The 72,089-nt window shown below is 32.5% G+C and overlaps 4 protein-coding genes across 5 annotated transcripts in view; 1 reads left to right on the top strand and 3 right to left on the bottom strand.

The window, feature by feature from the left end:
- Window positions 1-4,371, bottom strand: part of LOC127704868 (leishmanolysin-like peptidase) — a 14,629-nt gene extending 10,258 nt beyond the window's left edge. Inside the window, exon 1 of the mRNA XM_052209097.1 lies at window positions 4,284-4,371. The gene's annotated coding sequence lies outside the window, so the exon portion shown is untranslated. The remainder of the gene's footprint in view (window positions 1-4,283) is intronic.
- An 11,834-nt stretch (window positions 4,372-16,205) lies between these two features.
- Window positions 16,206-35,397, bottom strand: LOC127704873 (integrator complex subunit 12-like). 2 transcript variants are annotated; one of them, XM_052209105.1, is made up of 8 exons: window positions 35,353-35,397; window positions 33,792-33,931; window positions 32,403-32,546; window positions 31,769-32,070; window positions 24,750-24,816; window positions 18,863-18,955; window positions 18,117-18,245; window positions 16,206-17,111 (listed from the first exon to the last, which is right to left on the bottom strand). In XM_052209105.1, exons 2-8 carry the CDS (start codon window positions 33,918-33,920, stop codon window positions 16,425-16,427), a joined length of 1,551 nt encoding a protein of 516 aa, XP_052065065.1. In that variant the 5' UTR covers window positions 33,921-33,931; window positions 35,353-35,397; the 3' UTR covers window positions 16,206-16,424. The 2 variants fall into 2 exon arrangements, with proteins under 2 accessions (XP_052065065.1, XP_052065064.1); XM_052209104.1 differs by having other exon boundaries at window positions 35,254-35,391.
- Window positions 35,398-44,348: 8,951 nt separating this feature from the next.
- LOC127704874 (GPI mannosyltransferase 2-like) lies at window positions 44,349-53,812 on the bottom strand. The gene is made up of 3 exons (XM_052209106.1): window positions 53,715-53,812; window positions 46,254-47,390; window positions 44,349-44,622 (listed from the first exon to the last, which is right to left on the bottom strand). The coding sequence occupies exons 1-3, from the start codon at window positions 53,784-53,786 to the stop codon at window positions 44,362-44,364; spliced, it is 1,470 nt and encodes a 489-aa protein (XP_052065066.1). The 5' UTR covers window positions 53,787-53,812; the 3' UTR covers window positions 44,349-44,361.
- A 61-nt stretch (window positions 53,813-53,873) lies between these two features.
- On the top strand, window positions 53,874-68,842 carry LOC127704876 (transcriptional adapter 3-B-like). The gene is made up of 9 exons (XM_052209109.1): window positions 53,874-53,967; window positions 56,607-56,719; window positions 57,535-57,704; window positions 58,567-58,716; window positions 61,127-61,379; window positions 62,092-62,185; window positions 63,942-64,105; window positions 65,278-65,522; window positions 67,354-68,842. Exons 2-9 carry the CDS (start codon window positions 56,617-56,619, stop codon window positions 67,489-67,491), a joined length of 1,317 nt encoding a protein of 438 aa, XP_052065069.1. The 5' UTR covers window positions 53,874-53,967; window positions 56,607-56,616; the 3' UTR covers window positions 67,492-68,842.
- Window positions 68,843-72,089: the final 3,247 nt, after the last annotated feature.

Raw genomic sequence — 72,089 nt, 5'->3', positions numbered from 1 at the left:
ATTGGTAACAATTTAGGCTTCTTGATACCTGACTTTGTATACTCCCTGAGTACATGTCAATAATGATGTATACAGTCCTTGGTTAGTCACATTGTTTTTGGATGATAACTTAAGTATCCCATCATGAATTGTAACTTAGACATGTGAAAAATAAGCAATAATACTACATGTTCTACTTGTCCCTCCAAGCCTAAAAAATATTTTCAACCCATGAAATAAAAACAATTCCTCTAAATAAATATTTGGTTAGCATCAGTGAGCAGTGCAAGCTATTCACTTGCTTAATAGAGTATCAGTCTATATACAGCTTCATAAAATATTACAGCCTTAATTGGGCTAAAAATGATCCTCTTTTGCAGTTTTTTTAAATCAATTTTCAGTTTCTCTCTTATTATTTGAAAATGCAATCTTAAGCTTTGCAGAAAAATTGAGAAGCACTGCTTGTTATAATTAAGCAAACATTTTATACATTACTATGAAAATATACCGGTATTCCACCCTCAAACTCAAGATAAAAGTTAGAACTTAGTACATGTACACAGAAATATTAACTATGTTTCTTTATTATTCCTGTAAAATTTTAGTCAGAACTTTCAAGTATAAATGCAGAAACTTAAATTTCATTTGAAAAACCGTCCAAAGGGAGATTTTATAGCTAAATCCTGCTTTGTGAGCTTGAAATACAGATTTTCGGAATTTGGCTGATATATTCCATAACTGGTATTTTCTGAGGAGTATGCTTCAATTATATGAAATCCATTACCAAAATTAAAGTGATTGTGATTGCTTTCATTTTGCAATGTGAACTTAGGATGCATAAATACCCTGCCACATCCGGTTTGTGTTTTTGTTACTTTTTTCTGCTCTGTATCCATCTGATGAGTTAAGCCTTTTCAACTGATTTTTATAGTTTGTTCATATATTGTTGTAACACCACTGTTATACGTTAAGGGGAGGGTAGGGTGCCCGCAAACATTTTTAACACCGCCACATTCTGTATGTGCCTGTCCCAAGTCAGGAGCCTGTAATTCAATAGTTGTCGTTGGTTCATGTCTGTCATATCTGTTTTTCATAAAAAAAAAATTTGTAAATTAGGCTGTCATTTGTAGTCTTCTCAATTAAATGGTTTCATTTTTTCATGTTCGTGCCTTTTATAGCTGATTTTACAGTATGGGTTTTTCTCATTATTGAAGACCTAACAATTGCCTATTATAAATGCTTACAGGCACTTCATTTGAACTTTGGTTGTCTCATTGGCATTTCATACCACATCTCCTTAATTTTATATTAAAATTTAAATATTGAATTATATTTAACTAAATTATCATGATTACATATTTTGAATTGGAGTTATCTTTAGTAATACTGTGACCTTCTTTCACATTAGGGTCCCAATCCATATCATGCATATAAATCTATGTACAGTCTTCACGATCAACATTCAAATCTACAAGCCCGAAGCTCAACTTTTGGAAAATTTTAGTTAGATTCTGTTGGCCTGTAGAGATGATTGGGTTGCTGGGCCTGTGGCTAAGCTGTATATATACACGTATACTAAATTAACTATCCTCAACCCTAACACTAGCCCTAACCCAAATCTAGTGACATCCCAACCCATATAGAAATATATAAACTATACTCAACCTTATACCTTACCTTAATATAAAACATTCCCTTAACCTAACATATAAACCATAAATGAACCATAACCCAAAGTGATCCCAAAAGTAAAAGACAGCCAATATTGTTGATAAAAGAAATAAGATGTTAGGATAAATCTATTCTTTAAAGACTGCACAAAAAACCTGTAATGTCAGCAGCATATGCATCAGTGGTAAGGCTTACAGTGGGAAAACAGTATGGGATCCAACAAACCAAAATAAGATCTAGTCAATAGACTAACAGTGAATAGAGCCAGATTTGCCCTTTTATCTATTTATATTTGCATGAAGCTAATAGATTTTCATGTGATAGTATGTTAAAGAGCTCATCAGAGTGCATGTTTGATTTTTATTGTGTACATATGTAGGACTCTAAAGTGCGATGGTAACACTCAAGTGCGATGGCATACAATAAAGTGTGATGGTCTTTTTTAGTGCGATTATGTGACACGTTAAAGTGCGATGGTATGACACGCTAAAGGGCGATGGTATAACACGCTAAAGTGCGATAGTATAAGTGCGATGATGTAATGAGTATGGTGTTCAGGCAATGGTTTTCGTTTGTTGCTGTGTTCCTATTAGTTTTTCGGTATGTTTATTAATCAATCCGTTGTCTTTCTCTTTTGATTTGTTTTACACTGGCCATTGTGTGGCCCTATATAGCTTGCTATGTAGCGTGGGCCAAGGCTCCACGTTAAAGGCCATACAGTTATCAATTGCATTTATCAACAACATTTGATCTTGGGTGGATATTTGTTTCATGTTTTTATTTAAAGTACGACAGTTGTTAATAAATTGCTTCGCCAAGTGCAGCTGGATACAACCGCAGAGGTCCAACCGTGAACAGTTGGGGCAAAAATGGACACAATATTCGCGCTTGATACAGGTCTGAATTTGGATTGAAATTCAATATTTGACACAGAATAACTGTAGTCAAAGAACTTACAATTGGTTACATGATTTGAATTTATATTCAATTTTTTGCTTTGCGCAATACAGTATGCTGTTGCGAAAGGATTTTCTTTTTGATTTCTGAAATCTTGAGGACAAAAAATTGTCCCACCCCCACCCCCCACCACCAATTTTTTTTACCCCCCCCCCCCCCCCCCATTTTTTTTTAACCTCCCCCCCCCCCCTTTTTCCAAAAAAAAATTCTTTCCCTCAGTCATAGTCATAATTTCAATTCAAGTTTCCAATAGAGTTTGCAACCATAATAACCCATTTTAATACATCATAAAAGTCTTAAAATAGAAAATGGCATACATAATCATAGCTAAAATTAATTTCCCTTAATCAGCATTTTTAAAATTATTAAAATAGTAACTTCTAAAATTAATTGACAGCTAATCACCTAAAGACAATACAAAATTTGTTTATACATAATTTAAAAGCAGTGTAAGGGAGGTAATTCAAAGTTGTAGAATTACCTCCCATAAACTGAAATTTGTACTTAATTGTCCATTAACCAGGACACCCTTGTTTTTTCTCACTTTTTTGCCCCTAATTCCTAAACGGTTTGAGCCATAACCCCCCAAAGCCAATCCTAACCATCCCTTTGTGGTATGGAAACTTGTGGTATAATTTCAGAGAGATCCATACACTGTTCCACAAGTTATTGAAACTAGAAAAATGCTTATTTGGGCCACTTTTTGGCCCTAATTCCTAAACTGTTGGGACCATAACCCCGAAAATCAATCCCAAACTACTTTTTGCGGTTATCAACCTTACATGTATGTTTAAATTTCATAGATTTCTATTTACTAATACTAAAGTTATTGTCTGGAAACCAAATGTCTTTGGACGACGACAACTTGATACCAATATACAACCTCAAAATTTTTAGCGGTCGTATAAAAAAAGAGTGTAATGGTTACATTGCAGTAGCTAGTATATACTTTATGAACCTGTCTCAAGCCAGGAACATAAAAGGAGCTACTAAATTAAAATTAGACAAATTAAATTCCTCAACGTCCAAGTGAGCCATCTCCAGAATCTCTTTTTCCTTTTTAGTTAAAATTACATTTGCAACCTTAACATAAATAGTATAAATACTAAAATAATTTCAATATAAATGATCAAATGGCCATGCGTATGATCGTCCTGTATATGCATGTGATATTTGCCACTGTACGTTCAACAAGCAAAAATTAGTTTACATTACTTTATTAACATGATTAATCTGTTTTCCCGAACTACTGGAAAATATGATTTTCAAAGTGTTTCCTACACAGTGTCACTTTTATGGCAATGAACAATCCACTATATCATTTTTGTTGATTTCAATTGTTATAGGGAAAACGCACTTTAGCATATTGAGGCATCAGACTTTAACGTGTTCCATTTAATAGGACAGACCATCACACTTTACTGTCTTTAGCGTAGACCATCGCACTTTAGCGTGACCATCGCGTTTTAGCATCCTCCTCGCACTTTAGAGTCCTACAAATATATGCTTACTATAAAATTTTCTCTTCTTTAGAATCCCGAAAGGTATAATTTAAAGAAGAACGATTGGAAGGAAGCGTGTTTAGTGGTTTTTCCCTTCTAACAAATGATATTTCGTTGACATATTTCTTAAGGGACAAGTTAATTGGAAGGTTAATTTTAGTGTTGAGCCCTGACCTGCCTAATATTGCTCAAATATGGATGAATATATCTTGGAGTTGGAGACATCGTTTTCCACATTCTAAAAATATTTTGTTTTATTCGTTTTATTGACGGAAGTTGTGTAAACGGAGTTCAATTCCGGATTGAAAAGAAACACGTTCCGGGTTTTTCCCTATATCTCTCTTCTAATCATTATCAATATATAATATGTTTCAGGGTTACTAATACATTATCTATTGGTCAACAGTGTCTACTTATCTTCTGTATTCATAGTTTTTTTTTTATCCTGTCAATTTGAAGGTGCTCGCCATAAAATTCAAACTCAGAATGCACACTGATGTTTTGATTGTTAAATTTTTACCCGGCTCAGACGTTGAGGAATTTAATTCGTCTAATTTTAATTTAGTAGCTCCTTCTATGTGTATATATGTCTCTGATGGAGTTAAGAAAATCACAAACCTTTTTTTTTTTATCACGAGCACTCATTTAGAACTCATAGAAAAGTGCAAGATACAAATAGAATTTGCAAAAAACGAATATTAGTTGCACGATGTAGATCATTTCGTCCACTGATATTTGACCCGAACGTTTGAATTATTTGAAGTTCGTAAATTTTATTTAGTCAGCATTTGATATGACTTGGGAACAGTATATATATGTTCCTGATATGACGCTCCTTGTTTCTATATCTGACGCTGAGAACAATGATCAAGGTAGTGAGTGCTTTGATTTTTCGAGAACATGCACAGCACTGTAGCCGAACTTCCTAATATTCGACACTTCAAGACAAGATACTGAGACAAGACATTTTATTAGCCTCTTCTAAAATCGGTGTACAAGAGGTTATATAATAAAACCGATGGTAACATACAATATTAAATGATGTCCTCTCACTGACTAATGTAAATTTCAAAGTGTGTTTATTATATTGATTGCATGCACATATCCCATTTACTTTAGATACAGTTAGGTTTTCTTCATATCTTAACTTATGCACCTAGAAATTGGCAGTGTGGGTCGCTAAAGTACTTAACTTGCGACCAGCCACGAGGCACTATATATGAAATTATACTAATCCCATCCTGAAGCAGCAAGAATACCAGACATTTTGGCAACAGGAGAACCTCATAAAAAGCACGAACCCCCCTTTCCCCCTAAAAAAAAGTAAAAAGAGCACTTTGGCTGCCAAAAGCTATTTTGAAACAAAACCACGAAAGATAAATGGGAGTCTAGATAAAAATCGACAGAATCTTTTTATAATTTTCCCTGCGACTGCTATAACAGTTATAATAGTCTCAGTTTTAAAAAAATGTAGTTTTAAAAATGTCATGCCTCTGTTTCAAAAATATAATAAAAACTGTGGGTCACTTAGCTAGATGTTATTCAAGTTGTAGGGTGTGCAAAATTGTCAGTATTTGTATAGATTAATTAAACATGGAAAACCAATTTTTTTGTGTGATATAAGGAAAACTAAACCATAGAATTCGAATATAAATTATGAGAAGATAGACTTTATAATGCGCTTTCAGAAAAATTGGGATGACGGGACTAGTTTTCTTTCTTTGACGCAAAATATGTAAATTTACCTCACAATCTTTTTTAAAAGTTAGATTATCTGTGTTATCTCCCCATGTGAGCTTAACTGAATTAAAAAAAATCAAGCAATTGTAATAATAAGTTAAAACACACCATTTTCACCATTTAAATGAAAAGTCGTACACATGATGCAAATTTGTACATTTCATTAAGATCTAGACCGATTGTTTTTGCAGTTTTTACAATCTAATATGGCCGAAGAAATCCGACTTCCATTAAACACCTTCGACCTAATTTGTCCCCATGTACTGCTCACGTAATTTCAATCCTTTTAAAATTCATAATTATCTAGCCAAGTTGTTCGTCTTTTATACGCATAATCAAATACGATATGCAGCAATATGCACGTTGTAAACATTTGAATAATGTTTACAAGATTTTTCATATGGCGAAACATCTCCGATTCATGATAAAAAAAAACCATTCAAACAAAAATTCTTTGAAACTGATTAATTTAAGTTTGGTGACAATAAAGATCTCATCGATCCCTTTGAACTTTGAATAAATGATACCATATATATATATATGGTAATGTCTGCTTCATATCTTGGCTTAGTTACATCAAGTAATTGACAATGAGGGTTGGTTTTGTGAATTTTACGTCAATATAGATGGTTTCAAAATTTCATTGCATGTGAACTTTCCGTTTCTGCATATGCGAAGAAACATTCCAGCAGCGCCTGTATATGAAGTATAAATCTCCTAGTTTATACGATATTTCATGATCAGGGCTTGAATTTTCTATCATGATCTCAATGTCTGTCTTGTCTCTACCCTTATAACAGTCTTCTCCATCTATGGCCCTGGAAAACCATGCTCAGTTTTCAATTTGGTCAATTTTAGGGTTAAAGAATTCACATGACCGATGAGAGTATTAATTTTGTGATGTCTTATGGTTAGATGAAAGATATTCCACTAGTGTAGTGCATAACCAGCGGATTTAACTTATATACACATTGTACAGGAGCAACACAACGGAGTGTCACTGGTGGCGCAGGAACTGCTGACACTTCCGAAGAGCATGGGATCAACTTCGTACTTTATTTGACATTATTAACTTTTTCTATTCGAGCGTCACTAACGAGTCTTTTGTAAACGAAAAGCGCGTCTGGCGTTCAAAATTTGATTCCTGGAATCTATTATTAGTTTATTTACATCCCCTGTTTTGTTGGGATCGTGTTGCTGGATCTTTACTTTTCTGTATAGAGTTTTGGAGGTTGTTCTTTATTTTAGTGTTCGTCGTTTTTCTTCTTGGTCATGAAGTTGTCTATTTTACTCTATGTTTTTTATTGCCCCTTCTCGCTCATTTTAACAGCATTCTAAAGGAAAGGTGCATATTTTGTGTAATCATCTGTGATACAGTGTTCAACCATTGCCCTCATGCTTTGTAGTTTTCTTTTTTAGTTTTTTTTTTCAATTTAAAAAAAAAAACAGTATCACTTTTCCTTAATTACTAGCATTCAAACAGGTGTTTCCTAAAGTATACCAAACACAGATACATGCCACTACTATTTTAATAACCTTCAAAAGACGAAACCATATATGTATTGCTACCCAGGAACCATATGTGCAAAAGAGAAGCGGAAGATACCAAATGGATAGTCAAACTCATAAGTCGAAAACAAACTGACAGTGTCATAGAAGAAAAGGAAAAACGACCAAAAGACAACAGTCTACAAAACACAACATAGAAAACTAAAGACTGCGCAACACGAACACCACCTTTTCTTCTTTCTTTTTTATGGGGAAAAGGGGGAGGGAGGAATGCTGTTTTTTTTCAAAAAGAAAGAACCCCTTTTAATACCTTTAAATCAAGGTTTAAAGCAAACAAAGTTTAATCTGGTTCACACGGTGTAAATTTTGAAATCGAAAAGAATAAACTTAGCTGTTCATTAAGTTATGCAACAGTTTGATGATATAAGTAAAGCATGCTAACAAGAATATCATAATTGAATTAACCTTCCTGGTTGTTTGAATTATCTTACAAAGAGATAACAGTTTAAATGAAATCAGCCCGAGAAAAAACTCATACTACCCAGAAACACAAGCAACAGCTAAATTACATTCTACAGCTCTATTTTATCGCTTATTTATCTTTTTTAAAGTGAGATGGCACTGGGAACTAGTCCTTGCTGACAGAATTAGACAATACCTTTGACAGACGACATCTAGCACAATGTTGTCAAGCATCTGATATATACTTTTTATTCTATATGATGTATTACTAATTTTATAACCGCCTACAATCACTGCATGTTTATCGTGCTCACCTAGAGTGAGAGGGGTGCATGGTGCATGTTCGATCTCAAGCTCGATTGATTAAAACACTTTAAATTAGTACTGGCTGCTCCTCCGACAATCACATGACACACTCTGCTTAGAGTCAGAATAATATATGTCTGGAGTTCGATAAGCCTTGTTCGTGTCGGATTGGTCCAAATCAGGATATATGCGCATCTCAGTGTTATCGTCCTGGATATACATGTAATACTCGCCACTGGGAGTTAATTAATCTAGGCAGAAAGTATAGGTAATGAAAAGCAAAATTCCATGTCCATGTTCATGCAAGTCGTCCATTAAACACCGGTCTATTTTAATCGATCTACTCGGACTATAACCCTCCTCCCTTTCTCTATCATTCATCGTGTTTTAAATAGTAGCTTTGTGGGTGTACATTTGAATTATTTTGATTTCTACGAAAAGTCGTCCAATTACCAGCCACGGATGTTTTAAATAAGAAATCGTTATTTTCTTACCTTGAATACATATCTTTATACTTGCACGAATGTAGCCTAGGAAAACACAATGATGTGTATCAGAACGACAGGTATACACATTCCAGCTTTTGATGCAAGGTTAGATTATTTAGCAGATTAATTATTATTGACGAATACTGAAATTATTTATTACATACTATACCTATAGTGTAGTTTCTTGTCTGTATGTGGCGATACCGTATAATTAGTTTAATGATATCTGTCTCTTCTTTCAACAGCTGGGAGGTTTGTTGCATTACTACAACTGACCAAAGGACATAACATTTGTACCATACATATACAATAATTTCTTTATGTTACGATAATAGCCGATATGAAATATTTGCAAAAAGCATTTCGAAGATTTTCATCTCGAATTCTAATGATGAAAACTTGAAAAAAAATCGTTGGCTTTTATGAATATATAGCATTATTTTCTCCGACTGATAAATTGAAGATTCGAAAAATGTTATTTCCATTTTCTTCATAAGACATTTGAAATTCCTTTGAGCTACCTAATTTTTTTATCCAAATGCAACCATGTGTTTGGTTTAAGATATACTTAAATAACTTTGCCTGCAAATTTTTGCTTTCGTTCAGGAAAATTTAGTTGTGATTTAAATATAAGATTCAACATACAAGTGTAAAGTGATAAAATCTCAAGCTTCTTTTGTGTCAACATGGTCCATCATCTGATGGTTCATGGTCATATTCACTTTTTCTATGATTCAAACCAAAACACATGATTGCAATCTTATACTTTTCAAAGCAAAATAATACATGTTTATAGTCAGTCTTTCGAGCCATTCTTGCGAAAAAAAAATCTATTTTTAAAGCATATTCGTGTTCTAGTCTGGTCTGGTCCGTCTTGCATAATCTGTATGATTTGTTGTGTAAAAGTTATTTTGAATACATTATAATTATGATTTATTTGTATATCTCATCTAATTGATAAATTTTAATAAAAAAAAATCTCTAATATAGTTTTCATGGCCAATAGCAAAAATAACACAAAAAGGGAAAAAAAAATCATCATTCAAGGGCAATAACTCCTATAAGTCAACTGACAATTATGTTATGTTGACTTCTTTGCAGACTTGGGGTAATTGTAATTGTAATCATTAATCAGCTGTAATTGATTACAATTTTTCAAGTAATCATTGTAATCATTAATCAGCCAAAAATCTGATTACATGTAATTTAATTTAATCAACTACTTTTCAAAATACCTTGCTATCCTGATTACTTTTTGATTACATTCTGATTACAATATAAAAAAATCTGAAATTGTGTTCATGGTCAATATGTAACGTCTTAAATTAACTTTTTGATATTCATATTTCATCAATATTTAACTTGTTAGAATAGTTTTGTTTACATTAAGCATGATATTGATTTATTTACTTCTGTAAAAAAAAAACTGATATAGTATTGAAAGTCATCATTGGCCCAATTAAAAAGTATAGTACATGTTTTCATAATTTAAGTATGTATATTTGACTGTTATATTCAAGTTATACTTTTCTTAAACCCCTGAATTATAAACCTTTGTTAATATTGTTATTATTGTCACCTTTGAATTGATAGATAGAACACCAATTTTTTAAAAGGTCTGTTTTTATTGCAAATACCGTTATGTGTAGCCGTAGGGCTATATATGATAAAAGATAAACCAGACATGTGGAAATTTATCTAATTAGTACAAACAAAAAGTATGACAAATATGTTGTTTAAAATAAACAAATGTTGGCATATATGGGCAAATAAAATGTAATGATTTTTAATATTTATATTTTGTGTAGGATTTTTGAACAATTCTATTCCAATTTTAGATATGTTTTAACTGGTAACTTTATTTCATCCATAATTTAACTTCACAAGACTGCACCCAGAAATAGATATAAAGTCTGGAAGATGTCCGAAAACCAAACCTCTTTACAAACCTTTACTCAATTGAAGTCAAAATAATTCAGAGATTAATAATGATAAAATTCAATGGGTCCCAGTGACAGAATGTTCATCTATACATGTTCCAATTTTTTTATTTATTAAATTGATGAAGTTTGAAGTTATTATTTAATAACATATCAAACAAAATCCTTTCTCAAAAAGTGCTACAGTTACATAAAACCTTTAATACATTTACATCATTCAAATGGGTTACATTGTTGTATTTGGAAATTCATTGTAATCAGATGTAATCATGATTACTTGCCAATGTAATCATTAATTTAATCAGGTACTTTGAGAAATGATGTAATCATTAATTTAATTTAATTGTACATTTACAAAGTAATTGTAATTTAATCAATTACCGGTACATTGAAAGTAATCAGACCCATCTCTGCTTCTTTGCATATCTTTGTAGATATTTTTGCTGATTGCAGTTCTCTCTGACTACAGTAATTGTAAGCACTGAAGGGTAAAGATAACATTCATTTTGCAGTAATAATTTATTTTTTGCAATTTACTCTTTTAACCTAGATCCTATAAATTTTAAAATAATGGCAAGGAATTGCCAAAAATGTTGCAAATAACCTTTCATGGGTAATACATGTGTAACCCCAAAACAGTTCGACAGATGTTTCTAAAATTTTCAGGGTAGATATCAAAAACCTCCAATTGCTATTGTTTTAGAGATATTAACCAGAACTGTATGTAGACGATGACAGACTGACAGACACAAAGTGATGTCATAAGATACATGTGCATATTTAACAATGGCCTCTCTTAAATATTGTAGACTAGAATATAATTTATGACTGAAATCTCTATTTCAAAAATCTGGTATTGCTCATTTTTACTGTTTACAGTTTCTCGCAATCTTCTACAGTTTTTGCCAAAAATGCAAAAAAGGGTAAAAATTGTCATATTAAGGCTAAAACTCATGAATAAGTCAACTGCCAATTTAAGCAATGTTGACTCATTTGTTAATCTTATCTTGCATATCATTTTTACTGTTAGCATTTTATCTTTATCTATTATAGTTTTTACATAATATACCAAAATTGTGTAAAAATCATCATTTAAAGAGTCGACTGACATTTTCAGCCATATTGATAAATTTGTAGTCTTGCTGATTATTTTTGCTGTTTACAATTTTTCTTTTTCTATTATAGTTTTGGCCAATATGTAAAAGTTGTGTAATAATCATCATTAAAGGGGCAATAACTCAAACAAGGAGTCAACTGTTGATTTCTGCCACCTTGACAATAGATCTACTATATTGTTGGCCAAAAATGCCAAAATTGATCAAAATTGTCTTTTGGGGGCAATCACTCCTATAAGGAGTCATCTAAGAATTTTAGTAAAAGATAACTGATTCTATTCTAAAGTTGAATATAAAGGAAATATATTTTGTATAAACTTTGTTGAAATCGGGTTGTTGGATGTGAGCATCCTGTATCCTTTAAAACAGCCAAGAATATGAAATTTGCTCCCCAGCCCATTAAAGTGGCCCCCTTTAAGGTCACTTAAGATATTATAAATAGTTCTGGAGGAGGTCATCTCAGACCTACTGACTGAAATAAACATGGAAAAATCAATTACTTCATAAGAAAGTTTGAAATACATTTTTGATAGATTTTCAAATCAAATAAGTGTAAAACTTTGGCCAGCAGTCATGGGTCCTCAATTTGATTCAAATAACCTTAGTATCTATAAGGAAAAATATCGTTACCATTATTTTCCCCATCTTTTTATGTAGAAAAACATGATTTATTTGTTGACTCCCTGGATAAGCTTGCCACAAGACACTAGAATGATTCAGACCAGGTATGTGTAAATTAGCCTGAAGTTCTCTCAGATATAGTTTTTTCTATCTATATTTCTATTTCAAGAAATAAAAAAGATGACTTTCATGTTGTTTAATCTAAAAGAATAATAAATTCTCCGCTGGGGTGCAGCTTGATACGACCGCAGAGGTCAAACCCTGAACAGTTGGGGCAAGTATGGACACAACATTCAAACTTGAAACAGCCCTGAATTTGGATTGTAATTAAATATTTGACACAGCATAGGTTTCTGACACAGAATGAATGTGGTCTAAGAACTTAAAAATTTTTAATTTACCTATTCAAATCATATCATTATTATTTGCTTTTATATATAAATCAGAAATAACCAATTAAAAAATGGAAAATTTTAAAGAAAAAAAAGGGAAAAAAAATGCCCCCCCCCCCCCCAATTTTTTGAACCCCCTTATGATTCATCACATCCAAACTCAATCCCAGCCTTCCCTTTGTGGTATGGTACCTTGCAGTACAATTTCAGAGAGATCCATACACTTGAACACAAGTTATTGTCTGGAAACTAGAAAAATGCTTGTTTTTTTGCCCCAAATTCCTAAACATTTAGGGCAATTACCCCGAAACTCAAACCCAGCTTTCCCTTTGTGATATGGAACCTTGCAGTAAAATTTCAGAGAGATCCATACACTTGAACACAAGTTATTGTCTTGAAACTAGAAAAATGCTTATTTTTGGCCCCTTTTGGCCTCTTATTCCTAAACGTTTTGGGCAATTACCCCCAAATTCAATTCCAGCTTTCCCTTTGTGATATGGAACCTTGTAGTACAATTTCATAAGGATCTATACACTTACACACAAGTAACTGTCATGAAACTAGAAAAATGCTTGTTTTTTGCCCCTTTTTGGCCCCTAATTCCTAAAATTTGGAGGCAATTACCCCCAAAATCAATCCCAGCATTCCCTTTGTGATATGGAACCTTGTGGTACAATGTCAGAGAGATCCATACACTTACACACAAGTTATTGTCATGAAACTAGAAAAATGCTTGTTTTTTGCCCCTTTTTGGCCCCTAATTCCTAAAATTTGGAGGCAATTACCCCCATAATCAATCCCAGCATTCCCTTTGTGATATGGAACCTTGTGGTACAATGTCAGAGAGATCCATACACTAACACACAAGTTATGTCTGGAAGTTACAAAAATGCTTATTTTTGGCCCCCTTTTGGTCCTTAATTCCTTAAGGGCATACGATACAGTAGAGATCCCTCGTTGATTTTTTCTTGAAATTTTGGTAGAAGGTCAATTTCGATGTGTACTTTTGAAATATGCAAAGAAAAATGAACCTTCATGACTTACTTATTGAGATAATTTGGTTCGAAATTTGCATATTTGAAGGAAAAACCCTGAAATTTCATAAATAAGGACTTTTAAGGAAAGTACCAATACTTTTGAACAAACAGTCATATTTTAACCGGGTTTTTTGTAAAATGTTCCCTTGATCCATGGCATCAGCATGCTGTAACAAGTTAACGGTTGAAATAAATAATTATATTCTAATTTCTTTTAATACAAGTGAAATAAAAAATTTCATAATATTTTTGCGTCTACACAGAAGTGCAGAAAAAATTCTATCGTTGATTTTTTCTTCAAATTTTGGCGGAGCGTTCTTGAAACAGAATTTGATCGATTGCAAAAGAAAAAACTGGGGGTCCATGTGCTTGTTTTTTCAATAAAAGCATTAAACCTTAATTTTTATTGGCAAACGGGACGTTTGCCCATAAGGCGCCAAACTACGTTAGAATAAGTTTTATTCTCAACAACGTCGTGAAATCTTTCCCGCCGTTCACTACTTCGTTGTCAATTTCAGTGGTAGAGCCAAGGTGTTTTTTTTAAACCAATGATATTAATCATGAAAATTAATAAAGCTGGCTCCTCGTAAAATAGCATCATATTTGCCAAACCTTTATGAATTGTTACGAAACTTGGATAGAAAAAGTATTCTAGTAAATTACTTTTAGAAAAGAAATGTTCGGAAACAAAAGAGATATATATAATAAAAAAATTAATTTGCATCTCTGTCCGACATCATGTAGACAACACAGCTTGAACATAGTTTGAATTATTCAAAAGGCCCCGACATGACAAAATGTGCAACAATTATAAAGTAAGGGGATGATATAAAAATAAGGACATTTGGTATGATTGCAAAAGAGACAACTATCAACCATAGTTCAAATGACGAAGATAAATGCTATTAAAGGTCACCCTACGGCTTTCAACACAAAAAAAAAAAGAAAAAGAAAAAGCCACACCGTATAGTCAGCTTTAAAAAGCCCCGACATGAAAATGTGAAATAATTCAAACAAGAAAACTAACGACATACTCTATAGGCATTACATGAACACAAAATCATACCCACATTAAATCGGGTCAGCTTAGTCCATTACAGTGTAGTATATCATTTCATACAGCAGTCGATATTAGAGCATGAAATTTAATGATTCTGTATCAATAGATAAGTTACCTAAGCTTGTCTTCAGGGTATTTTTTTTTATTACGGTACATATAATCATTGAATTACTTGTCTGTATTATACCTTCAATCTAGGGGTTAGTGCAACCACATTGTTTGTCCGGTCCAACAAATATTTTGTTTCTTATCTGAGAAACTACTTTACAAAAAGACATCGTATTTGGTCAGTAACTTAACATCAATGAGTTGCAACTCTGGTCTGTCAAATACCTAATTCCTGTATGCCGATTTTTCTCTCTCAATATGTACATCGAGGATATGCTTAGCACATCAACGGGTGCGTTTTTTTTTTTTGGTCTATAATACGGGGCTTATAACTGAGTCATTTTAACTGACAATTCTTCTTCATACACTTATATATTCCACGGGTTAAATTCTAAAAATGCCGTTAAACTCTTTAATGTACCTTTTCAAAGTCAGGAACAGTATGATGCGCTGTCATTATTTATTACGTTTTTTGTCATTTTGTTGATACATGTAGTCTCTGTTAAATTTATCCGTACAATTCTCATTACGATTTAGAGTTAGCCAAATGGTGAAGTTACTATATAAATTACTTATGTTTTTTTTTTTGTGTAGTTGGGTTTCTCTCTCATCGACGTCTTATGTTTTTCATATCTCTTATTCATTTCCTATATGAAATAACAGACATACAAAATTAAGAATGTGGATTTGATTTTTTTCCCATTCGAAGTTAATATTGTTGACTTTCTTATTAATGAATATATATAACAATTCTCGTGATTTGGCCGATTTTCATTGCAGGTACTTTTTTTCAAATTCGCGCAATCGGGATTATGACGTCAGTGGATTTCTGCAAATGTGACTACATCTAAAGCGACGTCGCGAAATGTAATCGTTCTTATTAGAAACATCGCGAAATTACAACGTTCTGATTAACAACGTTATCTGTTGGATTTATCAATTGCATTCAGGGTCAAGTTATTTAAGCTGTAAAAGATGGTTAACTTGCAGTGTTAACAACAATGTGTTATACGATGATGAATATGGTGACATATACTTTCTTTTTACACACTAACAACATTAGTTGTTTATCAATATTGATATTTTTGTAATTAGGCACCAAATGACAAAACTAACCACAGTTTTGACATAAATGCCAAAATTATACCACTACCTTTTCAGGAAAAAAAACAACCAGATGCTAGAAGATTTTACAAAACCAAAATAAGGTAAAATTTTCTATTTATTTACATTCTTCTTTGTATTTTGACCTTCACCTTTAAGCCTGGTGAGCTACAATAGCACTGAGTGATTGCTCATGCAAAAATAATCAAATATGAACAATAAAGTTTCAATTTATTTATAAACTTCCTATTGAAGATATAACAGTGAACAAATTATCTATTGTCATACCTATGAACAACATTATAAAATAAATGTCTAATTAAACTCAAAGATCATCATTATCCAGCATGTCCAGTAGAAAATTACAAATCTTTACATCTACGGAAATAATAGGTTGTAACTTAATATTTATTGAAATTTTAATTATTTTTCATTATTTCAATGAAGTCCTTTTTTCCTGTAATTTAGCTGCTGCTTTTTTCTTCATCATTTGTAGTTTCTTTTCTGCATTAACAACAGCACTTGCCCCACCTTGTGGTTGATGAGATTTAGATGGCGCTGACATCATACTAGATTTACTTGTACTACTGGTACCTGGTTTACTTTGTTCTGGCTTTGGTATGCTAGGTTTCATATTTGCCTTAATGGTATCAGGTGACAATCTTGAGGATAGTGTTTTCATAAAGTCTAACTTTGGAGTAATGCTTGACTTAGAAGATTCAGCTTTCCCAGAAAACTTAGCTCCACTAAGGAGAGAAACTTTTTCCATTTGGTCAAATTTAGAGAAAATGTTTTTTGACTGACTAGAGGACTTTGATCCATCAGATTTTCCAGACTGGCTAGTTTTGACCTGATCTAATTTTGTTAATTGACTTCCAAACTTAGAGGAGTCCGATTTCCCCAGGGAAGATTTGGATTGCTCGGACTTCCCTGACTGGCTAGAGGATTTGGATTGCTCTGACTTCCCTAACTGGCTAGAAGATTTGGACTGTTCCGTCTTTCCTGACTGGCTAGAGGATTTGGATTGCTCTGATTTACCTGAAAGGTTTGCAGCTAGACTCGCCAGACCACTAAGTGGTTTAGCACCAGCATTGTTGGACTGATCTTTACTAGTCGATACCTGTAAAATATTTATTCATAGTTGTAAGAAATAATGGTGCAAAACAATGTAAAGATCTATATTAAAATACATTACAACTATTCTACTAATTTATTAAAATTTTAAGTAAACATTAACCAACAAAGATCATGGTTTATTGGTAATACATGTATAACTTTTTAAAGATTGATTAATTATAAAACCGATATATATACAAATTTAGAATTCTGAACCTTATATTATTTTCATTGGCATAATTTAGACTATCAACATAAAATAAGGAGATGTGTTATGATTGTCGATGAGACAACTATCCACCAAAGTCCAAATGACCTGGATTTAAGGAACTACAAGGTCCCTGTATGGCCTTCAACAATGAGCAAAATCCATACTGTAAAATATTAGTTTTCTATATTGATTTGTCTTATATTTTGAATGGCCCTTTTATAACATGCCTTATGGCTTTCCTCATTTGTAAAAGACCATACAGCCACTTGTAGATGTTCCCTTTCTTGACCTTTAGTATTGGAAGCATAGATTGTTGTTTCACACATATCTTTTTTTTTAATGTTAGGATATATCGAGGATTGCTTCTCTGAATAGATTGTGGTAAATAGATAGAGAATTCTAAATAAAGAACACTTATAATCCCCTCAAACAAAGCTGTAACAGGTATAAGGTTGTATGTTTGTCAGTACGTTTGCAACTTTTCTTATGTAAATAGAAGTGACAACTCAAATAAATGATATCCCACAAGAGGTTGATTCCTCTTTTACATCAAGGTCAGAGGTAACAGGAAAGGGTCACCTGATAGCATTATGGAAACAGCTTAAAGGTAGTTCAGAATTTGGCTTTCATATCCAAGTTTGCCTGACACTGAAGATTCCAATAGTGATTTGGATTGCCAGAGAATGGTACAAATATATAGTGTAGTGCTCTCCTTTTGTACATACAACCTTCTTTTTTTCAATATATTTCTATTTAAAGATCTTTAATATAATAAACAGCCAATTCTTAACAACCTACCTTTGGATCTACACGCCTAAAACTAAACAATGAAGTTGGATCAGATTTAGCAGTTTTGTTACTGGGCGCTGTTGAATCTTTTTCTGATGATATGTTTGGTAGTTTTGTCTTTGTGGTCTTTGACTGAACCTTTTGAAATAAAAACAGTATTTGTATATAAGACTTTTGAGATTAAAACTAAAATACTAAATATAGAAAAATTTTGTCCTGTAAAATATAATACAATAAAATGACAACAATATGATACAACTTATTTATTCGAATGTAAAAACAAAGTTGTATTCATTACAGCACAATTAAGAGTTTTTTGCCATACTATTTTGAGCAACACAGTGACATTTGTGGACAATATATTTCAAACTTTGACCTTTGACTTACAAATTTAAAAAAAAATGTGCATTTATACCATCGTTCTATCTTAATTTATTCGTTCATTAAAATGAGATACGTCTTGTAAGAAATCAGTCACTTTGGTTTCATGATAAAATTAGTTTATCATGTCTTCTAACAAATTATAGAAACTCTAAAAATTATAGGTGCATGTAGGGCAAATATCAATAAACCTTAATTGAATTTGGACAGGGTCATAAGCATTTGGGGGTATATCAACTAACTTTTATTTTATCATTTTGAAAAAATAAATGATACAGATAAAACTAAGTCTATCATGGTTTTTTTTTGTTGGCTTGCTGTTTCCTTGATGTGAACTCCACATCTCCTTTTAGTCCTTTGTTTATTTTACTTACCATTTTCTTCATATTTTTAGAGCATTTACAACAGTACCAAACAAACCTAGGATCATTGACATCTTGTTCTGTAACTGGAGGTTTGTGACACTCCTGTAACAGAAAAACAGCAATTTTTTTAACAATTCATGGAAAAATTAGCAAACATTTTGCCTGTAATAATTTTTTTCTAGAAACTTAATTTTGGCATTTAAAAGTTCTATAGAATATTTGTATTTTGTTAAACACTAAAATTTGTGGTATTACTTTATTCACAAAATCGACAAATATAAGTAGTGCATGAATCCATAGTAATACAAACAAGAGTATGTGTCCATTGGATACAATGCCCTGCTTGCACTTTCACTTTTTCATGTTATGTGAACCTTCAATTGGTATATTTATTAAACAGTTCACTTAATGATGAATGTGTACTAAGTTTCATGCTGATTTGACCTCAACAACCTTAAACCAAGATTCTAACCTAATTCAAACCAAGACTCTAACCTAATTTAAACCAAGACTCTAACCTAATTTAAACCAAGACTCTAACATAACTTAAGGTAGATTCACTTTATACCGCCATCTTGGATTGTACAATAGCAGTACACAATCGGTCTAGTTCTTTGCCCAAATCTGCAATTTTGAGACGGATTTGCAGTTTATGTGATCTTATGTGTAAGACTGTTTATTTGTATAAAGAAAAATAAGTGATTTATTGCATTATCCAAAATGTTTAAACAAGTACAAAATATTTGTGTTTTTTAGAATCAATTTTTCAACTTAGCCAAATAAGGGGAGATAACTCTTTATAGTAAAAATTTTATACTGGAATGATAGTGAAATTTTCATTTTTTTTTCTTTTAGCAAGAAAACAAGTTTGGTGACACCATTTTTTCTTTTTATTTTCTTAAAGCATATTATAAAACCTATATTCTCATATTTTATTTTAAAATTCTATATAATAGATTTCTTTTTATTCACAAAATGAGTTTTTCATGAACAATCTATGCAAATTTGGACAATTTTGCACGACTTGTAGCTTGAAAAATAGCACGGGGACCCATACTATTTATTACATTTTTGAAAAAAGCATAGTAAAATCTTCAGTTTAGCAAAGTATAAGAAAATTCTATCTGAGGAAATATATACCGATGATCTACCTTAAACCAGAACTTTAACTAATCACATTACAATGTTTAGTGAACTGTGCAAGTTGTTCAAAACCCTAATTTGGCATGTACATTAAACATTTAACTTCATAATGAACATGTGTACTAGATTTCAAGTTTTACCTTACACTGTAGCATATGTTTAAGGTGCCTTTCCGCATATAGCACACTTATGGCATATAGCAAGAAGCGTAAACTACAATTTACACACAAAAAAAATCGTACCAGTAAAAAAGTACCAGTATAATTTTTTTCCATACATTAATAAAAGCGGAATATTGACATAATAATTGGCTTTCAGCAGCCAGTTTGGTTAAATTTTGTAAAAATAAGCTCAACAATATCACTGATAGATTATTGTCTTGCAAGACAACAATTCAACCTAATTTGGGTCTGAGTGCATGCAACCTTTCATTAGAACCTTAGATGGAGATGGATTTCACAGCATGTTCAGTTATTATAAAGAAAAGAATGTCAAAATTGAAAAGTGAAACAAAGGAGCCACCAGGAAGAACCATTTTGTTGACTGATTCGACCCACAAAATAATTATTCTTCTACAGCTCAAATAAATAATACAGGTCAAATGATGATTTACACATTTTCTAATCTATGACATGAAATAGAACAGACCTAGATAAATCAGCATTATACTATTGCACATGCTTGTCGGTTTATTTATATTTATATGCCCCTTTAGCGGTAATCAGTGTCTTACAGTGTAGTGTAATCATAGTATCACATAATATAAACTGCATTTTCATCACTAGACTGGTAATTCACAAATTTTCAATAGTTGAGGGAATGCTTATATTTTATAATAATAGGGAAATCTCACTATAACCCTACAAGTTATCAACTCTATCAGGTCCTGACAGACAAGTCAATTGTTTTTGATATTTTGATACGAATTCAGCTACAAGGTAGAATCACACTTAGATCAAAGTAGCTGCCTTGTACCAATTACAGACCTGTTATCCCTCCTTTGAGTGATATCTGACTACTCAAATAATGCTAGTATTTTCCCATTGTTAACTTTCTCTCTATCTAATATAATTTTCAAGATAATTACCAAAAAGTGCAAAAAAAAAAAATGGTAAAAATTGTTATTTCATTCATTAGATGTATTTGAAGATTGTACTTTTCTAATAATTGTTTGACTATCTTTTATAGTTTCTGTAAAAAATGCAAAAAAAATGCACCAACAAATTTTCAAAATAACACAAGAGACTGGTTATGAAGGTCACAAAGAAATGTCACCACTTACAACAGGAATTTTACCTAGACATGAGTTTGTGTTACAAGCTACACTTACTTCGCATACCTTACAGTGCCCATGAGTTTCATAACTCATTACGGCAGCCAAACATTACTGCATAAAATTTATAATACAGATTTCTTAATACTTGATCTGCTTGCCTTGCAGCCAAATAAAACCAAAATGAAACAATTGCAAATGTACTTATTAACACTCTCTTTTTCACTTTTTTGAAAGTGTTCAAGGATTTCCAATTATTTTTTGAAAAAACAATATCAATTCAAAGCATTTTACAAGTTTAATAGTTCTACCATTGTCTCCTTCTGCCGTATTCTTTTACTCTTTAAAATCTCCATCATACAAGTAAATAAAGGGAGATTATTCTCATATATTTTCTTTTATCTAGGAGGATTTATTACATTATAGCAAAGCAATGTTCTTTTTTCAAACAATAAACTTTGGTTCAAAATTTATAATCAAGGGGACACAACTCCAAGGAACAACAGACAGTTCACTCTCAAAGCAAAACATAAGGAAGGAGCATGTCTTGAGGAATGTGAGTTGAAAATATTTCATTCTGTTACCTTTCAATTTGCAATCCCTTTTTTACATATGTGTATAATGCACTTATAATGTCACAATTATTGCTAGATACCACACAATACACCATGCTTGTGGCATTTGCTTTGTATGCACAAGTACCAAGTTTGTCCTACCTAAGAGTTGTTTCTCTTTGTAAAATATTTAAAGTCAGAATCTCTTTCTTAAACAAATATTCAATTCCAACACAGTTTAAAAAGTTTGATGCAAATAGTTTTACTAGTAAAGTTATTGCCAAAACAGAAATGTGTTACCCTCAAGTAGCTGAATACAACTGTTTTTGGTTTAACGCTGGCTTGGTATAATTATCTATATAAAACTTACCTGGTACATAGGGAAGGCACTTTATAATAACAGAAGTTTAAAAGTGCTATGTTTATTTAATACAACAGCACCATAATGACAATCCAGTATTCAGAAAAAAGTAGAGTGTCTAACAGTATAATCGTAGTCACATATTATCAAGTGTATTTTCATCACTAGACTGGTTATTTACAAATTTTCTAGTACTTCAGGGATGTTTAACAGGGAAAAAAATTCCCAATTTCACCACAAATAAAAGAAGAATGTGTCTAAGGACACAAATGCCCCCACTCAAGATTCAAACAAACGAAAATGGGACGGAAGGACGGAAAGACGGAAGGTCAAGGGTAACACTTAATGCCCCTGTCGCCTATGCCAGGGGCATAATTAGAATATATACCCTGCACACACTATCATGTGTCCTTGTTCAGTGAACCGTGAAATTGGGGTAACATTCAAAATTGGCATAAAATTTTAAAATTTGGAATCACAGATTTATGGACTCACTGTAATTTCAAGTTTATGTGACCACAACTTAATGGTAAACTACCATTACAAAAACCTTGAACCTGTGAATGTACTTGTTTCACACTATCACATAAGACTATGAAATCAGGGTAAAAAACATATAATAATTTATTATATAATTTAATAAAATGCTTCGCTGAGCGCAGCTGGATACGACTGCAGAGGTCCAACCCTGAACAGTTGGGGCAAAAATCGACACAATATTCACGATACAGGTCTGAATTTGGATTGTAATTAAATATTTGACACATAATAGGTTTCTGACACAGAATAACTGTAGTCAAAGAACTAAGAATTGGTTATATGATTTGAATTTATATTCAATTTTTTGCTTTTGTGCAATACACTATGCTGTTGCAAATTGACCCCCCCCCCCTTTTTTTCCTTTTGTGCAATACACTATACCCCCCCCCCCCCCCTTTTTTTTGCAAAAAATAATATTTGAAGAAATTTTCTTTTTATTTGCTGAAATCTGAAATGAGAAAAGATTGCCCACCCCCCCCCCCCCCCCCCCCCCCCCAATTTCTTTTTTACCTTCCCCCCTTTTTCCAAAAAAAAATTCTTTCCCTCCAGATATGGTCATAATCTCAATTCAAATTTCCAATGGAGTTTGCAACCATAATTACCAATTTAAATACATCATAAAAGTCTTAAAATAGAAAATGACATACATAATCATGGCTAAAATTAATATTCCTTTAATAGTAACTTCTAAAAATAAATTGACAGCTAATCACCTCAAGACAATACAACATTTCTTTATACATAATTTAAAATAACTGTAAGGGAGGTAAATCCAAACATACACAACATTGTACTTTAAATGTGTTTGGATTACCTCCCTTACACTGCTATAAATTGTCCATTAACCAGGAACCCTTGTTTTTCCCCCTTTTTTGCCCCTAATTCCTAAACGGTTTGAGCCATAACCCCCTGAAGCCAATCCTAACCATCCCTTAGTGGTATGGAAACTTGTGGTATAATTTCAGAGAGATCCATACACTGTTCCTCAAGTTATTGTCATGAAACTAGAAAAATGCTTATTTGGGCCCCTTTTTTGGCCCCTAATTCATAAACTGTTAAGACTATAACCCCCAAAATCAATCCCAACCTTCCTTTTGTAGTTATAAACCTTGTGTTTAAATTTAATAGATTTCTATTTACATTTACTAAAGTTATTGTCCGGAAACCAAATGTCTTCGGACGACGACGACGTGATACCAATATACGACCGCAATATTTCTTGCGGTTGTATAAAAAGTTCATAACATAATGAACATTTGAACCAAGTTTGAAGTATAAGGTGACCATAATTTCATGGAAAACTACCTTAACCAAAAACTTTAACCTGATACTGGAAGAACTAACAGAAGGAGAGAGGGGCATACAACTAGACTCTAGAAAACATTAATGCCCCTATCTTTGACAGGACATACACATTTTTTAGGTGATTTAAAATAAATGGAGAATGTGCCCCTGCTTGCATATAACGTTATACAGGGACATAAATCAAGAACGGTAAAAGTGAGGCCACCCAAATTCGGTCTTCATCTGAGTTTTGTGGTAATAAACATTGTGTATAAATATCATAACATTTTGTTGAGGCAAACTTAAGTTAGAGAACGGAAATGAAAAAAATTGAGCAATTTTTCCATTTGTAAAAGAGCAAAACTCTAGAACAGTAAAAGTCACTCCACCCAAATTCAAACTTGATCTGTGTTTTGTGGTAATAAGCATTGTGTATAAGTTTTATAACATTTATTTGAGGCAAACTAAAGTTAGATAATGGAAACTTATTTTGGGCATACAGACATACAGTTGTAAAGACGGACAAGGGTAACACTTAATGCCCCCTCCACTGCGGCTGTGGAATAAAAAGTGTTTTATGGTCATATTGCCAACTGTTTATTCCTTCATTATGGTGATTTTTATTTTTTCTTACACAGTAAGATCACAATTAATTTCTTCCTTATCAAAGTTTCTTTGATCTTCTCTTTTCATGATGAAAATCTGTTCTTGTATAAGTATTTGTGACAAATGCTAACATACCTGATGATATAAACTATGGCATTCCTGACATTCAACCAACTGATTTCTGGATGTCACATCAAATGACCTGCAAATGCAAATGACAGTTTATTATAATGTAAGAATCAGTGGCCCATTCAGGGGGCAGGGGTGAGAAGGGCATATGCCCCATTTGATTAGAAATTAATGGGGAATGTGTCCATGGGACAAAGATGATGCCTCCGTTTGGATATAACGTTATAAAGGGACATAACTCAAGAACGATAAAAGTGACGCTACCCAAATTCATACTTGATCTGAGTTTTGTGGTAATAAGCATTGTGTATAAGTGTCATAATATTTGGTTGAGGCAAACTTAAGTTAGAGAATGGGAACAACAAATTCAGCAATTTTTCTATTTGTAAAGGGGCATAACTCTAGAACAGTAAAAGTGAGGCCACCAAAATTCAACATGATCTATGTTTTGTGGTAACAAGCATTGTGTATAAGAGACATAAAATTTGGTAGAGGCAAACTTAAGTTAGACAACAGAAATAAAGGTCATAACTCTTGAAAGGTAAAAGTGACGCCACCCAAATTCATACTTGATCTGTGTTTTGTGGTAATAAGCACTGTGTATAAGTTTCATAACATTTGGTTGAGGGAAACTAAAGTTAGAGAACCGAAACCAATTTCAGGATGTACAGACGTACAGAAGGACAAATTTAGGGTAAAACTTAATGCCCCCTCTGCTACAGCGGGGGCATAAAAATATTAAATTTTCACATAAAATCTTTAAAAACATTTCGGCTCACTAATATGTGCCCCAATATCTTTTTTACGCCTCCTTTCCTTCAAAACCTAGATCTTACCCTGAGAATGTTAGGTCTTTCTATGAATCTTGACAATTTAACTAGTATAACTGATAATGAGAAAGGAGTTTTTTCTGAACCTACATGTACAGTAATAAACAAAGAATTATTATCCCTAATTTGCACAAATTTTCCCCAAATGTATTGTCATTCAGAAAATGACTACCAGTACTTAAAGGTAAAACTGAACAGTAATTATATAACAACTGACAAGAAATTATGTTTAATGACATTATCAACATTTTTGTTTAAATTGGAGGAGAGTAATTTAAAGTTTATAATACCAATATTTTGCATTTCAATTCTACAAATTCTACAGAAATATCCAAATATTGATTTATCAGCTATTTGTATATTTTCCCTTTGAACTTACTGCCTAATATTTTTCTATATCAGGACCTAATTCTCGAAAATATTAGGCAATGATGTCACTTAACAGTGCAGCACATCATGCATTTAATTTATCAATGAAATACATCCGACTTCATTCAATTTTTCTACGTATAAAAATAGTTTTAGTTACTATTTCATTTTATTTCACAAACTCAAACAAAAAGCATATTGTTCAGATAAATTTATAGATAAAAAAAAAATAATACTTCTATTTTTTGATACTGACTTCATCAGCTCAAATATTAGTCTTTAAAAATGTATTATTCTGTATTATAGATACAATAGATAAGCATTGATTCTTGAAAAAGAAACCAAGAGCCCGGAGGTGTGTCTCTAACTTAAACTATTGTGTTGATGTCTTTTCACAATTAAAGCCTTTTCTTTAATAATAAAAAGGTAATGTAAGTGAATTTAAATAACCCTGTTATCATGTTCAAGGATGCATTAATAAATCAAAGTTCACAATTAATTGGTTAGAAAAATACAAATATAACATAACACGTCTGTCTTTAAATTATTATGCATCTGAATATTATCCGTAATTTACAAAATAAGTCATATTCAAACTTATTTCTAAGTATATATAATAAGTATGTCATCGAAATATCTAGCAAGAAGCCTAATTCTAGGCACATCACGATTTACTCACATAGGGATTTGCAAATAAACATTTGTAAATTTATGTAGTAAAACAGATGAAATTATACTATATTTATACAAGAGTGCACACGCTAAAATGTCTCGTCTGCTATACTGACCATTAATTTTTATGTTGATATTCCTAAATATAAAGCTTTACTACAAGTATCACATAAACTTAACATGATCCAAGAAAATGAGGTCAAGGTCAGATAAACCAAACTAGAAATACAAGTATACCTTACAATCATTCCATACACCAAATATAGTTGACCTATTGCTTATAGTTTCTAAGAAACAAACTTAACCAGGAAAACTTAACATTGACCAATGAACCATGAAAATGAGGTCAAGGTCAGATGAACCATGCCAGACAGACATGTACACCTTAAAATCAATCTATGCATTAAATATAGTTGACCTATTGCTTATAGTATCTAAGAAACAAACTTAACCAGGAAAACATTGACCAATGAACCATGAAAATGAGGTCAAGGTCAGATGATACCTGCCAGACAAAAAATATAAACCTTACAATCATTCAATACACCAAATATAGTTGACCTATTGCTTATACCCGGTAAGTTAAGAAAAACAGACCAAAACACAAAAACTTAACATTGAGCAATGAACCGTGAAAATGAGGTCAAGGTCAAATAAAACCTGCCAGACTGACATGTACATCGTAGAATATTTCCATACACCTTATATAGTTGACCTATTGCAAATATTATAAGGAAAAAAGACCAAAACACAAAAACTTAACTTTAACTACTGAACCATGAAAATGAGGTCAAGGTCAGATGACACCTGCCAGATGAACATGTACACCTTACAATCATTCCATACACCAAATATAGTTGACCTATTGCATATAGTATCTGAGATATGGATTTGACCACAAAAACTTAACCTTGTACACTGATCCATGAAATGAGGTCAAGGTCAGGTGAAAACTGTCTGACAGGCATGAGGATTTTGTAAGGTACGCACATACTAAATATAGTTATCCTGTTACTCATAAGAGAAAAATTAATTTTCAAGCAGTCAATGAACCATGAAAATGAGGTCAAGGACAATGGACATATGACAGACAGAAAATTCATAACATAAGGCATCTATATACAAAGTTTGAAGCAACCTGGTCTTCTACCTTCTGAAATATAAAGCTTTTAAGTAGAAAGTTAACGCTGCTGCAGCTGGATCACTATTCCTATGTCTTGCTTTCTGCGGCAGAAGTCGCAGGCTCGACAAAAACAAACTAGAGGCTCTCAAGAGCCTGTGTTGCTCACCTGTATCTACTGTGGTTTTGGAAATCATGTAAAATAAGGTTAAAATCATATAGATACCCTAATAATGATTGAGGCCAAGTTTGGTATAATTTGGCCTAGTAGTTAAATTAAAAGCAGAAGATTTTTGAAAAGATTTAAAATAAAATGCTCCGCTGGGCGCAGCTTGATACGGCCGCAGAGGTCGAACCCTGAACAGTTGGGGCAAGTATGGACACAACATTCAAGCTTGATACAGCACTGAATTTGGATTGTGATTAAATATTTGACACAGCATAGGTTTCTGACACAGAATGAATGTGGTCTAAAAACTTGAAAAATTTTAATTTATCTATTCAAACCATATCATTATTATTTGCTTTTATATATAAATCAGAAATAACCAATTTAAAATGGAAAATTTTAAAGGAAAAAAAAGGAAAAAAAGGAAAAAAAAAATCCCTTCCCCAAATTTTTTGAACCCCCTTATGATTCATCACCACCAAATTCAATCCCAGCCTTCCCTTTGTGGTATGGTACCTTGCAGTGCAATTTCAGAGAGATCCATACACTTGAACACAAGTTATTGTCAGGAAACTAGAAAAATGCTTGTTTTTTTCCCCCTTTTTGGCCCCAAATTCCTAAACATTTAGGGCAATTACCCCCAAACTCACACCCAGCTTTCCCTTTGTGATATGGAACCTTGTAGTACAATTTCATAAAGATCCATACACTTACACACAAGTTATTGTCCTGAAACTAGAAAAAATGCTTGTTTTTTGCCCCTTTTTGGCCCCTAATTCCTAAAATTTTGAGGCAATTACCCCCAAAATCAATCCCTGCCTTCCATTTGTGGTATGGTACTTTGCAGTACAATTTCAGAGAGATCCATACACTTGAACACAAGTTATTGTCTGGAAACTAGAAAAATGCTTATTTTTGGCCCCTTTTTGGCTCCTTATACCTAAACGTTTTGGGCAATTACCCCCAAACTCAATTCCAGCTCTCCCTTTGTGATATGGAACCTTGTAGTACAATTTCATAAAGATCCATACATTTACACACAAGTTATTGTCATGAAACTAAAAAAATGCTTGTTTTTTGCCCTTTTTTGGCCCCTAATTCCTAAAATTTTGAGACAATTACCCCCAAAATCAAGCCCAGCATTCCCTTTGTGATATGGAACCTTGTGGTACAATGTCAGAGAGATCCATACACTAACACACAAGTTATGTCTGGAAGTTACAAAAATGCTTATTTTTGGCCCCTAATTCCTTAACTGTTGGTACCATAACCCCCAAAATCAATGCCAACCTTCCTTTTGTGATATTTAACCTTATGGTAAAATTTCATAGAGATCCATTTACTTAAACTAAAGTTAGAGTCTGAAAACCAATGTGTCTTCGGACGACGACGACGCCAAGGTCATACCAATATACGACCACATAATTTTTTTGCGGTTGTATAAAAATTACCAATAAATTGCAGAAAATAACTTTAAAGGACAATAACTCTAATAAGATGTCAATTGCCAAATGGTTATGTTAACTTATTTGTAGATCTTTCTTTACTTGATATTTTTGCTGTTTACAGTATATCTTAATGTATAATGATCATGATGATATTCAACATGTTCAAGATAATTAACAAAAAAAAAAAAATTTCCTTTCCTCCGCTCCAAAATTTATTTCACCCAGGACCTGTATAATGCTGAAAATGCCTTTAAATGTTTTTATGGAACACCCTTCAAAAAAATTTGGGCAGGGGTTCCCTGACCCCGACTAACCCACTGGGTCTGGGGGGGGGGGGCATTCACCCAATATAAGTATGCTGAAAGAAAGATAACTAATGGTTTATAGAAAAAGTAACACTGAATAATTCTGAAAATGGAACATATCAAGGAGAAATTATTAGCACCCCCCCTCTCTTATCATTATCTAAATTAGTTTTCAAGTTGTGACCATTTGAAATTGTTTTTTTACATTTTTCCCATAAACTTCTACAGTAAACCCCTGTGTTCTATTTTTACCAATGGGGACCATGTTGGTTGTAGGGCAGGGTCATCTGATACATAAATTCCCAATTGAGGAAAAAAATATAAAAATCACTATTTCTGGAAATGTTTCTGTCAACGATTTAGGCAACTTCCATTTTTCTTGGTTTGTCGTCAAAATCTGGATAAGAATGCTGTCAACAATCGCATTGTATTAACAACGATTCAATCATGTCAACATGTGGTTTATTATTTTTTTTCTCTCAATATCTTTGGTTTCGTAAAAGCAGACTGATCAGATACAATTGACGAAAATGCTATTGAAGTAATTGATCTCGTAAAAGCAGATGGCCCAGCAGGTTGATAAAAAAGATGTTTTTGGTCAAAATGGGCCTCGTAAAAGCAGACCTCTGCAGAGAGAAAAATAAATTTTTTTATATAACACTGATGAATTTAAAGGGCACTGATCTCGTAAAAACAGATCGCCCAGCAAAGCAGGTTATATAATATTTCAGAAACTTGTTTTATAAAAAAATATATTTTATTTCTTGCCTGGCTCTATTTCCTCAAGGCTCAAGGCAAAAGTCTGACTGTTAAACTTCTTACTGCAGAGTACAGGTAAAACATAATACATTTTCATTTTTTACACGAAAATAATGTTATTTCGTCAAAGATTTTCACATAAAAAAATCCCAATTGGGATGAAAATTCAAAATTTAATGGTAAAGGGTCCCATTTGAAAACACCTGGAATCATCCCTGCCCAGTAATTTCAGGAGAAGATTTTGCAAAAGATAACAAAAATTTACAAAAAATTGACTTTGAAAGGCAATAACTCCTTAAGGGGTCAATTGACCATTTTGGTCATATTGACTTATTTGTAGATCTTACTTTGCTGAACAATTTTGCTGTTTACAGTTCATCTCTATCTATTATAATATTCAAGATAATAACCAAAAACTGCAAAATTTCCTTAAAATTACCAATTCCGTGGCAGCAACCCAACAACGGGTTGTCTAATGCGTCGGAAAATTTCAGGGCAGATAGTTCTTGACCTGCACATGTTTACTCCATCAGATTTGCTCTAAATGCTTTAGTTTCAGAGATATAAGCCCAAAACTGCATTTTACCCCCATGTTCTATTTTTAGCCATGGCGGCTACATTTTTAAACTAGATACCCTAAGGATAATTTAGGCCAAGTTTGGTTAATTTTGGCCCAGCAGTTTCAGAGGAGATGATTTTTGTAAAAGTTAAAGAAGACGACGATGTATGACAGACGCCAAGTGATGAGGAAAGCTCACTTGGCCCTCTGGGCCAGGTGAGCTAAAAAGGACAAATAGAATGTAATTATTTTCTTTTCAAAAATGTGAAAGACAATAATAATCAAAAATTAAATGAGAAAACCCACTATTATTACAAAAAATCCACAATAACATACAGAATAAGAAAAACGAAAACAATAAAGAATAGGGACAACAAAGAGAAAACAGGGATTTGAACCTAAACTGACAAGTCTCTAGAAAAAGAAACCACAGTAAACGAATAGGCTGACATCACAGCAATGGTTTAAAAATGTATTACATGTAATCAATATATATAAATATCAAATCCATGAAAATAAGTACACCACAAATAATGGTAAGGTTAAAGTTGTTTTTGTGTTTTGGTCTTTTTTCCTTATAATATATGCAATAGGTCAACACTATTTGATGTATGGAAATATTTTGTGATGTACATGTCAGTCTGGCAGGTTTTATTTGACCTTGACCTCATTGTCACGGTTCTGTTTTTCTTAAACTATAATTTGTTAATCATAGATGAGCTATTATCTGCAGATGTCAACATATGAAAATAATTTGATCATGTAAATAAAATGTAAAAATTTATAAAACTTACTTGCAGACAACACATGATATTCCCAAACCAAACGCAAATTCATCAGCATCCATATCTTCCTCCTTACTCTTCTTCTCATGCTTTTGTTTTTCCTCTTTTACTTCTTCCTTTATTCTAACATCATGTGATGGGCTACGGCCAGGTTGTGGTGACTCCTTCTTTGGTCTTGACAAAGATGGCAAACCTTCTGGTTGAAGGTGATCTTTCTTTGGTTTGCTAGAAGGCTGAGGGGAAGAATGACGAGCTTTCTTTTCTGGTATTATTATCACGTCATCATCTGGATCCCTAGGTTCTTTTTTCACCTGACAATGATAAATTTAAGCAGTTTTCTTCCATATAAAAATAAAAGGTTAACTAAGCTTACAAAGTTTGCCATAAAATCCTACTGGTTCAAGGAAAATATGGCAGTACCCTGCAGTGGATACTGCAGTGGATACATCTCCAAACTTTGTAAGTACCATATATCATTCAATGCATGCATGAAAACTACATAGTCAAGTATAAAAATAACACAACGATTTTTGTTCAAAAGAGTTGATAGTGCAAAAAAATTCAAAACCATTACAGCAAATATCTCCATTTCTTCACAGCCAGCTTAAGAATTGAAACTAAACCACATTTTGGTATAACATACCTTCTCTAAGGTTCTTTTTTCAGCCTCTCTCTTTTTCTCTCTATCATGATCAGATTTGTGTGATTTCTGTCTATCTAGATCTGGTTTATGGGATGATGAAGATGATTTACTGCTACTGCTAGACTTACTCTCCCCAACTGATGACTTAAAAACAGAATAGAACAATACCTTGAAAGTTACTGTTGACTCTTAAAAGTAAAACTGTTTTCAAGAAATATAAGGCATACATCAATATTTTATTACCAAAAGACAACTTATTGTGTTTTGTGTGAAATATGCTAACAATTTAGCTGTTATGATTTTATCTATGCTTTACACATAATACATTATATTTTGTGACTCATGAACTACAGGTACACGTAAAAACATCTGTATTACACAACTGACTTCGGTTGAAATCAGCTAATTATATTTATAAAAGGAGATACATGTATATGGATTAATGCAGATAAAACAACAATGCCATATAACTTAAAAAAAATTGGGGAAGATCCTCATATACAATTATCCTTATTTATTAGTTACTTTATCCAAAATAAGGTATTTCAGATTTCAAAACATATGCATATCTATCTGAAAAGTATGTAAAGTTTACAACTTTATCTGCGATAGGGAACATGCAAATTTCAAACACTGGTGTAAAAAAAACATTAAATGTTAAATATACTCTTCAACTCATATAAAGATGAACAAAAACACAAGTTACATATGTACTCTGTTTATCCAAGAAGCTTTAATTGCCCTGTCACAACACCAATGGGGACAAACGTTAACATTTTCAAAACTTTCCATGAAACATAATGTCAGTCCTTAGAATTTGATGGTAAAATATTGATCTTATATTGCACATGCTTTATACTAACAACCATTCTCAAACTATGGGCTAAAATTTACACAAATTGCCCAGTTCAAACAGCAACTCGTAAAATGTTTTCCCAATTGGTATTGTAATAGGGCATGTAGTAAATGATATGGGAATGTCATTTCAAAAGTCTGATTTTTGTTTAAACATGTTAAAAAGGTTAATTTCCAATTTGTTACGTAAACATAATATTACTTTGGAACTAACAATCTGTATTCTAGTCCTGGTATCATTTGTCAACCAGTCTCAGACTTCTGGCTAAAACTATTGTCAGAACTGGACATAATGATATCTTGATTGATGTTAGAAAACAATTAATAATGCTATTTATGTGTCATAATCTATAAATTTTAAATGTGATACAAGATTAATCTATCACAGTAATACCTCTAGCAGTACAGTAAATTTTAGTAAAATTACCCTGAAATCCCAGCAATTAGGTTACATTTTTTTTTTAATCAAGGAGTGTGAAGTTTGTGTGATATATTCATCCATATTTGAACATTACAATTTCAATTTAAAAATACCCTTTGTCGTTTCTTGTCTGCAATAACATCATCTAATAGCTTCTTCAGTTGGGCTCCAGAATCTTTTGCTTTAGAATGAAGTAACCTATGAGCTTTAATAAACAGTGGGTCTAGCTCAACAACAGCCATTTGTTTTATTTCTGAAATGAATATAAATTTATAATGTATTGCTTGGTGGTCATCCTGTTAGTTGCTGTAAAGACCTGTTTTTATTTAGTTTTTTAGTTATAGAACATTTGTCTAGATAGGCAAATTGGGGGAGGGGAGATTGTGTTCAAACCATAAAACTCTAGTTTAGCTACATAGTGTTTCTGTACCAAGTCAGGCTAACTTGACAATGCATGTTTGTTGTTGTTTGCCTTTGAGTGTACATATTGTTTTTTTTATAGTCAGGCGTTGGTGGTTGATGTTGGCTGTGACTAAGTGGGAATTTTGGAGATTCCTGTTATTCCTATTTGCATGAATTATGCATTATCATGTTATTACAATACTAAGCATTGTATATTGACTCTATTTTGGTTCCTGAAATGCATACAAATGAATATCGTGATTTTTTTACAACAAAGCAAATTCCTATTTATTTCATGTATATTTTTAACCTTAAATAAAGGGCCTGATGGGTTATTTTCGTTCTTCGTGATCGGCGCATTTTGGCTATCGTGATCCGTTTTTCTACAATTTTTTTTTTTTTAATATTTTCGTGATCATGGAAATTTATTTTATGTGAATCCTGATTGACAAAAAAATCAACTCGTGGATCGTGATGAGACCCCCCCCCCCAATCAGGCCCCTCTTAAGGTTCATCTATACACTTCCGCAAAAATGGCTGTGTTTACACCATGAAATGTTCTCTAAATGCAGACAAAACTGTGTAATTTTAAAAGTTTTAAATCCTGGCAGCACCTAGATATATACAAGTTGTATTCATTTTGTGTTTTAAAAAGAAAAAACCTTTTGTGGATTTTGCTAAACATTTTCTTTCCTTGCCACAGGTGGTGTAAAAATAAACAAAGTCATGTGAAATCTTTGAGATGGTCCCCCTCAGGTAATGATTGTATTGTATCATATTGATTGATATGGACAATAGAGGGACAATAGAAATCTCCTCACAACAAAGGTGATTTAAATAGTGTAAATGAGTGGACTGTATCAAAGAAAACTCAGGTGTTTATTTATTTCTCCATCTTCTGTGGCAAGGAAAGAAAATGTTCATCAAAATCCATAAAGTGTTTTAACTTTTTAGAACATAAATTGGACGTAACATTAATTTATCTAGGTGCTGCCAGGCATTAAAACTTTTAAAATTACACGGTTTTGTCTGTACTCAGAGAAAATTTCATGGTGTAAACACAACCATTTTTGTTACAGTGTATAGATGAACCTTAAATTAGGACTCTTGAAATCTGGAAATAATCAAATTTAGCCTGAAAATTGATGTTGTATAGTGTCCTCCTGGACTTACCAATCAGAAAATATCGACAATTCTATTAGGCTAACCAAAGAGGTGACCGACACTCGAAAAATGCGTCGGTTAAACTAACATTTACTGTAAAACATTAACCTTTGACTGAAAAGATTTTATTTTTTTACAGTTTCAATAAACCGGAAGTTAATTTTCTAAACCCCGAAACGGTTACGTTCAGAATGAGATTCGGAAACGCAGGTTGTAGTAAACCATTTGTTACACTCTTTTCCAACAAAATTCAGACATATTGTAACAACCTTTAAAAAGTTTTCTCCAAATTACAATGTATATAGAATGCACACAACCTTATGTAGGTTAATATATGATTGACCGATCGTGTGACGTCCAGTGACAAATATTTCACTTATGTCCAACCAAAATAGTCTAGAAAACAAATTATAAATTAGATGATTCTATATATTTTGATTGTAGAATGAATTCAAAAAGAGCCTAAGATGTTCGGGAACATCATACAGAAATCATCTAAATTGTCTGTGTAGTGTCAAGGATTTATATAGTACTAAGCGGCTGACTGAGTGTGACGATGATGCCAAAAAACGAGGAAAGGAAACAAGACAAGTGGAATATGTGACGCCGTTATACAACAATGGTAAATCAAATCATGCTGGCGTATATTTTACTTCCTAAGCGACGACTTCAAACCTTTCGATAAGATTCCTTAGTGCAACAGCTACCTTGTAAGCAGCAACTAGCAATCACGGAAGTCGTGATAGAAAAAACAATGGGATACGACTCGTATTTCAGTGCGATAGAGTGTATATATATGCTCCACATGCAGATGCTGCTCCAATGTTGCTACATGAAATCGAAAAACCGCAACGAGAAAATTAAAATTATTTCATTCCACGCAGTAAAGTTTCATTCGGTACTGTTATAAGACATAATACTGTATTATATGTCTCTGATACTGTCATGTTCAGTTGAATAGGTGAGACTAGAACGTCACAAATCTTTTAATTATTGATTCAGTGAGAGTACAGTATATATACGTAGCGGAACGTAAAGCGAACGTTTATTGATTTAACAACTATTAGGGTTTTCATCCGTATTGCGGAAAGAAAAGAAAAGAAAGAAAAAGAAACACATTCTAATGGCATGCGTCCGTAGCGCTTTTCTGGATTTACCTTCATCAGGAACGCGCAAAGCCGACTATTTGATAGCCGAAGATGTATAATAACCGAAACCGTTAAAGAGCTATATAACCAAAAAGGACATAAAAAAATTAGCCAAATCTATCAAAGGTCAACTTTGCATGAGGGACTCGGTTGAAATTTCGTTTCTTTATAATTTCAAAATTTATAAACGGACAATTTTAGACAGGTTTGTTATAAATCATGTCAGTACCGAAGTACTGACTACAGAGCTGATAATACCCTCGGGGAGTGACAGTACACCTGCAGTGGTATCGACCCAGTGATGTAAAAAAATAAAACACGTTAAAAGAACAAGTTGGAGATAAGAAGATCACAACTGGTTCCAATAGGAATGAGGACTGTCTATTGGTAAACATGTCCACCAAATGCTACAAATATGTTAAAAAAAAACCAGAGGGTCACACCAACATATATATATATATCACTCACTTGACACTCCTTAAATGTACAAGTGAAAATAATTTCTGACTAAATTTAGCTACAAATTGTATTGTATTTTCAAAGTCCCTATTTCTTAAACCAGATGTAGTTCCAGAGAAGTTTTTTTTAAAATTGCCAAAATTAAAGATTGCCTCTTGTGGACATTTTGTTTTCATGCAATGGTACAAACATAAGGATCATCTGTAAACTGCCTTCCATACATTATTCCAGTGGAACGTTTGGTTAGAATTGATGGTTAAGCAGTATCATATAAGAAGATGAGAAGGTTATTTTACCCATGCAGGAACTATGTACCACCGATGCCGCCATGTTTATCACAGAATCAACATTTAATAATACAAAGTATAATTGTTTGTAGAGGGTTTTCTCATAACCAATTCGCTAAAGTTTCAAAACAGTCGCTAAATAGTTTCAGGGAAGATTTATTTTTAATTAGCTATTCAGAATAAAGATTGCTTTTGTTGACTACATTTTCCATCCGATCAAAACCAAACAGTAAGGATCATACCTGAACGTATAAGATGCAGACATCTTATACGTTCGGGTATTTCACATCCAATATTTTATGGTAATATTCTTTACAAAGCACAAAAATGTCGGCATTCACCTCAAAAGCTAACCAAACCTTTAAACAGACTTATTCGGAAAGGATATAGTTACGATGCTGTTGTCAAGTCATTAAGGATTGCATATTTTGATATTAATATTGATTCACTCATAGGGTCTTTGCATCGGAAATAAACACATTTATTCTAAAACCAGTTGTTGGCATGATACGGGTTATGTTCTTCTCATATATTTTATGATGGTATGATACTAAACCCCTAACGGGAGGGATTGTACTTGATTTTCATATGATGACGACATAATCTTTCAATCAGTTTAATTGAGGTTTCGAGCTGGCATGTCAGTAACTGCTAGTAGTCCTTTGTTCATTTATGTATCATTGTCATTTTGCTTAGTTTCTTTTGTTACCTATTCTGACATCGGACTCGGACTTCTTTAAAAGTGATTTTTGCTGTGCGTATTGCTATGTGTTTCATTTTTCTACATTGACTAGAGGTATAGGGGGAGGGTTGAGATCTCACAAAACATGTTTAACCCCGCCGCATTTTTGCGCCTGTCCCAAGTCAGGAGCCTCTGGTTTTTGTTAGTCTTGTATGTTTTTTTAATTTTAGTTCATTTATATGTTTTGGAGTTTAGTGTGACGTCCATTTTCACTGAACTAGCACACAATTTTATTTAGGGGCCAGCTGAGGATCATCTCCGGGTGCGGGATTTTCTCGCTGCATTGAAGACCCATTGGTGGCCTTCGGCTGTTGTCTGCTCTTTGGTCGGGTTGTTGTCTCTTTGACATATTCCCCATTTCCATTCTCAATTTTATTTGAAGAGAATATTTCCATGTACTCTTAATAAAAATAAAATGTTACTTTGCCGCTGTACTGGCACCCTTTTATCTTTTTGTTTAGTTTTTTTTTGTGTGTGGCTATAGTGCCGATCCGATGAGTCAAGCTCTTCTCAACTTACTTTTAGTTTGTTCTTATATTGTGCTGGTACATCTCTTTCTCATCTTAGGAAATTACTGAGCTCTCACAAACATGATTAAGCCGCATAATTTTTTATTGGCCTGTCAGTAATTCAGTAGTTGTCGTTGGTTGCTGTCTTCTAGATTCCTTAATAGCTTGAATCCAACAGTTGGTTTTCTCTTTTTACTTGTTTCACTGAAATATCAAAATCTAGAATGGACAATTATTGGTGTGTATAGTAGATTTATTCAAAGTCAGTTCCCTTTGTATACGATAAGAGAATTCCTGATTATTTAAAGCAATCATATCATCGGGGTAATGGTAAGTGTTTTTGAATTTTTCAATCGAATGGAATTTAAAAGGATCTTTACTGAGTTTGGTCATGTGATTCATACCAACCCAGGAACAAGTCTGACATAAAGGGTGACTCAACCGCGAATTGAAAGGACCACCGAAACACGTAATTTGTCCAAAACATACAAAGAGTTTTTACACTCCCAAAATAATTAATCCCATTATTTCAATATTCTTTATTACAAAATGTAATAACAAGTTCGTTAATGTTGTAAGGAAACTAGTTAACAGGACAGAAACGTTAGTTGTAGAATACTAGATAGGTCTGTCTACTATTTGACTCTCTGTGGAGCGGACAGCCTTGAATGTAGACAAATTTATAATTTCTTTTTTCTATCACTTTCGGAATGTGATAAGCAAATATCCGCGATATTCATACATTTATTTAAACAAGAACCTGGGAATAGCATACCGACTGTCAATATATTATGTCCCAGTAAGAACCAAGTGATTTTTTTAATAAAAACATTTCCCTTTTCCAAGGATTTGTATAGTATACATATCCTTGCCTTTTCTTTTATATTTCTTTCTAAAATTGGTTTCGAAATGTGACACTTGTATGCGAATATTCATAATATTAATACATGTATTCAAATAAACAACAAGTGATTTTTTAATAAAAAACATTTCCTTTTCTTTTAAATTTCATTCTTAAATTGTTTTCGAAATGTGACACTTGTATGCGAATATTCACAATATTCATACATTTATTCAAATAAACAAGTGATTTTTTTAATCAGATATCTATGGTGGCCGGTTAAGGCCATTTTGCATTTTCGCCTTTCATATTCTATAGGGCGAAAACGCGAAAACGCGAAATCGCGAAATCGAAAACGCGAAGTCGAAAACACGAAAACGCGAAGTCGAAAATGCGAAATCGGAAAGAAAAAATATTTCGTGTTTTCGACTTCGCGTTTTCGCGTTTTCGACTTTGCGTTTTCACGTTTTCGCCCTATAGAATATGACAAAACTCTTTAACAAATTTATTTTCGATGGAGGACTATATTTTGTTTCCTTTTCTCCAAAAAATGTATACCTCTCAGTTTTGAATGATGTTGAGGTCCACTATAATAGCATGGGCATAGGAAACATATCGAACCTTCGATGTTTTACAGTACCATGTAGAGGTAGAATTATTTTCTTTACTGATCAGCGGCGGATCCAGATTTTTGAAGAAAAAAAGCGGTATATACATGTATACATAAGAAATTGGACTATTTTACGTTTAAATATCTTATCAATCGTGAGAAACATGAGATTATTATTTTCTTGGCGATCAGAAGGGGACGTATGCCATCTACGTCCCCGTGGATCTGCAATGTTTTCAACGACACAATCAATATACTAGTATATATTTATACAATTATAGACAATTTAATACAATCAAACCTCTATCTATGTATCTTATTTTATGGAAAAGCCTTTTATAATCTTCTTGTTTATCAATACAAGGGGCCTCGGTGGCAGAGTAGTGTAAGTATTGAGGTTGTGAGTTGAAACTCCGCTCACGACAAGATGCGTTCGAATTCGACCTTAATTGACTAGGAACTTCATTAAATCTGCCGAAGTTCGGCAATTCTCTCCGAAAACTCAGTCTTCCTTCACCTTCAAAAAAATTGGCCGCCACCCTTGACATAGTCAAATGTGCACTAAGTGGGGTTTAACACCAACAGCCGAACAATCAATAATCGGGGGAGTTTATTGCTGGGACATAATATTTAGTTAGTATATTATTCCCAGGTCTATTATGACAATAAGATGTAATGATACATGGTCACTCATAAAGTGGACTGAAAAACGATATTGTACCCAGCTCGTTGAAAATGTTATGTAATTAACTTATTGGTTTTTGTAATAATTGATGCCAACCATTGTCAGTTTTAAATATAGACAAGAGATAGTCATATTTAAGTGTAAAATTAGTACATAGTTTAAATCGTTTGTCACAAGTTTTTCTACATTGGCTAGAGGTATAGGGGGAGGGTTGAGATCTCAAAAAACATGTTTAACCCCGCTGCATTTTTGCGTCTGTCCCAAGTCAGGAGCCTCTTGCCTTTATTAGTCATGTATCATTTTTAATTTTAGTTTCTTGTGTATAATTTGGAGTTTAGTATGACGTCCATTATCACTGAAGTAGTATACATATTTGTTTAGGGGCCAGCTGAAGGACGCCTCCGGGTGCAGGAGTTTCTCGCTGCATTGAAGACCCATTGGTGGCCTTCGGCTGTTGTCTACTCTATGGTCGGGTTGTTGTCTCTTTGACACATTCCCCATTTCCATTCTCAATTTTATTGTGATTGATACCTGTGCCATGAGACCTATGACTAAGCCATCTTTTATCAATCATATTCAAGATATCAATAGAAATTTTAGATATATTTCCCTGTTCTGTGATATTGTCATTTAGACGGAGGGGATGGCACACGTTTTATTCAGGACAATACTCAAATTTTACAAGAATCTTCAAATTGTTTGTGTGATTGGCCCGGTTGATTTGGGACGTTTTCAAGAAAATGGAATTTTATAAATTTAATATTGTGTTTGTGTTTTCCTTTATGCTGGTACATCACACTTTTGAATATCTTAGGTCTACGTTGGTCATTTTTTTTTCAATATATGTTTTTAAAGTTCAAAGTCTTTTCTGTCTCGTCTTGATTTGAGACAACTTTAATAAAAGAACAGAGTTCCAATGTCCACCGCATTGCACATATTTTATCTATCCAAGGTACATGGGCAATAACTAAAATAAAAGCACTTTTTTGTTCTTTAAAACTGTTTATTAACATCTTCAGAGAAATGAAGGCTTCAGAGCGAATGCAATGTAATTTCCATTATAACTTTTTATATTTCCAAGGGGCATAACTCTTTAAAAATATTTGATCAGAACTTATTTTCAAAAGTGTCAAAGACATTGCTGATATAATTGATCGGCACTGATTTTTGAACTCTTCAAGTACATTGATGATATAAACCTATAATATCAGTTTCATAAAAATCTGGCAAGATTTGAACACATGAGAGCTCTAACGATGCAATTTTCCATAAAATTAATGTTTCCAAAGGGCATAACTCTTATTATAAAAATAAAAAAAAAATAATTGATCGGCACTGATTTACGAACTCGTCCAAGACATTGCTAATATAAACCAATGATATAAGTTTCATAAAAATCTGACAGGAATTGAACACGTGAGAGCGCTAACAAGACCGGACGGACGGACGCCCGGTATTTCCATGTCCCCCGCAATGCGGTTGATAGTTTTATGTTTACAATTTTTCATTTCTATCATTTATAAACTTTACAGTTTTTAGTCAATTTTTGATTTTTTAAAGATTTTGATAAAAACAATAAGCACATTTTTTTTAAAGGTGAGATGATGTTTTAAGGAGCACTTCATGTGTGGGTGCATCCTTATAGCTTAACGCTGTCATTGGGTTTTGTTTAAAATTTCTGGCAAAAGGAAGAGAATTTGAAAATAAACTTAGTTGCATTGTAGTTGTCTGTATGATTGTTGATCTTATTATCGACTGCTTTTAGTAAGTCTGTCTTTCGATGGTACGGCAATTTCATTGTGTATAACTATATGGAGAATTTGAAGTCTGGTTTTTAATCTTCGTTTTTTGTAAGGTTCATGAGGAAGGCATATTGAGATCGTGTAGCATATCAGATACACTGTTGGTATTGTGATATCGATCTGTGTAGGGGCCTTGGTGGCCGAGCGGTCTTAGTAGTCGAACTACTGTATCACTAGCTAGTCAACACTGAGGTTGTGAGTTCGAATCCCGCACGGGGCAGGTACACTTGACTCCAATCTTAATTGACTAGGATTGTCAGTTTTCCTACCGAAGGTCGGTGGTTCTCTCCGGGCAATCCAGCTTCCTCCCCGGGCAATGCAGCTTCCTCCCCAAATAAAAACTGACCGCCACGAAATAGTACAATAGTGTTGAAAGTGGCGTTAAACACCAATCAATCAATCGATCTGTGTATTAATGTCCTGAATATGCATGAAATATTTGCCACTGGACGCTAAGCAATCAACAATCAATAAATCCATCTGTGTCTGGGATATCATGCAGCTGTTCTTTGCATTTGTTCCAATATGTTTATATTTTCTGATGTGCATGATTCCCAAAGAGTGCAACAGTATTTCAGTTTTAGTCTGACTATTGTTTGGTAAGCTAGTTCATTGACTAGTGATCACAAGTTTAGAGTTATTTTATTTATGTTTTGCCAAATGAATGATAGACTAATATGCTGTTGTGGCAGTATGTTGTAAAGGTGTGTTCCATTTAAGGCCTGAAGACGGTGACATATCCAAATTTTGCAGATTGGACTTGTTCTCCAATGTGGTCATGTAAGTTGTAGTAAAAATGCATTCGTTTTTTCTTTTTTAAGACTATAAGGATGTTACATTTGTCAGGATTGAATGACATGAGCCAGTCTTGCCCCCAATTGATGACGGTTAGAGGTCTTCATGAAGCTTTTAGATGTAAAATTTGAGAGGTAATAGGCCGGTAGATGATGCTGTCGACTTCAAAAAATCTTATTTGGCTGTGTTTTAGATAGTCTGGTTAGTCATTTATGTATATGAGATATAGTATTGGTCCTTGTACTGTGCCCTGAGGAATGTTTGATGTTACTGGTAATTTTTTCAGATTCAGTGTTTTCAAGTTTTGTTTGAGTTCTGTTGGGAGAGAAATGATTAAATCCACGTAGTTGCCTGGTCTGAGATGCCATAGTGTTTTTCAAGTTTTGTTTGAGTTCTGTAGGGAGAGGAATGATTAAATCCACGTAGTTGCCTGGTCTGAGATGCCATAGTGTTTTAAAGTGTAAAATTAGCATTTGTGTGGCACCTTATCAAAGTCATGATTTCTAGATTAGTTTGTGTATTTTTATCATTGTTTTGAGCCAATTGGTCTATATTAAAGAACTACAGTAACATGGCAGAAGAACATGGTTTTAGACGTATTACAAAAACTCATAATCAGATGTACAAACATAATGGACTTGTATGCCAGCGATACTTTAACAGTTTACCTAAATAGGTAAATCAACATCCATTTCATTTGAACTCTGGTTGATAGTTGTCTCATTGGCAATCATACCACATCTGTACAGTACAAAGATTGCTTTTAAATCGAAGTTGTAAATGAATTTGTGTCTGTAAACATGGTAAATTGTGAATCAGACATTTTTCACTTTCATCTTCATATTAGTTTAATACAGAAATGCAGACGTAAGTGACTTATATGCTTGTCACTAATATTAGAAAGAGGGAACACGGTCCATAAATACCTTTAAACAAGCATAAGAAAACCCTTGAATGTCTTCCTAGGAGAAGAAACAATCAGATAGGCACATTGAAACTTATATAACAAATCCCTTTATGACTTAAGATATTGTTTGGGTTAGACAGGTGTTCAGTTTACTAAGATTAATAAATTACTACTAAATGTTCACTGTACAAAGGATTTTAATGGAAACAAATCCTTGACCATTGACTATATGTGTAAATACAAAAGTTCAGTTTGTTTTTTTTTGGTTTGTAAAATTTATTTTAGACAGGTTTTACTTGTACAAACAACAAAAGGCAAATGATAATTAAAATTTATGTCCATGGAAGAAAGTTGGAAAACATAAAAATTCCGATTAAAAAATATCCAAGAAAATATAAAACTATCATCTTTGATTGTGTATTACCATTTCTAAAGTCAAAAATAGAAATATCACTAATATCACAAATTTTAAAATACTTTGAATGTTTTTTAGAACTAGCTTTCATATTTTGTGCATGATGATCTGTTGAAATGATGATTGCTGCATACCAGTAAACTATAGGAGATGAAGAAAACACCATTCTTGTTAATACCTGAAAATAAATAAAGTCATCTGGATTAAAATTTGTATAATGTTAGAAAAGAAAACAATCAAGTTATAATCCACAAAATAGTGAAGACATTTTCCATACATATAAAGACTAGTCTTTCAAGTGTGCATTTTTCTGTTGTAATTGGAGCAACAATTTATCAACTAAAGAAGAAGGTATGAAGAGAGCCATAATTTGCCAATTGGGCCCAGAAATTGCAAAATTAGTAAAATTATTTAAGTCTTTCAATTATGCTAATGAATCAATAAATGAACAGGTTTAAATTTTAAATAATCTAGACATTGTAGAGCAGAAAGGTCACTTGTGATGTCATTATGACAATATAAAAATGTGAAAATTCTTATATTTTAACCTTAAATGGCCATTTTACATGTAGTTTATTGTTCAAAATAGATATCATCCAATGGATTACAGGGGCGGATCCAGCCATTTATAAAAGGGGGGTTCCTAACCCAGGATAAAGGGGGGGTTCCAACTATATGTCCCCACTCAAATGCATTGATCGTCAAAAAAAAGGGGGGTTCCAACCCCCGGAACCCCCCCCCCCCCCCCCCCCCCCCCCCCCCCCCCCGGATCCACCACTGGATTACCCAACATGCCCAAAAAGATATTTTATACACATTAGCATCTTTGAAAATCACATTTTGTAGCACAATATCTTTTGGGGTGAAACCTTTGCTCATACATGTATCTAAATATTAATGATAAGATAGATCTAAATGAGGCTATTTTGGCATTTTTTTTTTGCTGTGTTACACTTAATGTCAGAAGTTTGGAAGACTAAATTCAAAATATAGATTGAAATATAGATACTGATGATTGACAGTCTAATGTCTTAGGGAACACCTGAAGCAGACTTATAATACTTTTTGATTTCAAATTCAGGGGACAAATAAACATGGCCTTATCATACCTTCTCCTTTGTTATACATTTGTAATACATACATACTAAAAAAATGTATCTGGGAGATTTTAAGCCAAATTTTCTGACGTTTTTCATTTATAATTTTGTGGCACTGTTTTAAATTAATAGATATTTTTTTTTTCATGTTTTGTAATCTAAATTTGTAACAAATCAAATATTACATATACTTAATCATATTGAAAATGTTTATTTAAACCCTAAAATGTGGAGATGCAATGTAACTCAATGATGTGGCATGCAATTCAAGAGATACAGCATCTTGTCAATATGAATTACATGTACATAAGGTACATACATGTACTAGGTAATTAGGCACATTTTGTACCATTTCTTATTTTACATATAATTTTCAACAGCAGATTATAAAGTCAAATTAAAATATAAATATCTAAGTAAAAAACAAAATAAAAATATCTTTAAACATATTACTTTAGTTTAACTTTTTAATTCTGACATACATTGTACATACAGACACTGAAAGCTTTATGAAATTAGATATAAGTTAGAAAATCTCAACAGCTACAAATATATGGGAGTTAAATGTATCTCAAAATAATATTTACTTGTTCATTTGTACTACTTTTACCCCTGACTGACATTGGAAGTTAGCTACTTTGTAATTTTTGTACACTTGACTTTGACGAGAAAAATCTTCTGATGATAAAACCATACAGAGAACTGAACTCACCTGAATATGTATAAAAAACCATCCAAATACAGTAATAAACAATAAGTGTGCAATATATGGTAACATTCTTTTGTTTATAAATCCATTTTTCTCTGAGTCTTCTATGTTCTTTTCAGGTATCAATCCTAACGTCAGACATATCTTTGGGTTCTGTCTATAATAATATATAACAGATGAGACAGATAAAACACTCACAGGTAAGGCCAGGATAAAATTTGGAATTTGTCTGAACTCGTAGTATCTCAAAAATCCAACATTCCAATGAGTATTCTGCACATGACTGTATGCAAAGGGTATTCTATAATTGCACCAATCAAAATCTGTTTTGTTAACTAAGTTGTAGCTCCTTTGTCTTCCATACTGAATGAGGAATTCTGGTATTTTCCACTTCCCACTTTGATTGCAAAACAGATCACTTATGTAAAATTGATACATAAGAAAAGGTAATAAAAATAATATCAAATATATCACAACTTTCAAAATCTCTGTCAAAACTAGTAAAATTTTGTTTATAAAGTCTATCTTACTATACAATAAATGTATCACAATATTCTGACATCTTCTATGAAGTTCAAAGCCAGCAGTCAATAATCCATTAGAACGTGAAAGACAACTTAAACTTGAGAACATCAATGACTGATTTCCTTTTCTTTCTTCAAATTTCAACATTGAAGAAAAAGTTAAATATGCAAACAATATTTCTGAATAAAATGCTGAGATGAAAATACTGGCTGGATTGAAACAAAATAACAATGTAGCCTTATAGGCTAAAGATTCTGACTTCAAAATACTTTCACTCAGTCTGTACAAAACAATTGTAGCTTTTAAGAAAATAACTAAATTGAAAATAAATCCTGATACTATTAGAACTGTTCTATACTGCATCACAAATTGCATTGGCCAAAATAAACTATTGGCTAATATTCTAACACACCATGGAAATAATGGAAAAAAGGCTAAACTGTTTTCATAAATGTATCCATGTTCAGCTACATGGAGGAAATATACACCATCCCATCTGATGAATCCACCTAATATATAGTGAACAAATGTGTCCAGTGGATTGTCTTTAGATTGATCATACGGTGGATTAAACACATCTGCATTGTGATCTGGTATCAAGATATTGAACACAACCTAAAAAAAAATACAAATTATTAAACATGTGTGTTATTAAGATCTAAGCAAAATATTTAACTGCCCTTAAATTATGATTTTGATGCAATGTTCTTTGTTACTTAAATTTCTGATTGGATAATTGCAAAATATTGAGGTTAAAGGCCATGGTTTATGTATAAACAAATTATCCATACTAATCAAATGACATTTCCAGTAGTTCAAAGTCTGACTAAGTACATGTTTTTGTTATGGTATAAAAAGTACCAGTAATATTATCAGTAGCTTTGATTTCCATGTTATATACTTAGCCTTGTCTCTTATTTGTGGTCCATTTGAAACTGACTTTTTGCAAAGTGTGACTGTTCAGAGCATGTTATATGTTATGTGTCATCTTTTAGATGTCTTTGGTTTTTGTGCCATAAAGTTGCTGTCTGATTGACTTATACATGTACCTCACATCTATATATCCATATGAGTGAATGATATTAGGTACACAGCTGCAAAGTCATCATCCATTTCATTTCTGTCAAGATTATTTACTTAACTTAGCATGTTTGTACAATCCAGAGACTGAGAGCATTTCTTTATATGGTACATGTTATATCTTAAAATGTTTTTGCCAATTGTAGAAGTTTTTGTTGATTGCAAATCTTTGATACATGTTGCCAAAAAGTGAAGAACTTATGAAAAAACCTGACGTTTGTTGAAGACTGTATGTCGCCCTCTAGATGTCTTTTGGTTGTTTTTGTCATTGGGTTGCTGTTTCATTAACGAATACCCCACATCTCCATTTATTCGAACTTAATCAATCAGATGTATTTAATACTGGTACTTCAAATCAACAAGTTATTATTCATAATTATCTATATATAGGGAATTATAGGGGCACCCCAATATTCTGACACCCCATTAGTCTGACAACTCAATAGTTTGACACCCCATTGGTCCGACATCCCAATTGTCCGACACCTTATTGACATCAAAATATTTTTAAAAAAAATGTATTCATTTCTATATTAGAAAGCCAAATAAAAGGTTCATTTTAAGAGGAGGACACTGTCTTTCATGGGAACAGGTGATGCAAGCTAGGTCAATGTATTAGTACTATTAAGTAGCAGAATTTCATCACCACTAACTAAAAGCACAAAATACATTGTTAAGTCTTGTTGAATTGCTTAAATATCTCTGGATACAATATCTCAGAGATACAGGTTAAAAAAGTATGAAAATAAAGGAACCAATGAAGCTTTGCTGTGTACATTTTCATATGTGTGAATTTCATATGTGTGAAAATAGCTTGAGTGAATAAGACGGTCATGTTTTTCTTGTATACATCAAGGATTTGTATACATGTAACTCAAGCGATAAAATGTAACAATAGCATGAACAGTGCAGTAACTCAACTAAAACTTCTAATCTTATTTTTATTTTTTAAAAGGGGACCAAAAATGTAGCAGTATAATGCCATTAGTTGAAGAACACAAGTTTAGTTTGTATATATATATGGGCACCAATATTTTAGAAAGAGTGAAATTAGGGCAGAACACTTGTGTTGAAGTGTTTTGTTGTAATTTTGCTCTTTTTCAAATAGTGAGTAAACTTGATCAATGATTATCTCCCTTCCAAATAATACTCGTCAGGTTTTGACGTGTTCACTGCACAGGGACTCGGTTTGCAGATCAATTTTTTTTTTAATCAGACATCAAATTTTTTTTGTTTTCTAGCAATGCACAGTTTACTATCCATATCAGTTTACTGAAAAACCCTAAAGGGATCTAAGTCATAATTTTGAATAGCCTACCCTTCTTTAAATGAAAAATAATTAAAACTATTTCTATGTGACTGTATACCTTACAAAGGCAGTCACTTCCTTCCTAAAACATTCTTCTATCAGAAGCATGCATGTATTGATTTCCCTATCAACGACTTCCTTACTCAGCTATCATTTCAATCAGGTAAAAAATTTCAAATTTCCCAGCGAAAGCAACATAACTGGCACTCATGCATGACGTTTTTCAACAACATAGATGCAATGGGAGATACATCTGTCATTACATCCAGTGGCAAATATTTCATGCATGTTCAGGATAAGAACTAATTATTGCGAACAAAATGAAACATTTCCACAGAGTCATCTTCTCTTGGTCAAGGTATTTAAACTTTTGTCAGTTCTATTGTCTCATTGAATAAATACAATAGCTATTGTTATCTGTATAGTTTATTCACAGTTTATTCCCAATTGTCCCACTTTTTAAAATTTCAGACTTCTGATTCTCCCACATGAAAAGTTCTGATTGTCCCACATTATTTTATGATGTAAAATGTTCGTAAATAAACAAGGTAGTTGTTGTTTGCTTTGTTGAATAAACAAGAATTAATTATTACATGTTCAAACAATTATTTGATATCAATTTTATAAATGTATGAAATATGATTTTTTTTTTAAATCATCATGCAGAGTAATGCACTTTGTTTTTGAGTTAAAAAAAATATATATATAATGTTATTAAATCATAAGTTTAATGCACTTTTGATTAAATAATACACTGTATATCATTTCTGAGTTATAAAATATATCTTTAATGTTACGTTTATTTATAAAACAAATATCAATGCCAAAATTTTTAATAACATAATTTTAAAGTTTTTAAATAAATTTTAAAATAATGCTTGCATAAAAAAAGTAACACATCTACCAACATTTAGTGATCCTATTGAAATTTGTTTTTTTTGTGTGTTTGACAAATAAAAACTGAATGGAAAATGACAATGTTTAAATTAAGGCCTTCTTACATGTATTTTTTAACTAAAAAAAAAAAAAAAAAAATGCAAATTTCAATAAGAACAATGTTAAAAATTTTGTCTGAAATCAACTTTTTATGATTAAATCAGTGTTGATATTGAACAGATTGAAATATATTATTGATATTGAATAAATACAACAAAACATACAGTTTTGAGAGTTGATGCATGTATTTTCATTCATTTAGAAGATAATTTTTTTACTCAGGTAAATTAACCAATGCGTGATGGCTTTTTCTTAGAAGAAATTCAAAGGTACCAGTTATTATTTAAAACTACACAGAGAACAATAGCTATTGTATTTTTCAATGGGACAATAGAACTGACAAAAGTTTAAATACCTTGACGCAATAACAATAAATACAAATTAAAGGTAAGTCCAGTAATAGGGGTCAACCAGAATGAAAAGCGGTAATTTGGAAGCAGTAATATTCACTGTAAATCCTTACGATCACTGAATGCCTACATGTGGTTTTAATTAATTTTACATAATTTCATAACATGATAACATAAAATTGAATGGTCCTTGGAACTTGTTTCCCATTAAAAGTGCAAATAAACAAGGAAAGAAAGGAGGGGTTGTGATAAATCATTATAGAATGGGACATACTTTAAAAATAACGAGATGTGGTATGGGTGCCAATGTGACATCTATCCACCCAAGTTCAAATAAAATGGATGTAAGCAATTATAGGTAACCATAAAGCCTTCAACAATGAGAAAAACCAATACTTCATGTATATATAGTCTACTATAAAAGGCCCCACCATGACAAATATGAAACAATTCGAATGAGAAAACTAACGGCCTAATTTATAACAAAACAATTTACGAAAAACAAATATGACAGGCATGAACCAAGGACAACCACTGAACTACAGGCTCCTGACTTGTGACAGGCACAAAAAGAATGTGGCGGGGTTAATCATGTTTGTGAGCACTCAACCCTCCCCTAACCTAGCTGGGACAGTGTGTAACAGCACAACATAACTATGAAAGAACTATATAAATCGGTTGAAAAGGCTTAACTCATCAGATCAATACAAAGCAGAAAAAACATCAAACAAGACCACAGACCAGACGTGGCAGGGTATTTATCCATCCTTCATCCCTGAGACTACTATAACATGGTATCAATATTGAATCCAAAACTTTTGATAAATATTTGGGAATAATAATTGATCAATTTCTAACTTGTGATTTTATTGTCAACTCTATAGTGAAAAAAGTCAATCAAAGGCTTACATTTTTATATAGAAACAAAGAGTGTCTAAATTTTCAATCCAGGAAAACATTGTGCTCTTCTCTGATTCAATGTCATTTTGACTATGCATGTGCATGCTGGTATGAAGGTATATCAAAACAAATGAAGAATAAACTTCAAGTGGCACAAAAATAAGATTGTGAGATTTATTCTGCAATTACATCCCAGAAAGAGTGTGACATATATTGAATTTTAGAAATTGGGCTTTTTAAATATTAGTAATAGAGTCAAACAACTAAGACTCAATCATGTTTTCAACATTTTTAACAATGTATGCCCAAATTATTTACATACTAATTTTGTTAGAAATGAAACATCTTTCAATACAAGATCTAGTAGTAAAAATTTTTATATCAGGAATTGAAGGGTGTGAATCCACCACTTTCTTTTATAGTGGAATAAAAGACTGGAATTCGTTACCAGACATGATTAACAGTTGCTCTCAAAAATATAATTTTAAAGTACAAGTGAAAAAGTTTTTGATGGATAAATTTAAATCCATCTTTAATAGTGAATTTGTTTTTTTATTAATTATACTGAGGCTTTGACCTTTTATCTGTGATAAATTCTTAATGATTTGTGTTTGTATTTCTATGTGTCAACTTTTGGTGTGAACTGGAAGTCTCGTCATAAAAGGATCCCACTGGAAATAAGTTTTAATAACGTTTGTGGGTCATCCTAAGGTATTAGGCTACAGTGAAAATCTAGTCAATTTAAATTTCACTCATTATTTAATCTAGTCTATTCGTATTATCAAAATATCATGACAATTTTCATAATTTTATTTTTTAAATTAAAATTTTTAGTAAACATGTAAATCATTTTAGTGTCTATAAACTATGTCTAGTGCTATATCTGTGTCATTGTAATATATTGTATCTGTCAAATTCATGCCTTTTATCTTGAATAAATATATCCTCGATGATTGGAAGTTTGTTACCCTAACTCGAAACAGAAGAAAATAAAAATCACAACCTTGGAGCAAATATTATCCACTGTGGATGTAAATATTCTTTACTTATTTGCAAACAGTCTGATACATTTAATTGATGAATAGCTTCAGAAACAGGGTCAATCTTTCTATGTTTCGTATTGTGATCCGATTCAGTAAAAATAAGTAGACATTCTTGTAAGTTCGTGACCTTTGTCTTTGACGGTGGCTTTTGCTCATGTGCAACTACATATAGGTCAGGCCTATTGTATTATGTATTTGAACATTACAGAATAAATTTGAGATCAAATAACAAATGAATATCTCGAAAAAAAAGAGAAATTGATACATACTAACTTTTTATTCTCCCTACAAAGATTATTATAATTTTTACACGTGACTTTCAATGGTCAATTGGAAATTTAAGAATTAAACACTTTAAACACGTTTAAGATAACTATAACGATGTCACAATGTCATTAATGCATCAAATAAAATTAAAATTGAGAATGGAAATGGGGAATGTGTCAAAGAGACAACAACCCGACCATTCAATTTGCATTCAATGGCATTATAAGGATTAAATTACTTTTACGAGCCAATATTCTGCAGGTTTTGTTTTCATCAAACTATATCAAATCATTTTCTGGTCTTAAAAAATCCACTCACATACAGACTTTAAAAAATAATACTCTTGGCCTTAAAAAGAGGAATAAGAGGCCACATAACCTAAAAATAGATGATGACTCATTGTTGAGATGTCAATAACAGTGCTGAAAGGATTTTCCCAAGAATTTAACGAAATTCTAGGAGAGGAATAAAACAGTAGTAGTGGAAATAGACGTTTAAACAAATAATATTCTAGAACATACACAACTTCTCTTTTTCAAGCCGATATTAGTGAAAATGCAATGAAAAATATTCGGTTAAGTTTTTTGAAGTAGCACGTTGCTGATGATAAATACTTTTGCATGACGTCACGAATAAACTGGAAATCCCCAAATGTCACGAACTTGCAAGCATAAAGAACTTGCAATCATCGATGATATATATAGTCTCCGTCAGCTCATCCCTAACAACAAAAAAGACACTAATTACATATCTGAGAGTACTAGCAGTTTCTGACAGCTAGTTCAAAGCCAATAACAACTAATAAAAAAATTATGTATCTAAGACTAAAATATCAATCAGTGTCCCCCTCCCCCTCACCAGTACACATCCAACATCCATTGCCATTGCCATTGGATTTAGTCAATTTTATTGTGATGTCTTATTAATAGTAATTTGACGCTAAAGCAAATGAAAAGATTGTTTTTCTTAAAAATTAAATTCAGTTACAAGATACCTGCAAAATAAATACAAGTGATCTTGAAAGCAAAGAATATTTTAAAAGTGTTTCATCCATGGGGGCGTCCATCTTTGGAACTCATCCAAAGTCTTCACATGTCGATTGTTTTGATTGGTCGAAACATCTAAGGAAATGCAATCTAAGTTTTCATTGGATATTAAGACGTGCTGGATATTGACAGCGTTTGATCAGAAAGCTAAAAATAATTTTTAAATTAACTGATGATAGTTCTCAAAATATGGCGTAAATAGTAGGTCAAAAATAGAGTGAATGCAAATTAAAAGGTTTTAAATCTGCAGTGCGAGTTAATATAGATCCAATCCATTGATTGTATAAGCCTAAAAGAACAATAGCAAATTATCTCCCTTTTGAAAATTGTTCATAAAATTTCTGTTATTATAAAGAAGGTGAAACAAAAACCTTTGCAGATATCAATAAGAAAATTCAATTGTAGGATCTCCTATATTTGTGATCACAATAATCGAAAATGATCATATAACTTGTAAACAATACTAGAGACTAGTCTTTCTTTCTACACTACAGGTATGAATCGCTGTTCTATATAGGCCCACTCCTACATAGAAGGATGGCTAATGCCCTATATACAAATATACATCCGCACCCACTAAAAGCTCACAAAAGAACGTGCCACTAATCCACCAATTTATGCATATATATAACGGTAAATGCGTGCTGTACAAATACTGTGTTGTCATTTACATGTTTATATATACATTGTGCATTACAGTGCATTCGGTCAAGACGGATGATAATTAATGCGCTTAATGATCATCATTGCTCTATGCCTAAAATACTTGTTGCTATTATATGCTAGGTGTGCAGATATATACATTAGCTTTATAGAAGTCTATAGGCTAGCACAAAAGGTTAATGTCTTTTTCTTTAAATATACTGTTAATATTGGATATATGCGTTCAACTACAGTATGTAGAATATGTTCAACATTTAAGGCACATTAAAGCACTATGCAGCAAATATGCAGGGAAAGAAAAATGTTAAAGCACTATGTAGTAAAATGTCCAAATAAATAATAGTTAGATAGACCCTTAAGTACTAGATATGTTCTATATATTTATATAAGCACATCTCAAGCGGATTGTCGTTATTATAGAAAGATAAAATGCTTCTACATATGCCTATTAGTAGAGTAAAATTTTGTTCCAGTAATGCAATATAACTAATCTGAGTCAGTTCACCAACAAAGCTGTTCACCCCTTGCCTAACATGTACTTTGGGTCTGTTGCTCACATTATTATTTTGTGTTTGTTTAGTTGAAAGTTGAAATTGATTTTTTTTAAAAGAATCATGCTGAAAAGTAAACATAGGATAATTTTTGGACATAATTTTGTTGTTAACAAGAAAACATCAAAAACAAATTGATCTTGATCATTAAGCAGAAAAAACTTGAAAAATTGGCTCTTATATGAGTCAGGTATAGATCATACCAAATTTTAGTTAAACCAAAACTAGAATTTTTTTGCCAAGAATGGGATTAATATACATACAAAAATGAACCAGTTAAGAACAAGTGTATATCATTAAATTGCCTTATCATTCCAAAAACATACATTAGGAAGGGGGAGGGGTGGACATACATTTAGGGGCCACCTGAAAGACGCCTCCGGGTGCTGGAGTTTCTCGCTGCATTGAAGACCCATTGGTGGCCTTCGGCTGTTGTCTGCTCTATGGTCAGGTTGTTGTCTCTTTGACACATTCCCCATTTCCATTCTCAATTGTATTGTACTAAGTCAAAGGCAGTCAAAAACAAGATCAACCCACTGACAAACTAACAGAAACTGCAATGCAACAAAAGATGCTCAAATTTTCAGTATTTGCTAAACACCTAATTTTAGAACAAACTCATCCAAATTTCAAATAATATAAAAATAATCCATTGTCAAAGGAGTAGCCCCGGTAAGACCCCTTTTTGGCCCCAAAATATAGCAATTTTACAAATTTGTTAAAATGTAAACTATTAGCTATTTATTGGAAAGAAAAAAACTTCTGTTCCATAAATATGGGCTGATTTTGACAATACAATGCACATGTATTGTAATAGCATCATAAATTCATGCAATATTACTGAAATCTTCACAATTTTAGCATTTGTGCTAATTTTAAGGCATTTTTTGTCTAAAATGGAAGTGGCCGCATTTGTGTTCAGTCGTAATATTTAAATATATGTGGTATTTGATGATAATACATTACATATATAAAGGTTGAGACTGAAAACGAATGCAGCCACTTTCATTTTAGACAAAAACCATCTGAAAAGTGACGTTTTATGGCTTACCGGACCTTCTCCTTTAAGGAAACACTTAATTGAAATGTTCCTTTTAACATTTATCACACATTAAAAAATACAATAAACAATTATGACAGCAGTAACCAATGGCAACAATCTCCTGTCTTTAGACAGGTATATCGTGATGAATGTGGGATGTCAAACTTGTTTGTGAGTGCTTAATCCTCATCAGTGGGACGGTGATGTAACAGCACAAAAAACTTAACTTCAAGTCACACAAGTGATAAAGGAATTGACTCATCAGATCAGTGATGAGTATTAAGTCCAAAAAACAACTTACAAAATGACAAAAAAACACGAGGTAATTTAGTATATTGATCTATTAAAGTGTAATCACAGTTACTGAAAGCTATTTCTAGGCCCGATTGCTATAAGTATTTATAACTAAATTGCAATACATGTTTAGGTATATGTTAAAGTTTCAAAAAATTAAAATCAATATTAATACTGATAAAAAAGTCAATATTCAAAGATCGTTATGTTAAATTGATTACCTTTAACATATTAAAGAATAAGATTATTTCAGTTTAATTACAAGTCATGAATAATTAATTTTATTTCAGATAAAAAAGAATGAAAGGCAAAGGGAAGGGAATATCTGACCAAGATTGTCCTCTTCTGTTTCCTGACCTGGAGCCAGTTGATCATGAAACAAAATGTCCAAAATATACAGCTAGTAAGTCAATATTGTGTACTGTAGAACACAATGTTCAAAGTCCATGACTGAGTCATAAAACATGTAAAAGTTAGTGTCCTTCATGCCCAAAACACACTTCCTGTAAAACCATGTTATTTTTAAATGCTGAAAGTACATTGCTACAAAAGTTTCTAAAAATGAAAAATAAATATAATTGACAACAAGAGTAAGTTGATGTCAATGAAAAACAATTAAAGTGTTGGCAAGGAAGGGTTTGTGATTGTTTGTTGTTTGAACTAACGCTCTGAGAATGCCCCTCTTCGGATAATTTATGAATTTAAAAAAAAAAATTGCATGGCTTCAAAATTTATAATTTTATTTAAATGCAAAAAGTTTTAAACCCTTGGAAAGGAAAAGGTAAAACAAACTAATAATATACTAAGATGAATGTAAATTTATTTGATGTTAGAGGTAATTTTCAGCAGGATCTGCTTACCCTTCCGGAGCACATGAGATCACCCTGAGTTTTTGGTGGGGTTTGTGTTGCTTAGTCTTTAGTTTTCTATGTTGTGTTTTGTGTACTATTGTTTATCTGTTTGTCTTTTCCTTTTTAGCCATGGCATTAACAGTTTATTTTCGATTTATGAATTTGAATGTCCCTCTGGTATCTTTCGCCCCTCTTTCACTATATGCAGTTTGTAGTTCACAAAATATTATACATGTGTTGTTGTTTTTCATATAATGTGGTAAATTTAAAGCAATTAATCAATCTATCTATTTATATAATAGTGTTGAAAGTGTCTAAAATTGAATGTCTATTAAGCAATTCTGTACAGTGATATTTGATTAATTAGTTTTAGCTAGACCAGAAGAAGAAGGTATTGTTGTAGAAGAACTAGACCAAATACAAATTGATGTAGAGACTTTGTTAGCTGCTGTGGGATTACGTTTAAAACAGCTAGAAGAAGAGAAAAGTACGCTGAATAATTGGCAGGATAAAAAAGATGGCAAACTTGTTAAAAATGTGAGTATTTAAGAATGATTGAATGATGAGGATGATGGAAAACAATATACAGTTATATGTGTGAAAACAATGTATAGTTACATGTGTGAATATTCTATTAGACAAAATCGGTATAGTGAATTGGAAGTCAGATCACAGCGATATATTGCATCAAATGAAATGGTTTTCATTTTACTTGTTAATGGATTCAGTTGTTAATATCATAGCAATGAAATAAATTAAAAAGAGGTAAATGATCTTTAGGGCTTTTCCAGAATTAAATTTATGGGGGAAGGCACTTTCTATTTAACCCTGCCATGCATAAATGATTCAATGATTCTAGAAAAGCCCTTATTAATTAAACATAAAATGCGTATCATAATGTTCAAAAATATATACAACACATGTATACATGTACTTTTAATTCAGTCTATGAAAACATCATATACATCATAATTTCTTGCTTTAGGTAGATTTTTTTCAGTTAATTTATATATATAATTAGAGTATTCACATTGAGGATTTTTTATATTGTAGATGATTAAATAGAGAAATGACTATGGTTATGTATTCATTTTTTGTCTAATTTTGTTTTACATTAAACACAAAATCATTTCAGTTGAGGTAGACCACTTACATTTTGTGGAAAACATTTTTAGCAAACAAGAAAACATAGACATAAATTCCACTACAGAGGACTGTATACATGCAATGTTTATTCATTAGTGTTTGATTTGAAGAAAAAGATGGCAACAAATGATGCAGTAGTCATTCTATTTACATACATACACTATGATATAGAAGAAGGGTATCAAGAGAACTTCAAACTAAATAGTGTTTAAGCAAAAGTCCATTATATGCAAGATAAAATTTTACCTTTTAGCAACAGCCAGAAACCCCTCCACCATCCTTGAAGAGAGGTAAAACTGCAGATGAAAAACCCAGTAAGAAATTTAAAAGTCAGGGTTCAGATGTATCTGGTAAAGGATCACATGCAACACCTCCCGGCAAACCAAAAGGCAAGATAGCACAGGTATTTAAATAAAACTTGTACATTTATTGCTAAAAGTCGATGTATACTTTTCTGAAGAAAAGATCAACTCAATAGAGCAGAGAAAAAGTTGTTGAAACAAATATGACTTATTGGAATACAATTTGATATGTTGTGTCATAGTGCAAACCAACTTATTTTTACTGGATACTTTATTTCATGTTTAGTCCTTTCTAGCCGACTTTGCAGCGATTTATTTACATGATTTTCATGATGTATTTATGTGAGGGAAAATTCAAATTTTACTTATAAGCGTTATTTTCTACTCGTGAAACATGCGCAAATAAATCACTTGCAAAAATTAGTTGGTTTACAGTATACAAAAAAAAGTGTGCAAATAAAGATGGAGAAATCCTAGAGAGCCATGTTTTCCTCTAAAGCTCATACAAATTAATTTTTTTTTTTCAAATAGTATATGTAGGGGGCCTCTGTTGCAGAGTGGTCTAAGTAGTCAAACTACTCTATCACTAGCCTGTCAACACTGAGGTTGTAAGTTCGAATCCAGCACGTGGCAGGTGACTTCGACTTAATTGACTAGGATTTTCAGTTTTCCTACCGAAGGTCAGTGGTTCTCTCTGAGCACTCTGGCTTCCTCCACCAATAAAAACTTACCACCATAAAATAGCGTAATAGTGCTGAAAGTGTCGTTAAACAGCAATCAATCAATCAAATTGTAAATGTATATAGACAATGTATATTTAGTGTCTTTTTTTATCAACTTTATTTATAAAAGGCTTGAAAATAGGTTAAATGCAAGCTTAAGTGACAGTCAGATAGAATCACTTTGCAAACATCTACTGTAAAGGATCAGTTACCAGCACCTGGAATTTTTATGCCCCCAGCGCGGCGAAGGGGACATTAAGTTTTACCCTTGTCCGTCCGTACATTCGTACATCCAAAAATTAGTATCCATTCTCTAACTTTAGTTTACCTCAATCAAATGTTATGAAACTCATACACAATGCTTATAACCTCCAAACACAGATCAAATTAAAATTTGGGTGGCGTCACTTTTCACCTTCCCTTTTGTAAATTTAAAAATGTTCTTTTGCCGTATATTTACAAGTTGGGGCATCTGTGTCCTATGGACACATGCTTCATTTATTTTTCAATGCAGGATGCTTTGTGTAAATAAGGCTATTTATTGGATAGATTCTTTAGTAATGGTAAATGGTAAATGGTACTCTTACCCATGAACTGTCATGCAAAAATTTTTTAAGAATACTAAACTTTAGTATGAGGGTCTGGATGGGGGGTCCTTCATTTCTGTATTCTTTAATTTTCTAGGGCATTTTTTACTATTCTTTATACCCATTTTTCTCTATTCTATATATTTTTTTGCCATTATTCTCTATTCTGTAAACCCCCATCCACACCCTCTTAGTATAAGCTAAAATACATGTATGGTATACATTTAAAATCATAACAAAAATATATAGCTATCAATCAATGTAGTAGTTTTCTTGTCAGTTACATAAATTTTGAGAGGCGTGCAGTTTTTAGCATCAGGGTCAGTGGTGTCGATAATTTTTGCAAGGTTGTGATAAGGGTATATTGACAAGACAACCCACAGTGCAGACTGTTGTTTCCTCTGCTTGTCTTAATATTTACTTTTTTATTCAGAGTTACTTTCACTCTGAGGTTTTCCCGAAATATAATTGATTATTGATTGCTTAACACTGGGTTACAGGTTTGTGACGTAAAAGTATACACAGAAATTATGCTATTGTAATGGTATGTAAACAATTGATTTTTTTCAAAATTTTGTTTATTTAATATTTTAATTAGACAATATCATATATTTATACAAGTAACAAATTTACACATTTAAATATAGAATAAATGTAAGAATTAATTGCAGCTTACAGACATTTAAAATTATGTAAACTACAGAATTCAAGGGGAAGTAACTCAATTTTTTTTAAACTGATTTAAATATCTGCTTTTTTTCTCTTTTTAATTGACTGAGTCTTTTACTAAATCATTTGTCATTAAGGTTGTTCAAGACATAGGCATAACTCCTAGAATTTCAGTTAAGAGAAGAGTTGTAGAATGCTATAATTATTTGCAACTTACAAGAAAATGACATGTTGATAAATTTGTACCTTTTAACTGAGATCAGATGTTTATAACTGTGAAAATGTACAGAAATAAAATATATGGATACTTGACTGGCGCAGATCCAGGATATTATGTTTTGGGGGAGGGAATACCTGAGATTAGGAGTTAGAAGACCATATTGTGACAAAAAATATGCTGTGATTTTACCTACCGGTATAAATGTTTTTTTTCTTTTTTTAGGGGGAGGGCGTGTGCCGGGTGTGGCCTGTTTTGGCTTGAATACCATTAATGTATTTAATAAAGTGTACATACTGTGACAATATATTTTCAGGTAAGATCAGAATTAGAATTTGCAGCTGATTCCCCTGAAATCTTACCAAGACTACATAAAAATGATGTTGTAAATAAGTTCTGGCAGTCTGTAGAGCCGTACTGTTCTGATATTACCAACGAAGACATTAAAGTTCTGGAAGATCTTCTCAGGTCACATGACAATGATGATGATTACTTCAGAATACCACCGCTTGGCAAACATTATACAGAGAAGTGGGCAGAGGAAGATATACTAGAGGAACAGAGGGATGGTAAAAATTATAATCATTTTGTATTTCAAACAGTGAAGTGGTTTTCAGGACTAGATTTTATCATATATTTCCTATAGGCTACAGTGACTCTAGCTGTAAGTTACTCTCCTGAGTCCATATTCTGTTGTATGATTAAGAATAATAGTATTGAGGAAGTACTACCCAAGGAATCTTTCTCCTATATGGTTTTAATTGGCAGAGCTGTATCTGAAGAAGACAAAAATTCTACAGATTTTCCATAGTCTTCATCGTAAAATGAAGCCTTTCAGTCAGTGATCATATAGGTAGTTGGCATATCAGCACCAAAGTTACAAAGCACAGTGCCTCTCAAGGAACTTACATATTATATTTATGAAATACTTTATGGCAGTCTATGGTTTGTTGGGAGATTTTACAATGGAAATATTTTTGTCAAAACTTCACCATGAGTGCAGAGATGCAGAGAGGGTAAAATTTACCAAAATATGGCTTTTCCCATTGTAAAATCAAGTTTTAATTTGTGCACAAAACATATATGTATATTCAGCTATATTCAACACCCTACATGTATATAATAAACGGATTTTAACTCATTTAGTACTTTTCTTCATACTTCCCACATGTTCTCTGTCATTACTAAATACTATACAGCAAATAAGCATACAGATGCAAACCCTTTCTACATGATCAATCCACATTTATTGTCAACTTTAATATTCTATTTTATTTGTAGGTGCTAAAATGAATAGCAAAACAAGAAATACCAACAATAATCATTATAACAATACAGAAGACAGTACAACATTACTGAAAAAAGCAGAACAGAAGTAGGTTTTTATACGACCGCAAAAAATTTTAGGATCGTATATTGCTATCACGTCATCGTCGTCCGAAGGCATTTGGTTTCTGGACAATAACTTTAGTTTAAGTGTATGGATCTCTATGAAATTTAAGCAAAAGGTTCAATACCACAAAAGGAAGGTTGGGATTGTTTTTGGGGGTGATGGTCCCAACTGTTTAGGAATAAGGGGCCAAAAACAAGCATTTTTCTAGTTTCAGGACAATAACTTGTGAATAAGTATTTTGATTGATCTGAAATTGTACCACAAGGTTCAATACCACAAGTAGAAGGTTGGGATTCATTTTAGGGGTAATTGCCCAAACCGTTCAGGAATTAAGGGCCAAAAAGGGTCTAAAACAAGCATTTTTCTAGTTTTCAGACTTGTGTTTAAGTGTATTGATGTCTCTTAAATTGAACCACAATTTACAAAAAGAAAATTTCTTCAAATGTTTTCTTTTTTGGAAGGGGTGGGTGGGGGGGGGGGGGGGGGGGGGGGGTTAAAAAAAAAATTGGGGAGGGGGTCAGGATTTAAGAAATGGTCAATTTTCGAAAGAAAATTTTGGGGGTCACAATTTATTTTGCTAATTCTTTGTATATAGTCTGAAAACAGATTTACTAAGTATTGTGCAACAGCACAGTGTATTGCACAAAATCTTCAATTGAATATAAATTCAAATCATATAACCAATTTCAAGTTCTTTGACTACATTTATTCTGTGTCAAAAATCTATAATGTGTCAAATATTTAATTACAATCCAAATTCAGACCTGTATCAAGCTTGAATATTGTGTCCATTTTTGCCCCAACTGTTCAGGGTTGGACAGCTGCGGTCGTATTCATCTGCGCTCGGCGAAGCAGTTTATTTTCTCTGAGGTATACTGCTATTGACAAAAATGATACTCTTACGAAAATTGAATTAAAAATTGAAATGTCTGTAAAATATAAATGTAAGAAGAAATATTAGAGATAATTAGCATGATTAGATATAAGAAACATTTGTCTTTCAAGCAACAATTTCCCCTTTGTGATCGCAATGAGATATTGTTAACAATATTAACGGTTTCTAACAGCTATTGTGTCAGTGTGTAGTCTGTACAATGCCTACCTTTTTCTTGATGACAAATTATTTGTTAAATGGGGAAACCCTTCTAGGGAAGTAAAGAATGGCCTGTGATTGCAGAGTACAGATGATATACATAATACTGTAGGATTTTTAAGGATTTTATAATAGCACTTGAGTTTAAATTTTGGGAATTTAAAGATTCCAAAGTATTACAAAAATGATTCTTCTACCCGCTGTTAAACACATGCATCTTTATATTTTACCATTTGTTTGGTATTTCATTGTTATGTCCTTGTCACTATGTTAATCATTCTATCCATGTGGAAAACAAACAAAAGGTGTCCAGAATTTATATCTTGCCAACAGGTAGTAAATAAGTACCAACATATATCAGAAATCATATGAGTTCAAACAAAAACAGTGTTTTTGGAAGTGCTATTGTTTTTTTTATTTAATGATTAGCCCTTACATGATGTAGGTGAAGACATATTTTTAGTGCTGCTACTTAACAACAAAAGTTACTTTATTACTTTTGCTCTTCTTCAAAATATATCAAGCATTTTGGACTTTCATTTAAGTGTTGGTATAGAGCTTCTGTGGCTGATATCTTAGGATAAACATGACATGAAAGAATAGTAGAAATTTGTAACTCGTAAGTTTCCTTTTTAAAATTTATAGCAATATAGATGAATCCCCATTTGGGCCTCTGACACAGAGACTAGTATCAGCCCTAATTGAGGAGAACATTATGACCTCTATTGATGATGTTATGACAGATGTAAATGGTGGGTCAGAGGCACCAGCTATATCACCAAAGGCTCTAGCAAAACAATTGAATATTGGTAAGTATCCACAATTATAGCTGAATATATTACCAAAGGCTCTACCAAAACAATGAACTATTGGTAAGTATCCTAAATATCTCTTAATGCCATAACTAAGGGATTAGATATTTGTAACATTTCTATATTTGTCTTGCCTCCATGAAGTCGAAAAGATGAGACTTAGGGGTGCTGTTTCCAGCAGCGTCAACAATGTATTAGTTTGTGATTAGGTCAGTTTTTAGGGAACCACTAGTGGTAGATCAATGATATTAGGAAGTTGTATAAGCATTGGCACATCTCATTTCCATGTAGATCATTTGGCCCTGCCCCTTAGTCATGATCTATTAAGTTTCAAACTTTTGCATAGTTTACTTGTTCACAGCCAGAATACAAAGTCACACACAAGGATAGTTTCCATAATTTTATCAGAAATCGGCCTGCCTCAAGGTATGATGACACACTTTTATGCAACTTAATATCATTTCACCGAAAAACTGATTAGTGCAACATACTCCACTCTACTTCTGCTTAGTTTTCACTATCATTTGCTCATTTCCACAAGAGATTACTGGGCCATGCACCTTCAGTCATTGTTCATTGTTGAATGTTTTGCAAAGTTTACCTGTTCAAGTACTGTAAATTCAGAAATTATTGCATGCATTTATTATTGCGATTTTTCAAAAATGGACAAGAATGCAAGTTTAATTATTGCGATTTCAGAAAAATCTACATACAGATCTATGTTTTAGTTATCAAAATGCGAGTTCTTATTATTGCGATACTCACCTAGTCGCATTATTCGCATTAATAAAAACCTCGCAATAATTTCTGAATTTACAGTATTGCCATTTAAATTTCAATATTTGCATTACCTATACTATCAACATTACATTAAGGCAAGAAATATCTCTGTGCCAACAGTTTATTGTTTTGGTGAAATGAGCTTCATAGGTTAAATAGATTTGCTTTCATTTTATAAAAATGAGTTAATTCTGTTAACTCCCCTGAAATTGTGTTGATTCCTAATATTAAACAAACAATAATCAATCAATGTAAGTCATGGTCAAACAGAATATCTTATATTTAAGTATTTAATTTACTTTTGCAGAAAGCATTTCAGCCTGTGTCAATTGTCATGTTTGTTTTACTAGAAATGTCCAAGACAATGATTGTTCATGTTGACTCTGTAGGTAATCCCAGTCATTTGGAGAAAAGAATCAAAAGAGAACTTGAAGAGCAGGGTCTTTTAGATAGTGAAGATAAAGTCGATGATGACCCAGACGATGAGATTTTAATGGAACTAAAGCAAAAACAACAAGAACTTAAAACTTTATGTCAACATAATATTAGTATGACTAAAAATATGTTAGATAAAGCAAGGGAGGAAATGAAGAAACAGGATATGAAGAAAAAACTAGCAGCAGCAGACTCGGAGGTATATAATGATCAAGCAAAAATTGACTGAGAGTTATTGTAGAAATAAACGTATGGAGTTGGAGATTAAATTTCACCTTTTGCTTCAAACAACACCCATGTAATTTAATTCAAAATTGCATATACATGTACTCTGTAATGGAGATCACTACTGTTACCCTGATACATTTGATGTGTAAGTTAATCATATGAAATGCTTTCCAACCCTGTCCCCAATGGATTTCTGGTATTGACATGATGTATGGATAGTAAAGTAAAAGATAACAGGTAAAGCCTCTAATGAGGCAAAATTGGTAATAACACATCAACAGCATTCCTTAAAAAAACAATGAAGAGACAAATAACATACCAGGGTTTCAAATTATTGTGTGTCTGAGGTCAGGGACCTGGGAAGGGGCTTTTCAATTTTTATGCCCACCTAGGGGCATTATGTTTTTCTGTCTGTGCGTCCGTTCGTCCATCCGTCCGTCTGTCCCGCTTCAGGCTAAAGTTTTTGGTCAAGGTAGTTTTTGATGAAGTTGAAGTTCAATCAACTTGAAACATGTTCCCTATGATATGATCTTTCTAATTTTAATGCCAAATTAGAGTTTTGACCCCAATTCCACTGAACATAGAAAATGATAGTGCAAGTGGGGCATCCGCATACTATGGACACATTCTTGTTAATTTCAAAAGTGAAGGACCTCCCATTATTAACACTGCTGCTGTATTCAGGACCTTTGACTTTCTTAAGGAGGACCTTTCACTTGAGAATTCAAATGGTCTTGGACCTTTCTTTATAAAAAGCAAATCTGAATACCTGCAGGAAACATTCCTTAGTTGTATATTATAGTGCCAAAGTAACATAATGAAATAGAATTAGTTCTGAGTAAATATTCCATTTATAACTTTGTTTTTATCATACATACTTAATAGATTTTTATACGCCCGTCAAATTTTTGACGGGACGTATTATGTTATACAAATGTCTGGCGTCCGTCCGTCTGTCTGTCCGTCTGTCTGTCCCTCTGTCTGTCTGTCCGTCTGCCTGTCTGTCCGTCTGTCTGTCCGGCGTAAACATGTCGCACCGTAACTTGAGAATGACTTATCCAAATTTCATGAAACTTAACATAGTTGTTTCTTATGATGGTCAAACGGTCTGTATACTTTTTGGTGAAAATAAGATTAAAACTTTTTGAGTTACGGGACTTAGTAACTAAAACAGGTGTGTGTTTTTTTTCACATGTCGCGCCGTATCTCAAAAACAATTTATGATTATTGCTTAAAACTTTACAATCTTCTTAGTTATATTAATCTTAAGATCTGTATACTTTTTGGTGATGATTCAAAATTTTATTTTAGAGATATTGAGTATTTTGTTAAAAAAGGGGGAGGGGTTTTTCACATGTCGCGCCGTATCTCAAAAACAGTTTAAGTTTATTGCTTAAAACTTTACACACTTCTTAGTTATATTAAACTTAAGATCTGTATACTTTTTGGTGATGATTCAAAATTTTATTTTTGAGTTATTGAGTATTGTAAAAAAAGGGGGAGGGTTTTTTCACATGTCGCGCCGTATCTCTAAAACGATTTATGATTATTGCTTAAAATTTTACACACTTCTTAGTTATATTAATCTAAAGATCAATATTTTAGCGATATTGAGTTTTTTGTAAAAAAAAAAGGGGGTTTTCGCATGTCACACCGTATGTCAGAAACTATTTATGCTTATTGCATAAAAATTCACACACAAGACGACGGGCGTATCATGCGCTCATGGCGCAGCTGTTTATTTACTACTGTCCTCCAGATTTTGTTTTGATTTTGTATTAATTAGCAACTTATTTTTGTAGATTCTGGAAGCATATAGAAAAGTGCAATTAGCTAAACAGAAGAAGAAGACTCCAACAAAGAAAGAAAGAGATTCTGTATGGAAAGCTCTGAAGGACAGAGAAAATATGGTTAAAATGATTGAAGGATCTGAGAAGTGAAATAAATTAATAGCATGCCAAGTAGACATTTACTGTGTATATTGTATGACATTGGTGAAATTGTATGGGAATATTTGATTCAGTTGCAATATTTTGGATATTTAAACAAAAAGTAACAGCAAACAAAACAGTTTGGAAGTGTTGTGCTTTGAATAATAATACATAATAAATTCTCAGGATTATCACTTATTAACTAGACTATCAACAGAAGATACATTCACAGACAAAAATAAATTAATAATTGAATGCCTTAAATACTCTTTCAGAAAATACCTCCTTTTAATGATACAGTTGGTATTAAGAATAACGTAAGTTTTGTAATGACCAGATTTCATGTACATAAAAAGGCAATTATTCTTGTGAATTATGAGTGTTAATATTATTTTGTATTTAAGACTTCATCAAACTGAAGCTTAAGTAATTCTGATAGTTTCAGTCTTTTAAAGTTATAATTGTACTTAATATTATTCATCATTCAGTGTATTATATAAGCATCTCATAAACGACATAATATCATTTTTTCTTTCATACTGAATATTAAACCCATTTCTTTCCATACTTTTGCATGATGTCTGTCTAAAATCATAGATGCCAAATTTACAACAATCTAAGTACTTCTCTGCATTGGCCTTCATCAGAAATGCTCAAAGCCAAAAATTGCAGTTTAAGCAATAATTTAGAAAAGTATCAGCATTGAAAATATTTCCTTAGAAGGTTACAAAGATGCATTTGCCACATGCATAAAGGCATGCATACCAATCATGGATTTAGATTTTTTTTAAATGAGGGGAATGAGGGTAGGGGTTCCACCTAGAAAAAGGGTTCCACACTAACTTTTACTTGATTACATAAAAATCCTAAATTCTTCTAGGTCTGCCAATGCTTACCATTATAGAACACTAGATCACCAAAAAGAAAAGAATGTAAGTGCAAAAATAATGTCATAAATTATAGTAAACTTCATCTTATTTTACAATCTTAAGAAACTCTATCTGATAATTAGATTGGAGTGAAATGTCATCATCAGAACAGAATTATCATATTCTGTTGATATCAAACATTTTTGATACTCATAGTTGTAACCTTCAGCCGTAACATGGCCTTGTGATATCTTTAATCGTTGTTTTGGCAGAGATTTGATAAGGACAGAGGAAATATATTATCTGAAAAGTTTTGTTAAATTATTTATATCAGTATTCAAACTTCCTATATAGATCAGTTTAAAATGTTTCCTTATATTTGTATGCTTGTTTGTAATATGTAGTTAACATTGTTTTATATATGTTGTGTAATTACTTTGTTTACAGAAGTATTTAGATGTATCAACAAATAAATAAAAAAATAATAATTCTGTTTAGTTTATATATTATGATTTAAAGCATGTATATAATTTCATGGAAAGAACAAAATTAAATAATTCATATTTTTTTTTCAAATACATGTCAGGTTTTATAATACATAAAAAGGGCTAACAGGAATTTCCAAAAATAATACAAGATAAAACCATCTACATCAACCACAAATGTCTGACTCCTTCCAAAAATAATACAGGATAAAACCATCTACATCAACCACGAATGCCTGACTCCTTCCAAAAATAATACACGATAAAACCATCTACATCAACCACGAATGTCTGACTCCTTCCAAAAATAATACACGGTTAAACCATCTACATCAAGTACCAATGTCTGACTCCTTCAGAAAATAATACACAGTAAAACCATCTACATCAACCACGAATGCCTGACTCTTTCCAAAAATAATACACGGTAAAACCATCTACATCAACCACGAATGCCTGACTCCTTCCAAAAATAATACACCCTAAAACCATCTACATCAACCACGAATGTCTGACTCCTTCCAAAAATAATACACAGTAAAACCATCTACATCAACCACGAATGTCTGACTCCTTCCAAAAATAATACATGGTAAAACCATCAACATCAACCACGAATGCCTGACTCCTTCCAAAAATAATACACGGTAAAACCATCTATATCAACCACGAATGCCTGACTCCTTCCAAAAATAATACACTGTAAAACCATCTACATCAACCACGAATGCCTGACTCCTTCCAAAAATAATACACGGTAAAACCATCTACATCAACCACGAATGCCTGACTCCTTCCAAAAATAATACACGGTAAAACCATCTACATCAACCACGAATGCCTAACTCCTTCCAAAAAAAAAGCCACAAACATACAAACAACACATAGTTCATATAGCCATCCTTGACACTCAAAGATTGTGTTTCATGCTTCATTTTTTTTTATTTATTTCAGCAGTTTGCCTAATTCTGCAGCTAAATACATAAAATAAGTATAGATTTCATATAGATCTTCATTGTAATAAACCAGCAACCAAGCACAACATGAAATATTTTTGGCAAGTGAATACAGTGAACTGAGGCTAAATATGTTCGTATTGTTTAAATCTCATAAATTGTACAATTTCTATATCCCTAGTCACACTAGCGATTCTCATCACACGACATTAATTATTCATCCGGTTGACTAATTTATAGAGTAATAGAGATGTTGCTGTCTAAAGTTCTTATGCTGCTCAATTAACCATTAAAATGATGTCGAAGTCAATGAATCCCTGACAGATTGACATTGTGCCAATATAATGAGTCAAGCCCTTTGAAACTGATTTTTTACAGTTTGTTCTTATGTTATACTATTACACCATTGTTTCTTGGTTAGAGGAGGATTGAACACTCACAAACATGTTTAACCCAGCCACTGAAGTCAGGAGCCTGTTATTCTGTGGTTGCCTTTGGTTCTTGTCTAATATTAATTTATTATTTTGTTATAAATCAGGCTGTTGTTTTTCTAGTTTGAATTGTTTCACATTTTATCATGTAAGGGCCTTTTAAAGCCGACTATACAGTATGGGTTTCGCTTATTGTTGAAGACTATGGTGACCTATAATTGCTTAAATCCACGTTATTTGGACTTGGTTTGATTGTTGTCTTATTTCAAATCATACGATCTCCTTATTTTACATATATATGTACAAATTGTGATGTTCTGTAGATCAAATATAGTAATTAAGAATTACTGAATAATGTTGAAAGTCATCAGTGGTTTGACCATACATACATGATCACAGTGGTGTGACCATACATGCATGATCACAGTGGTGTGACCATACATACATGATCACAGTGGTGTGACCATACATGTATGATTACAGTGGTGTGACCATACATGCATGGTCACAGAACATATGGTCAAAGTAGAGTGTGTGTTGTCAAAGGAAAGCCTTTTTCAGAATAAAAGTAATGACAACACTGGAGTAACATTGCATGATCTAAGCCTTTCCATTTTCCAGATTTCTTAATAAACTCTTAATCTAAATAATACTCTGTTCAGAGTACATGAATCTCTCGCGCAACGCATTGCATGAACATAGAAATAGCGGGCATCCTTCTGTTAATTATCCCTCGCGCAACTCGTTGCGAGGACATAGAAATAATGGGCGTCCTTCTGTCTGTCCATCCGGTCTTATGAGCGCTCTCGCATGTACAATTCTTGTCAGATTTATATGAAATTTATATTAAAGGTTTATATCATCAATGACTTTGACAAGTTCGAAAATCAGTGCTGATCAATTATTTTTAAAAGAGTTATGAAACTTATATCATAGGTTTATATCAGCAATGTCTTTGACCCTTTTGAAAATAAGTGCTGATCAAATATTTTTAACAAGTTATGCTCCTTGGAAATTTAAATTATAACGAAAATTGCATTGCATTTGCTCTGAAGCCTTCATTTCTCTAAGATATTTATAAAAAGTTTGAAAGAACAAAAAAAAGAAGTTTTTTTTTAGTTATATTGCCATCGTACCTTGGATAGATAAAATATGTGCAACTCGGGGGACATTTGAACTCTGTTCTTTTATTTATCTTTGGTGCTAGTGGAAATCAGTTGCATCACAACTATTGAACCCCATTGCAGTTTTTGTCTTTTTATATAAGGTAATGTCTATGTCTGATAAATAAACTTACATAATGAACAAGATTCTGTGAAAATTTCATTGAAATTCAGTGGTGTATAAGGCATTATAAATGATAAAAGAAGACTACTTTTAGTAATGGCAAATTCCATGTTTTGCTATTTGAAACATCATTTGGATAAAAAAAAATAAGTGCACCATGAAATTATATAAAAAATACATTACTTGTATTTGTAATAAAATTTACATCAATGGTTAAGACTTGCAATATGCAATCTTGGAAGAGTTCAAAAATAATCGTTGATATATCATTAAAGAAATAATTCATGGGGGCTTCAATTTAAATTGATTTGGCCGTTTATGCTAAATATTTTTCTACAAGAGATAGCAAGGGGTAAAATATCCTCATAAATGGCCAACCCGTGGTAAAATTAATATAAATTCATGCCCCATGAATCATTTCAATTCTAATAGGAAACAAGAGGCTCTCAAGAGCCTAAATCGCTCACCTGTATTTCAGAGGAGAAGATTTTTAAATGTAAGCAAACTTTATGAATAAATTGTGTAAAATTGTCTTTAAAGGGCAACAACTCCTTAAGGGGTAAATTGACAATTCTGGTC

This window comes from Mytilus californianus, unplaced genomic scaffold, assembly GCF_021869535.1.
Source record: "Mytilus californianus isolate M0D057914Y unplaced genomic scaffold, xbMytCali1.0.p SCAF_6, whole genome shotgun sequence".
Classification (NCBI taxonomy): Eukaryota; Metazoa; Mollusca; class Bivalvia; order Mytilida; family Mytilidae; genus Mytilus; species Mytilus californianus.
The sequence above is the reverse complement of the archived record's forward strand: the minus strand, read 5'-3'. Positions and strand labels throughout refer to the sequence as shown.

What these genes read in the sequence shown, in the direction of transcription:
- LOC127704874 (XM_052209106.1), bottom strand. Translation starts at nt 53,786, where the DNA reads ATGGACGCCCCCATGGATGAAACACTTTTAAAATATTCTTTGCTTTCA. An exon ending in CACTTGTATTTATTTTGCAG is followed by an intron (nt 47,391 to 53,714) that starts GTATCTTGTAAC and finishes ATTTTTTTTTAG; the next exon opens with GTTGTGTTCAATATCTTGAT. An exon ending in GGTTTTTTATACATATTCAG is followed by an intron (nt 44,623 to 46,253) that starts GTGAGTTCAGTT and finishes ATTTATTTTCAG; the next exon opens with GTATTAACAAGAATGGTGTT.
- LOC127704876 (XM_052209109.1), top strand. Translation starts at nt 56,617, where the DNA reads ATGAAAGGCAAAGGGAAGGGAATATCTGACCAAGATTGTCCTCTTCTG. An exon ending in ATGTCCAAAATATACAGCTA is followed by an intron (nt 56,720 to 57,534) that starts GTAAGTCAATAT and finishes TTGATTAATTAG; the next exon opens with TTTTAGCTAGACCAGAAGAA. An exon ending in TAGCAGCAGCAGACTCGGAG is followed by an intron (nt 65,523 to 67,353) that starts GTATATAATGAT and finishes TTATTTTTGTAG; the next exon opens with ATTCTGGAAGCATATAGAAA.
- LOC127704873 (XM_052209105.1), bottom strand. Translation starts at nt 33,920, where the DNA reads ATGGCTGTTGTTGAGCTAGACCCACTGTTTATTAAAGCTCATAGGTTA. An exon ending in ATATCATGTGTTGTCTGCAA is followed by an intron (nt 24,817 to 31,768) that starts GTAAGTTTTATA and finishes TTGCATTTGCAG; the next exon opens with GTCATTTGATGTGACATCCA. An exon ending in CTAAAAATATGAAGAAAATG is followed by an intron (nt 18,246 to 18,862) that starts GTAAGTAAAATA and finishes TTATTTCAAAAG; the next exon opens with GTTCAGTCAAAGACCACAAA.